The 72,089-nt window shown below is 44.4% G+C and overlaps 1 protein-coding gene across 2 annotated transcripts; it reads left to right on the top strand.

The window, feature by feature from the left end:
- Positions 1-11,815: 11,815 nt before the first annotated feature.
- Positions 11,816-66,540, top strand: CMKLR1 (chemerin chemokine-like receptor 1). Of its 2 annotated transcripts, XM_033956257.1 has the most exons (4): positions 11,816-11,908; positions 14,753-14,849; positions 41,241-41,317; positions 65,256-66,540. In XM_033956257.1, the coding sequence occupies exons 3-4, from the start codon at positions 41,267-41,269 to the stop codon at positions 66,318-66,320; spliced, it is 1,116 nt and encodes a 371-aa protein (XP_033812148.1). In that variant the 5' UTR covers positions 11,816-11,908; positions 14,753-14,849; positions 41,241-41,266; the 3' UTR covers positions 66,321-66,540. The 2 variants fall into 2 exon arrangements, with proteins under 2 accessions (XP_033812148.1, XP_033812149.1); XM_033956258.1 differs by lacking the exon at positions 14,753-14,849 and having other exon boundaries at positions 11,890-11,908.
- The last annotated feature ends 5,549 nt before the right edge of the window (positions 66,541-72,089 follow it).

Here is a 72,089-nt window from a genome sequence, read left to right as displayed (position 1 = left end):
CCACCTTCGATCTCGTCTCCGATTCCCAGGTCTCCAAACTCTGCCTCAAGTTAAAATCCTGCAACTGCACCTTGGATCCTTTCCCCTCCTACTTTATACGAAAATATTCCCACACAAGCCATCTCATCTCTCACCAAACTTATAAATTCCGCTTTACTCTCAGGCCTATTTTCTGCAGAAATGGGAGCCATTGCCTTATCCCCTCTTTTGAAAAAAGCTGACCTAAACCCCTCCACACCATCCAGCTATCACCCAATAGCTAACATTCCTCTCCTGACCAAGATGCTGGAGTCCATCATAGCCACCCAACTCTCATCCTATCTTGAGAGATTCTCCATTCTACTACCCTACCAACATGGCTTCAGACCCAACTTTAGCACTGAATCCCTCTTAGCCTCTTTAATTTCAAAAGTCCAACATCTTCACTCTTGCAACAAGTTCACTGTCCTTCTTCAATTTGATCTTTCTGCAGCCTTCGACATTGTCCATCATGACATACTAATCCTCCAACTTTCTGAAATTGGCATAAACTCCACAGTCTTAGATTGGTTCTCAAAATTCCTACGTTCTCGCTCCTACTTCGTTAACATGAACGGTACCTCATCCTCCCCTTGGAAACCGATTTGCGGAGTTCCTCAGGGTTCACCTCTATCCCCGATTCTTTTCAACGTTTATATATCCTCCCTGAAACTCCTCAAACTTTCCCCCTTTGAGACACTCTACACCTACGCCGACGACACCAACTCCAACCTCACCAACCTCTCTGATAACATCTCTTCTTGTATAACAAACCTCCAATCCTGGGCTCTCACCGTTCAAATGAAACATAACGAGACCAAAACAAAACTTCTTTGGCTAGGCCCAAAATTAGATCAGCTGCCCACCCTCATCCCACTATCCTCAGGCACCAAACTGCCGCTTGAGCACTCAAGCAAAGTTCTGGGAATCATCATTGACTCTACACTGTCCTTCAACGATCACCTCAATTCCTTAGTAAAAAAATGCTTTTTCAACCTTCACATGCTAAGGAAAGTCAGATCCTGCTTCCACCAACAACACTTCGCTGTCCTCATTCAATCCATTATTCTATCTAGACTGGATTACTGCAACTCCATCTACCTAAGCCTAACAAAGAAAAGCCTTCTCAGACTCCAGCGGATTCAGAATACCGCGGCTAAATTAATTTTCGCAAAAAGCAAATTCGACCACGTCTCCCCGCTTCTGTCTAAGCTTCACTGGCTCCCAGTTCTCCTCAGGGTCCACTACAAATGCGCCTGCCTAACCTTCAAGTCTCTACACGGCATCCTTCCTCCCCTGTTTCCACTATCCTGGCTCTCCGCGAATCCTAACTCCACCAGATCCTCTCAAAAATTCATACTATCATTCCCCTCTTTAAAAGGCATATCCCATACAGGAAAACTTGGAACATCCCTCCTCTTCAAGATCACCGAGCTGTGGAACAGCTTATCTGCCCCTCTCCGGAGTGCGACCTCCCTCCAACGCTTCAGAAAACATTTGAAAACTTGGCTTTTCTCTAAAATGTAACCACTCCCTCCCTCTCCTCTACACTTAATCCCTTCTCTCTCCCCTTTTTACCAAGTTCTTCTTCTTCCCATTGGAGTTCCTTTCTTTTGTAATTCCTGTAAACCGTGTCGAGCTCTACTTCTGTGGAGATGATGCGGTATACAAACTTAAGGTTTAGTTTAGTTTAGTTTAAATTTGACATGTATGCAGGACTAAAACTGATTACTTTGAAAAGCTTCTTCTTATAATTGACTCCATGACTTTCTGACTTCCTTTCTTCTACATAAGGAGAAACTGAAATCAGCATTTTCACTGCTAGTAAGAAATGTCAGAGTCGTTCCTGTTATGTATACCACGCAGGAGGAATATGTTTACCAAGCTGTGTTGAGCACTGAGTGCAAACCAGCACGATTAACTACTGCAGTCCCAAACCAGCCAGAGCGGTAAAAATCCCATGCTGGCTTCTTACTGTGAGCAGGGCCAGGATCCAGGCAGGCAATGGGCAGAGAGAGAAAGAGAGTGTGACTGACAGCTAGCACATGGGACATTACACATTTTAGAGGTTATGACTGCCAATCATATGGCTGCATTAGCAAGACCACAGCTTAGCAGGTTGCCTCTTCAAGCAATGGCGTTAGCCCTCCTCAGACCAAGATCCCTCCTCCCCCCAAATCTACCCTCCCCCTCAAATCAGCCCTTCCAAATACCACACCCTGACTCTGCTTCTAGACCCCTCCCCCACACACTTCCCAAGGGTTCTTCCGGGGGGTGACCCTAGTAATCTGGTAGAATGGTCTTCTCCATATGAAGGCACTGAGAGTGGCCTAAGATTCTGATTGATCAGCTCTTTAGGCCACCCTCCATAGGAGTGGCCTAATGGATCTGACCAATTAGAATCTTAGGCCATTCCCAGAATGCACTGGCAGAGAGGCTTAAGATTCCGGTTGGCTCAGGTGCCTAAGGCCCCTCCTACGGGAGGGGCTTTAAGCACCTGGGCCACCAGGGTCTTAGGTCCCTCCATGGTGCATCCCCCATTGCACCGGGAAGGGGCAGGCCCACCATTCAGTGTAGTTGAGCCTGCTGGACATATGGAGGATAGTAACAAAACCCCAAAATGGGAGATGCAAAAACACTGAAGAGAACAGATCTCCCAAAACCCCAAGAAATGGAACTAGATAAGGGGGAGAGACAATCTGTAGAGTGGTTATTCTGCTGACACTTAGAAAACTGAGTAAGATAGTTTCGAATGTTTAAGATTAAGAGAGCCCTCAGTCACACAGCCTCCCTCCAGGAGCCCCCAGAAGTAATTAATGGCTGTCACTGGCTTACACCCAAAAGGTGTAACTGTGAAACATCCCCGGGCTCTCTGTGGAATTTTTAGTGATAAATAACACACAAAAAGTGCTGAAGGTACAAAACTTAATCAAAAACACACTCTACAGATAAAATTGTCTCTACCCCTTATCCAAGGGGCCCGAACATACAGTTCAAACGTCCAAATCCAACTATGCAAAAGCCAACTGGAAGTACTTAGCTTCTCTTTGGATAACGCAGCCAGCAGATAATCAGTTCGTCCTACGGGACTCCGTTTCGGGGGTGAACACCCCCTTCTTCAGGAATGGCTGAGCTGAGCTGTAGCCCCCAAATCGTCAGACTACAACAGTTGGACAGATGGAGGAAGCATCCAGCCGGCTGGCCAACATAATATCAGGTATTTTGGAGTCTGTGTGGTCTGGAGTTGGGGGGTCTGGGGGGTCAGAGATATGCCCTTCGTGGGATTCCTGGCAGGAGGAAATGGGCATCTCTCCTGCCGATGATCTTTGTGTGTGTGTGGGGGGGGGGGGGGGATTCCAGCAGGAGGGACTGGGCATCCCTCCTGCCAGGGATGTCTTTGGGGGGTGGTAGCAGAAGGAATTGGGTATTCCTCCTCCCACCAACATTCTTGGGTGGGGTAGATGTCTTTGGGGGATCTGACAGGAGAGACTGGGCATCCATCCTGCTCGCCGTCTACGCGGGGGTGGGGAGGGTACGGGTTCGCTGTTGCGGCCGCTAAACTGATTGTGGTAAGGAGATTTCCTTGCTGCGATCAGTTCAGTGGCCACGTCTACTTAAAATGTAGGCCAGAATTTTGCGGAGGCACCTATATTTTAGGTGGCCTGCCTCGGGATGTTTATTTTAAAAACGTGCGTCCCAATTGGCTGATAGACAGCGGTAGGCCACCTAAAATTGGGACACCATTTATAGAATTTGCCCCCTACTGGCTAATTAACACTGGGTTTTACTAAACGGCAGTAGAGGTCTGTGCCGCGGGCTGGCAAGTTAAATAGTCTGATACTCAAAGAATTCCTATGAGCGTCGGAGCATTTAACTCACCGGCCCGCAGAAGAAACCTCTACCGCCATTTAGTAAAAGGAGCCCTAAATTTTTAAATCATTTTTTAAATTGGTTTTTAATGGCACTTTCAATTGGCGGTGCCAATTAAGCCAATTTAAAAAAAAAAAATTAACTTAGGTGTCTAGATCGTCAGGCACTGCCAATCTAGGCACCCTACTTCAGGCATCATTTAATGAATCAGTGCCAAAATGTGCACATTGCAACCACCCCTGCGCTTCCCATGCAACACCCCTGAAAATCCCTACACATAGATCAATGAAAGTGACACAGTCTCAAATATTATTACCACAGTTACCACCCCCTCTCAGAAAGTCACCAGTGACCAAAACTGAGTAGACCGCTACAAATGGAAAAGCCGATTGTAGCCGTGCCACAAACTTGGTGACGTGTGGTGGAGTCTGAAGAGGCAGCAGACGAGCCATGAAACATTGATTGTTAAACACTCGTATATAGTTTCAAGTTTAATAAAATTTTTGATTAATCGCTTAATCATATTTCTAAGCGATGAACATTTAAAAAAATTACAGTATTTGGGGGACAATACAATACTTAACAATATTTTACATCCGAACGGACTAAAAGACAAACTTAACAAACCATGAACACAAGGAAAAAGGAGAATGAAATACAAATTCCTTAAAGAAAAGTAAGACAATCAGGGTAAAAAACGAAAGGCAGGGAAAACAAAAGTCATAATATTAAACAATAGAAATAAAAATTTAACCAGCGGACTGTTAAGTAATTATCAAAAGCATCCTTAAAAAGAAAAGTTTTTAAATTACTCTTAAATTTTTCCAGATCACGTTCTTCCCTTAAGTAAATAGGGAGAGAATTCCAAATTTGAGGTGCAGTAACAGAAAAAATAAATTGCTGTCTTGTATTAATGACCCTAAGAGAAGGGATCGTCAATAGATTTTGTTCATTGGATCTCAGCGTTCTATTTGGAATATAAGGGATTAATAATTTATAAATGAATGCTGGAGTTTTATAAAACAGGGATTTAAAAGTAAGTATGCATAATTTATATGTTATCCGGTGAGATATAGGAAGCCAATGCGCTTTCCTAAGAAGAGGAGTTACATGGTCGAATTTCCTATACAATCTTTAAATCTATAATCACACATGTGCTGTGGAAAAATTGTAGCATTTTTTGCACTGGTTTTAAGATTTTTGGTACCAGTTTCATTTCAGCTGTTTGTAAATGTTACTTCTGATAACCACTGAATGGAATTTTTTTAATGCCAATGATGTGATTGGTGGTTGGTAGGGCTTATATTTGCTCACCCAAATCCTGAGTCTTTTCCTTTCATTTGTAGTGGTATACTACTCAGGTTTGGTCACTTGGGACTTTTTGTGGAGTGTGGTAACTGTGGTAATAGTGTGATACACTCCCACATTTCCTTTTTGTCTTGCACAATCTCAAACACGGAGCACTTTGGCACTTCCTTCCATCACTTAAGTAACACCAGCTGACATGCCAGTGAAGACTAGTGGGTTTATTGTAGCCACATTGGACTCTTTTGTATTTAAGCATAAAGGTTAAATACAAAGAGGGAGGTTAAAGTCGGTCCTCGAGGGCCGCAATCCAGTTGGGTTTTCAGGATTTCCCCAATGAATATGCATTGAAAGAAGTGCATGCAAATAGATCTCATGCATATTCATTGGGGAAATCCTGAAAACCTGACTGGATTGCGGCCCTCGAGGAGGGACTCTGACTCCCCTGGTCTAGAACTGTGTTGGAATTAATTTGTGTATTTTTCCATTGTATGCGTGAGGTTTCTGATTATTAGTGGATGTCTCACTGGCCAGTGTTTGAAGGGGGAGGGGAAGAGTTGTCCAGGGGTTAGAGCAGATGCCTCAGCACCGAATTGCAAGTTCAATCCCAGCCTACTCCTCGTGACCCTGGTCAAGTCACTTAACCCTTCATTGTCCCAGGTACCATAGCTAGATTGCGAGCCTGCTGGGACAGATAGGGAAAATACTTGAGTACTTGATCACTGTCCAATGTATTATAAACCATTTTAGGTAGTGGTCTCAAACTCGTGGCCCAGGGGCCACATGCGGCCCGCCAGGTACAATTTTGAGGCCCTCAGTATGTGTATCATCATGTGTCTTTAGCTATAAATGACAATATTATTATTAAGACTTAGCCAAAAGTCGGTGTCAGGTCAAAAGCGCGCCGGGACAAAGGTGCGAGCAGACAACTGAGCGCAGTGCGGAGGTGCGTGCCGAAGAAAAAGACTGTTTTTAGGGGCTACGACGGGGGGTGTGGGGGGGGAACCCCCCCACTTTACTTAATACAGATCGCGCCGCATTGTGGGGGTGTTGTTGGGGGTTTGGGGGGTTGTAACCTCCCACATTTTACTGAAAACTTCACTTTTTCCCTGTTTTAAGGGAAAAAGTTACGTTTTCACTAAAATGTGGGGGTTACAACCTTCCAAACCCCCACAACACCGCCGCGATATGTATTAAGTAAAGTGGGGGGGGGGGGCTCCCCATCAAAAACCCCCGTCGCAGCCCCTAAAAACAGTCTTTTTCTTCGGCGCGCGTCTCCATCTTGCGCTCAGTTGTCGGCGCGCGCCTTTGTCTTCCGCGTTACTGTCTATGAGCCCAAAAGTCTATAAAGAGTTTTACCAAATGCAGAATTGTCATTTCTTTAATAAGACATTTAACTATTTTTTCTGAGGCCCTCCAAGTACCTTTCAAATCCAAAATGCGGCCCTACAAAGGGTTTGAGTTTGAGACCACTGACTTTAGGTGAATCTCTTCATGAAAAAGGCAGCGAATAAATCCCAATAAAAAATGTGTGTTTTAACTAGAATAGTCAAACAGCAGCCTCACAGCAGCAATACAAATTTCCTGTGTTATCACTAGAAGATCACTTTCAAAGGATTTCTATAGTTTTAGGAAATGAGAATAGACTAACAGTGATTCTTAAACCTGTCCTGCGGGGGGGCCCCAGCCAGTTGGATTTTCAAGACATCTCTAATGAATATGCATGAGGCAGATTTGCATGTAATAGAGGTGACAGGCATGCAAATCTGCCTCATGCATATTCACTAATCAAAAATGTAATTTAGGGTAAATATAAACTTATTTCACTTCAAGTAATGAATAAAATATCATGAATTATTGTGTATTGAAATTCTCATACAGAATCATGTGATTGTTTTTCCATATTATAAAATTTAATGCATTTAAAATAAAAAAATATAAAATATATAGGGGTCCTTTTACCAAGGTGTGCTAACCGATTTAACGCCTGCCAACTGATTTAGCACACGCTAATCAATTTAGCACATGCTAAAGATTAGTGCGCATTAAGTGCTCCTTTTATCAAGCCGCGCTAGCGGGGTTAACGCACGTGACTTTTCATCACCCGCTAACCCCTGCGTTGGCCTAAAAACTACCGTCTGCTCAAGAGGAGGCGGCAGCGGCTAGCGCGGCTGGCGGTTCAGCGCGTGCTATTACGCGCGGTAAACCGCTAGCGCGGCTTGACAAAAGGAGCCCTAAATGCTAAGGTGCCCATTATATTCTATGGGCGCCGTAGCATTTAGCATGCGCTAAATCAATGAATGCACGCTAAATCAGTTTGCGCACGCTAAATCGGTTAGCGCGCTTTAGTAACAGGGCCCCTCAGTAACTTCAAATAATTAATACAATATCATGAATGAAGTTACTATATATTTTATTTTAAATATATTAAATTTTATAATATGAAAAAACAATCACATTTAAACATTCTTTACAATAAAATTTCATCACATTATATGAACACCTCTATAACATGCTTATTCCTTGTTACTCCTTATTACTAAATTCCCTTCTGTCCAACGTACTAGTCAGTGAAGATTTTCAAGTGTCTCTATTATGATACTACTAGTATTTTAGCCCGTTACATTAACGGATGCTAGAAGTCTGGTCTGCTCTCGTAGTCCCTTGCCGCTGCCCCCCCTTCCCTTTCCGCGGTCCCGACTCCAATCCTGCCGACTCCAGCAGCGTCTGCAGCACTGTACACACGCTGCTTCGGGGCCTTCCAAGGCCCCGAAGCAGCGTGTGTAGGGTGATGCAGACGCTGCTGGAGTCGGCAGGGTTGGAGTCGGGACCGCGGGAAGGGAAGGGAAGGGGGGGGGCGGCAAGGCGATGAACGTACTTTTACCAGAGCAGGGAGTCCAGCGCTGGCGGCCAGTCTTGCCGGCGAGTGTAGTTAGGTGCTGTAAGGCTGGGGACCCGTGCGTGCTGTCACAAACCCTCCGCAGCGCAGGGCTGTCGTGTGACAAACACCGGGATTCTGGCGTGTCCCCTCTAACCAGGGGTACCTTCAGGACTTTTCAGGTGGCTCTAGGCAACTGCCTAGGCCTAAGAGAGACAAGGCAAGCAAAGAGTTTCCAAATATCACCAGTGCAACCAAGTTCTTCAAATAGGAATATGATGTTTATTCTGACCAAGCGGTCAAAAAGATGTAACATAGAATAAAGTTCACTTTTGCATGTTTTCCAAAATAAAGTTAATTGCAAAAAATAAAGCTTTAACAAAACAACCACTTCCTGTAGTTGGTTATTCCTGGAATCATATGCTCTGACTCAGGATTGCTTTACACTGGTGTTCACTCATAATTCAAACTTTCTCTCAGCATTAATAGCAAAGGCATGTAACAGCAGATTTCAGCAGCCAAATAAAGTTTGAAATAAACCCTTGCTGTAAATCCAAATTAAACAAAACTCTTTAGGCAATATAGCTACAGCACACTCTTGCAAACATTTCAGCTTTTCCCTCAGCTCCCTCGTGAAGGCAAAACAAACAGCTGAGAGAGATAAGCTAATTAGCTCCTCAGGAACAGGAGCCACAGCAGGATTTCCAAAGTTCAAAACACAAACTTAAATGTTCTAACTTGAGCTTCTTGTTCCCAAACTTGACTTTAAATCACTCCAATAGTTTAGGATTCAGGTAAGTATTATTCTTAAACCCAAAATACTCATAAAGCCCAAACATATATCACATTCTTTAGGCGTGGTTTGCACAGAAGGAAAACATAGGCAAAAGGGAAAAAAAAACCACAAACCACTAATTGTTTCCCAGTTACTCACTCCCTTCATTCAGTGTCCATACATTCTGTCTGGCTCTCTAGCATAGGGCCAGCTACTTGTACCTCCATGCTTTCCACACAATCTGGAAGTTTGAAGTGGGGAGGATTTCTTCCAAATCCTGCATGGGCCAATCTGGCACGGTTGTCTCTCCTGCTCGGCTCCACAGCTCCTCACCTGCCTTGGGCTGTGGGAGTGACTCGCCCTGGTCACTCGCTCCTCCTCCTGCTGCTTGTCTCAGCCTGCTTTTAAACATCTCAGAGCCAATCCCCTTCAGCCTGTAGCGGGGGATAGGCTTTGGCTCTAAAGCAGCTTTTCTCTGCCTGGGTTTATCTAATGCAGCTATATTCCTTGTGGCTTCTCTAGCTGCCTTAAAGCCCGGAGGCTGCTGTTGATAGTGTGTCTGCCTCTGCTCCAGATCACTACTGCTTTGGTCATAGGGGCAAGGGAGGTCAGCCTCAAGTTGAGCCACAGAATCAATCTGATCAGCTCTTCTGCACCCGATCCTATTAGGGACCGAACTAGTGCTGGTGCTGGGTTTGTCACAGTGCGCACTCCTGCCACCACGGACCTACAGGGAAAATGGAACACGCAGGTAGGAGTGCGCATGCGCGGCTAGGGTTTTATTATATAGGACGGGCTCCTTTTAAGAAGCCACGTTAGTGGCTTTAGTGTTCGCGACATTTAATCACGTGCTAACCCCCGCGCTAGCCGAAAACTACCGCCTGCTCAAGAGGAGGCGGGAGCAGCAAGTGCGGCCGGCGGTTTAGCGTGCGCTATTACTTGCATTAAACCGCTGATGCGCCTTCGTAAAAGGAGCCTTATGTATCTTTGCTGTTTATCATATCTTTACTGGGGATATCTTGAAAAACTAAATGGCTGGGGGTCCCCAGGACAGGTTTAAGAACCACTGGGCTAACATACTTTCTAGATTTGGACTCATATTCTACTAAATAAGAACAATACTGGGTCAGACCAAAGGTCCATCAAGCCCAATCCAGGCAAGATCTGAAAAAGTAGCAAGATGCCATGCAGCTTATGTTCAGGGATAAGGAGTGTCTTTCTCCCGGTCTACCAAGTTTCAAGTTTCAAGTTTATTAGCTTTTTAATATACCGACCATCAACAAGTATCTGGCCGGTTAACAGTAAAATTAAAAAAAAAGAGAAGAAAAAAATAGTAGATATTTAAAAATGATGAGAGTGAACATTGAAGACATTAACTGGACAAACTTGAAAGTGAGGGTAAAGGGAAAGGAGGGGAAAAGTTATATATTTTAGAAGAGAAGGAGAAAGTGGGAGTGGGGTAAAACATATTGGGCGGGGTCACTTTTTTAAAGTGGTTGATTGAATAAGAGAAGAACAGAAAAGAGAAGGAGAGAAAAAAGAAGGGGAAAAAAAAAAAAGAAGAGAAGAAAACTCTAAACACAAGTGAAGGCATCACGAAATAAAAAAGTCTTCAGGCTTATCTTGAATTTATCTAGATGTTGTTCATCTCGGAGTTGCTGTGGCAGAGCATTCCACAACATTGGGGCAAAATTTATTTTCCGGGTGTAAAAGAAATCTTTTATGGAAGGAATTAGCAAGAGTTTTTGATCTGTTGACCTCAGAGTATGTGAAGAACATTGAGGAATGAGAAGCTTATCAAGATATGAAGGCTGGTGAGAGAGTTTTATTTTGAAGGTCAGCAGGATGATTTTATAGGTGATAAGATGTGTGATAGGGAGCCAATGTGCCTCTTTCAGAAGCGGAGTAACATGATCATATTATGTTATTAATGGCTGATCGACTGATGAAGCAAAATGTGAAATGTGTGCCGTCAGGATCAGGAACCTTAAGCTGTTCTTTAATTTAGCATTGAGAGTTTCAAGTTTATTTAGCATTTGATGAATCGCTTATATAAGATTTCTAAGCGATATACAATTTAAAAGCCACCAGGTGGTGGTTTCATATACAATTTAAACGAATTAAACACAAGACAAACAATTTACATCAATTGGCATTATAACAATTGAATTAAGGACAGACATGAATGAGTAGGGAAGGAGGGGAAAGTTACAATATCCTAATCTGTTGAAATTTACATAGAATGGGAAACACAATAAGGAGTAAAAGGGGTTCGTGAGTTTAATAGTCACAACAGAATGTAAGAATTAAAATGTGCCATATTACATATCAAACGCGTCTTGAAATAGAAAGGTTTTTAAAGTTTTCTCAAAGGATAAAAGATCTTTTTCAATTCTAATATAGTTAGGAAGGGAATTCCATAATGTAGGGGCCATAACGGAAAATATGTCATTTCTTCGTGTGCCAATGTCACATAGAAGGTTTTTTTTCTGTATGACCAATGATTGATACAACTTAATGCAAAAAGGCATGTGTAATAACGAGCCAAAAGTAGGTATCTGAGGTCTTTCTTCCTCCTATTTAGGAGATTTTTTTTGTGTCAAAACAACCAACAATCAAAATGTATGCTTTATAGACATTAAAAGTATAGGTGAACAAGAGTTTATTTTCCACACTTTTGTAGTTTGTTTTGACCAGTGGTTTTTCTTTTCTTATAGATTTTTTCTCCAAGAACGCGCCCAAATTTGTTTGAAACCTTAGTAAAAGAGGGGGTAAATGGTTTGTTTTTTTTGCCATATCATCTAAAACAGGACAGACAAAAAGGGAAGGAATAGCAAAGAATGCAAGAAGCAGAAAAACAACCCAAAAAAATTCTACAAGTGAAATGCTGCAAGGATGGTAAAAACCATTTCCTGTTCTGCCTTCAATTCCTCTTAAGCTTTGCTGTTCATTATTTCTAAGAAGGTCTGAACCATATGAGTCAGTCTCCAGCTCATAACATGCCAACCTCTAAAATAAGCAGAAGTCTACATTTCAGTTGCGACTGAGAGGACACGGACCAGGTAAGGTGGCTCTTCTGGTTAATATTGATTGTTAAAATTTCCAAGAGTTCATTTTTACTGTCTTAAGAGCCAGCTCTAAGGGAGCTTGAGCATTCCCAACATGGAAGAAGCTCCTTGACTGTGTCCAGGAAGGGACCATTTCCATTGCGTTTAGCACTCCCCCACCCCAATCATTTTGAAAAGCCGGCTGCTTCCAGACGGATTTCCTAGGACGTCAGGCTGCTCAGTGGTATAAATATCTGAATTTTTATTTATTTATTTATAACTTTCAAATACAATTCACAAGAATAACTCTTGCCAAGTGAAACACAGGAAAGAAAAATTATTCAAAGTAAAAATCATATAATATCCATATCTTAATATCCTTTCTTAGACCACAATAATAATGGGGGTAGTCATCGTATATATAAGGAGAAATTAATTACATAGTCAGTTAGGGAAAAAAGCTTAGCATGAATCAATGACTAAATTAATCTAAACAATCCCCTTTCCAATCATTCCTTGACGATTTTCTTGATATCTAGAAACTGTTTCAAATGTTCTGGAGAATAAAATGTATATTTAACACCCAAGTACCTAACCAGGCACTTACAGGGATACGCAAGAAAAAATGTAGCTCCCAACTTAATTGTCTCTTGATGTAATAAAAGAAAATCCTTTCTTCGCTCCTGAGTAGTTTCAGGATACAACCATATCTTCCGACCTCCAAATAACTTCTGAGAATTCTTGAAATATAATTCAAGATCATATTTGCGTCCTGTTCAAAAACAAAAGACACCAAATATCTGAATTTTGGACTAAAAAGCCAAAAAAATAGTCTTAAAGACATTTGGAGTATTGAGACAAAGCAGCAGATTTCTGCATCTCAATGGCCATGAATTTGGAATTGGAGGATGAGGTGTACAGCATCGACGGACTTGGTTTTCTTGTTACATAGATCTTTTTGGACCCCGGTTATGTTGCAAAGGTTGGACAGTTCTAAATCTAATATATGCTGGCACTGTCATCTTGATATAGGGACACTGGATCATTTGCTATATTATTGTCCCTTGATACTCAAAATTCTGGAAATCCATTTGGGGGTCAAATTATTACGTTATTGGAAGTTCCACCATCGCTATCATATGATATAATATTGTTTGGAACGATATTATTACCCAAGAAACCAATTAATGCGAATCTGAATAAATTGCTCCTCATCATGACAGGAGTAGCCGTGCAGCTGATAATGAAAAATTGGAAAAGTTGGGATAACTTAAATTATAGTTTCTGCTGGGAATCCTTATGTCAGATTTATAAGTTTGAAAACATTAATTCTATACAGAGGGGACACCATAGCAAATTCAAGGAAATTTAGGGCCCGTTAACAAAATATTGTAAGTTATGAATTATTGATATTATCTCCCTTTAATTCATGAAATATTTTTATACACATCCAGGAGGGGAGGAGGGGAGGGTTTAATAGCTGTATATTATGTGTTGGAATAGAGTGAAGTATGTTATATTACTTGATTTGTACATCTGTTTGCACTATGTATTTGATTTAAAAATGAATAAAGAATTTAAAAAAAAAGAAAAGCTGGCTGCTATGTTCACTGTTCATAATCAAGTTTCAAGTTTCAAGTTTATTAGAAATTTGATGAATCGCTTATACGTGAAATACTAACGTGAAATACTAAGCGAATTACATTAAAATCCAAATTTATACATACATTAAAATACAAATGAATGATTAGAGCAAATCGAAAAAGGGAGTAGACCTACAGACCAACAGACATAACTGATGTAGAGGGATGAGGGGATAAGGTTACAATATTAATAATTTTTAAAAAAAAGGAAAACAATAAAGGGAGACACATTAGGAAGGGTATCTCTTTTCTTTTTTTTTTTTTTTTGAAGGGTCTACTGCACTGTGACTTTTCCATTCAGAGTGTAAAAGCATCTTTAAAAAGGAAAGTTTTTAGATTAGTTTTGAAACGGCTAATATCTTTTTCGTCTCTTATATATTGAGGAAGAAAATTCCATACTTGGGGGGCTACAATCAAAAATATATCATGTCGTCTGGTGCCGATCACTTTTAAAGAAGGGATTACCAGGAGACCTTGGGTCGATGAACGAAGGGGGCGAGAAGAGTTATATGGAATAAGGATCCTGTTTATAAATTGCAGTTCGTTTGTGGATAAGGTTTTAAATACTAAAAGTAGAATTTTAAAGGTGGTTAATGGGAAGCCAGTGTGAGGCAACCAGAAAGGGGGTTACATGGTCATATTTTTTCCCATTGTGAATAAGTTTAACGGCAAGATTTTGAATTATCTGTAGACGTTTCTTTTCTTTTTGAGTAATGTTTAGTAATAATGAATGACAGTAGTCTAGCTTAGAAATAATAAGTGAATGTATAAGTATATTAAGAGATTTTGGTTCCAAGAACTTGGAAATAGAACAGATCAGACGTAAACGATAGAAACAAGATTTAAGTATGTTACTTATGTGCTCATGATAGGAGAAATTATCATCGATAGTGACTCCAAGTAATTTTAATGATGAAACTATAATATTTACATCTCTAGCTGCACTAATTGACTAATTGCAAAGACTTAATTGCGGTAACCTTAAAAGATCCAAAGGCTGTCAAGGAGTCTTTGGGATCCTGACTAGAATTCAGACATCAATACCACCCTCTTTAAAAGGGAGGGTGGGCTGCTGTTCTTTAAGAGAGAAAGGGATTTGATATATTGCCTTTCTACAGTTAATCATCAAAGTGGTTTACATATAGGTACTTGTTCTGTTCAGAGGGGAGGCTCACAACCTAAGCTTCTTCTCTTTTTCTTTTTTTTTTTAACCTAGGACAATGGAGGGTTAGGTGACTTGCTCAGGGTCAGAAGGAGCTGCAGTGAGAATCAGCCCCAGTTCCCTGGCCTCTGCACTTCTTCAGTCTATTCTGGTAAGCAGAAGATACCACTTTTATAAGGAATCTAATTGTCAATGATACACCGTAAAATGCTAACTTTGATATAAAGGGTGGCAACTACAGTTAAAAAAAAAATTATATTCTGCATATCCTACAATTCTATGTGGATTACAAATTATTCGGTTCATAGACAAAACCGCCGAAGACAAAGGCGCACGCCGACAACTGAGCGCAAGATGGAAGCGCGCACCGAAGAAAAAGAGTGTTTTTAGGGGCTCCGATGGGGGTTTTTGTTGGGGACCCCCCCACTTTACTTAATACTGATCACGGCGGCATGGGGGGGGTGGGGGGTTGTAACCCCCCTCATTATACTGGAAACTTAACTGTTTCCTTGTGTTTTAGGGAAAAAGTGAAGTTTTCAGTAAAATGTGGGGGGTTACAACCCCCCAAACCTCCCACAACGCCCCCACAACGCGATGCGATCTGTATAAAGTAAAGTGGGGGGTTCCCCCCCACACCCCCTGTCGGAGCCCTTTAAAACAGTCATTTTCTTCAGCGTGCGGCTCCGCGTTGCGCTCAGTTGTCTGCGCGCGCCTTTATCCCGGCGCACTTTTGACCTGACACCAATTATTCAGGTACTCAGGTATTTTCCCCTAACTGTCCTGGTGGACTCCCGCTCTATCTAATATGCCTGGGGCATTGGGGATTAAGTGACTTGCCAGGGTCACAAGAAGCAATGGAGGGATTTGAACCCACAACCAGAGGGTGCAGAGGCTGTAGCTCTAACCATTGCACCACACACTCCCTGTCCATACCCAGCTTTCCTCTTTAAGATCAGATCTTGGCTATTTTTTTTTTAATGTCACTACCCCCCGGCTGTTTATGTCTTCCTCTCTTTTGCCCTCAATCATGATTTCCTTGCCCTCTAGGCAGTGAAAAGTCTTAAGAAATCAGTCCCCGAATAAGTTAATCCGTCCTTAGTATCTGTGAGAACAGGGCTGCAAGGTCTCATTTTTCTCCTGACTAGATTTTCCATCTTCTCTGACAATCTTCAAAACTTCTTCTACCCTCATTCTTCTTCCCATATTCGCGTTGCTATAAATACATGTTTCAAGGACTACAGGCTAGAAAATAAAAAAATTGAAACTCTTAATGAATTTGTGGGGTTTTTAAAATGCCAGCCTTGTAATCAGCCGTTGGAGCCAAGTATGTGAGTGCCATGAGTGCTTGAAACCCCTCTCCCCCAAGTCCTGAGCAGCCCCCTTCACTGCGTACAGGAAGGGATAACTCGCTTTGTATCTAGCACCCCGTCTCTTTAGAAGAGTAGATTGTGAGACAGAGATAGCTCTCTGAGAATTTCGCCACACCTCCTTGGCGAAATGCTTGCTCTTCTTTTTTCTCATGCTGAAATTATTTGCCTTTCCTAGGGCCTCTTCAACTGAATTGCGTCATCAGTTGACACGTGAATTAATGTGTGCTGTTATTGCAAGAGCGTGGTCATTGTTACTGTGGTGGCACGACAGTGCATGCTATTTAATCTTTTAAATGCATGCTGTGTTGAGGGGGTTGGGAACTGAGATGATTACCAGTGGAGCATTGGTATGCTTGCTGCAATTAGCACGGGCTAGATTCACTAAACCTTCCGATCCTTCAGCAAAGGAAGAACTTGCTTGACGAACTTGCTGCACTTCTTTGAGGGAGTAAACAGGCAGATAAACAAGGGTGACCCGGTCGTCATTATATATCTGGAATTTCAGAAGGTGTTTGACAATGTTCCGCATGAATGACTACTTCGAAAAATTACAAGCCATGGAATCGAGGGTGAAATACTCACGTGGATTAAAAACTGGCTGGTGGTGCCTGGACCCGTGCTCTTCAACCTGTTTATAAACGACTTGGAAATTGGTACGACGAGTGAGGTGATTAAATTTGCGGACGATACAAAGTTATTCAGAGTACTGAAGACGCAGGAGGATTGCGAAGACCTGCAGCGGGACATAAACACGCTCGAGAAATGGGCCGCGACATTTCAAATGAGGTTTAACGTGGATAAGTGCAAGGTGATGCATGTAGGTAACAAAAATCTTATACACGAATACAGGATGTCCGGTGCAGTACTTGGAGAGACCCCCCAGGAAAGAGACTTGGGAGTACTGGTCAACAAGTCAATGAAGCTGTCCACGCAATGTGCAGCGGCGGCGAAAAGGGCAAACAGAATGCTAGGAATGATTAAGCAGGGGATCACGAACAGATCGGAGAAGGTTATCATGCCTCTGTACCGGGCCATGGTACGCCCTTACCTGGAATACTGCGTCCAGCACTGGTCATCTTACATGAAGAAGGACACAGTACTACTCGAAAGGGTCCAGAGAAGAGCAACTAAAATGGTTAAGGGCTGGAGGAGTTGCCGTACAGCGAGAGTTAGAGAAACTGGGCCTCTTCTCCCTCGAAAAGAGGAGACTGAGAGGGGACACGATAGAAACATTCAAGATACTGAAGGGAATAGACTTAGTAGATGAAGACAGGTTGCTCATCCTCTCCAAGGTAGGGAGAATGAGAGGGAACTCTCTAAAGTTAATAGGGGATAGATTCCATACAAACGTAAGGAAGTTCTTCTTCAGCCAGAGAGTGGTAGAAATCTGGAACGCTCTTCCGGAGGCTGTTGTAGAGGAAAACACCCTCCAGGGATTCAAGAAAAGGTTAGACAAGTTCCTGCTGAAACAGAACGTATGCAGGTATGGCTAGTCTCAGTTAGGGCACTGGTCTTTGACCTAAGGGCCGCCGCGTGAGCGGACTGCTGGGCATGATGGACCACTGGTCTGTTCCAGCAGCGGCAATTCTTATGATCTTATCCTGTACCAACGATCACAAAACCAGTTTTACTGGTTTTGAGATCGTTCCCTGACCCGATTCACTAAACTGCTGGCCTATCAATCTCCCATCCGATCCAATCCTCCCATGCATTAGCAAAATCCCATGTAAAATAGCCAAGCGACTGATTCACTAACAATTGCTTGGCTATTTTGCATCGTTTTTTACTATTATAAATCCTGACTACTGCAAACCTGTCGATAACTGTGTTACCAATTATATAGCAAACGGATCTTTCTACATAAAATCCAACCCAATAGATAAATATTAACAAGCTAATAGGGTTACCAGATATTAAATCATTTATTTATATGAAATCCAAAATGGCCAACATTTTGGATTTCATATAAATTAAGTATTTAATATCCGGTAACCCTATTAGCTTGTTGATAACTGTGTTACCAACAGATCTGCCTGTTGTGTTTTTAAAAAAATTTTTAATAGCACTGATATTTTGAATGTATTACATATGCAAAATATCAGCCCGATTAAAAAAATATTTAAAAAGCCCTCCCCCAACAAAGTGCACCCTGCCGCCTCCCACCGCTGTCACAGCTGCCCGCCACTGCCCGCTGCCCTTAGGCTGCTTCCTAAGGAAGTCCCTGATTGGCTCAGGCACCTCAGGCCCCTCCCAAGGGAGTAACCTGAGGCGCCTGAGCCAATCAGAGCCTTAGGCCCCTCCCCATGCATCACATAATGCACCAGGGCAGGACCTAAGGCTGCAGACATGTCGCTGGAGTCATAGGAGCAGGAGGGACTGAGCACCCCTCCCGCTCCCTTACAGGTACAGTGAGAGGGGTGGGGAATGGGAATGAGGAGGGGGCATCCATGGCAGGAGGGAGTCGGCATCTCTCCTGCCATTTGTTTTTTGGTGGGGTGGCACCAAGTTAGGTGCCGATGAGTGGAAATTTTTTCCTTTCAACATTTTGAGCTCTAAAGAGACTGACACCCATTGAAAAGACCTTGTCTTTTTGAACTTACTGTTTGGTTTTCTGATGAAATAGTGAAACGTGGCACGTCGAGGCCATAGTAACATAGTAGATGACGGCAGATAAAGACCCGAATGGTCCATCCAGTCTGCCCAACCTGATTCAATTTAAATTTTTAAATTTTTTCTTCTTAGCTATTTCTGGGCAAGAATCCAAAGCTTTACCCGGTATTGTGCTTGGGTTCCAACTGCCAAAATCTCTGTTAAGACTTACTCCAGCCCATCTACACCCTCCCAGCCATTGAATCCCTCCCCAGCCCATCCTCCACCAAACGGCCATATACAGACACAGATCGTGCAAGTCTGCCCAAGAACTTTGCTTTACAGATAAGTTTTTTGTTTGTATTTCTTGATGCTTTTGCACAACAGCACTTTATTATTGCTTGAGGGTATAGCAATGATTGGGTGGTGAGGTTTTTTTGGGGAACAAGTTCCCCTTTTTCCTCCATGTCTCTGACCACAACCCTCTGATTAGAAACATTTAAGTGTTATTTACCTTACACTATAACAACAAAAACGTTATGAAAGCGTGTTATGTAATTTAATTTATGTGATTTTTTTCACGTTTTCCTTTTGGATTATATTTTTTCCTCCTTTTATCGTTTTTGATTTAGTTTGTAGAATCTGGCCTAATAAGTGCAAACCTCAACCACTCTTCAGTAAAAGGGCCCTTTAGCTGGTAGGATATTATACACTTCTCCCTCCGTATTTGCGATTTCAGCAATCGTGGTTTCAATTATTTGCGGTTTTTAGCTTGCTGGCTCCTCTCCCCCAAAATTACGTCAACATGCATAGAGAAAATCGTTGAGGTAATTGAGGCCAGCAGTGTGCTAGATTTTAAGAAAAGATGGGATTGGCATGTGGGATCTCTTCATGGAGGTAGTTAGGGGGTGGGCCATTAGTGTGGGCAGACTAGACGGGCCGTAGCCCTTTTCTGCCGTCATGTTCTATGTTTCTATGTTTCCCAGCACTTTCTTCACCGTTTTGCCTCTCGTTCAGAAAACAGTGAATAACATATGAAAAAGTTATTTGTGGTTTTTCTGTATTTGCGGTTCTGTTAATCCCCTATCACAGCGAATACGGAGGGAGAAGTGTAGTCTGTTGTAGCCATTGACTCCTGCTTTCTTCAGCCCAAAGCTGGTGGCCCTTCATCCAGGTACTTACTAGGGTTAGCATGTGAGTTCCACCAAACTCAGGCCCTTCCAGGCCAGCATTCCTTCTGCATGTTGCGAACAAAAGTGTGAAAACGACACTGACAGTTGAGACTGTGCTTTTTTCTTCATCCTAAGGGTGCGATGCCATGCTGTTGAGTTTGAGCTCCATTTCATAACCACTGACATCACAGCCTTTTATTTTGCATCGGTTTCCATTCCCTTGGCCAGCAACGTCCATCAGCATATAAAGGTTTACTTTCCTCTCTTTCCAGTAGCGCAGAGTATGCTGGTGAGGTCTGTCATCCTTTTCACATTCTGAAGGGATAAGTACTAGGGCTCTACACTCACCCCCTCTTTTACTAAGGTGCGTTAATCGAATTAGCGCGAGCTAAACGCTAACGCGTCCATAGACTAGTATGCACGCGTTAGCATTTAGAGTGCACTAATCGGTTAGCGACCTTAGTAAAAGAGGGCCTTAGTGCACTATTAATTCAATTCATTTATGATTACCTAAAATTTTTAACTTCCCTGAAGTGTCCAGCATTGCTTTCTCTCCCCTTGCCTACCCTGCTGTCCAGCATCTCTTCTCCCAACTCCCCGCATTTACCTTAAGAGGCTTGGCTCTTCATGGGGGTTGCAGTCAGAGGCAGCAATTCCCACATGCTGTCTGAGGCTGACCCCGGAAGCCTTCCCCTTCCTGTGTACTGCCCCAACTTCCTGTTTTGCCTTTGCATACCATGATTAAGCACGATTGTCCCGGGAACAAAATAAGTACCTGTATATAATATGAAAATCGCTTTGATTGTAACTAGAGAATGACATGGTGGCGGTTTACCCGCGGCCACCGCATTTTAGCCGCGGGTCACCCGCTGAAAACGGGGAAGAAAACTAGCAGTCGATGCGGCGACGGGGACAAGGCCATTCACCGCCCGCGCGGCGGTGAATGGTCTTGTCTCCGCAGTGAGGTATCAAGGATCGCGCGGTCCCCGCAGCCACCGCCCGCCCCCCCGGAGCATTTAGCCCGCTCCCTCCCTCCACCTCACCTTAAATTTCGAGTTTTCCGGCTTCCTTTTTTCCGAGCCGCACGTGTTCAAAAATCCGTGCACGCGCGGCTGCGCGAGTTAATCAATCTTCTCCTCTGACGCAACCGGAAACAGGAAGTTGCAGGAGAGGAGAAGTTTGATTGACTCGCGCAGCCGCGCGTGCACGGATTTTTGAACATGTGCGGCTCGGATAAAAGGAAGCCGGAAAACTCGAAATTTAAGGTGAGGTGGAGGGAGGGAGCTGGCTAAATGCACGGCTTTTTGAACGCGTGCGGCTAGGGAAAAAGGAAGCCGGCAAACTCGGAACGAATATAAGGTGAGGTGGAGGGAGGGTAGGGGCTGCTGGACCATTCTTCATTACTTTGCCATACTAATTCCATTCTATGTTAGGTGCCACGGACTCAGATTCGAGTCCTAGCGATGATGAGTTAAAGATCCCAACAGATGCTGCGGGGACGGTGACAGGGCGGTGAATGGGATGGCAGTGGCGGTGACGGGGCGGTGAAAGGGATGGCAGTGACGGTGACAGGGCGGTGAATGGAATGGCGGTGACGGGGCGGTGCAGAGGATGGTGGGCCGGTGACGGGGACAGATTTTTTCCCCGTGTCATTCTCTAATTGTAACCACAGAAGTCCCATCGCCTTTCCCTTAATTGTGCGATTAATCACAATTAAAATATTTAATCGTTGCCCACCCCTAGTAAGTACTCATAAATCTCGTTGGAGGGCATAGGTTCAGTTCTTTCAGCATCTGACAGAAAAACTGGCTACGCACAAATGCAGTAGAAAAACTCATGCTCTGTTCAATTTCCCTTCTGTAACAGGTTGTAAAAGCAAGAAATTCCTAAATCACTCTTTAGCATCTCAGGCAGCTTCTCATGAAAAAGAATTTCGATCATTGTTGCTCACAGCTGTTTCTTACAGACATTTTAGAAAACAGCTAAAAACCTATCTTTTCTCCAGATACCCGACTAGCTGACTCATTCAAATATATGATTATGTTTAATGTTTATAATTTTTTGTAACCCACGTAGAACTCTTTGGTAACGCAATCTATAAGTATAATGTTATGTTATGTTCAACAACTTTTCTCCGATGTGGAAGCCATGAATATTCTCCATCCAAGACAATCTAACTTTCATTCAGGACATAGCACTCAGACTCGTATAATAGCATCTTATATCGGTGAAATACATAGTAATTTAGGCATGGGTCCAATCTTTTGATATTATTGACTCTCTAGACGACTATGCTTAAGCACAAGTTTATCTCAATTTTTAGATTCTTTTTATTTTAGTTCAATATTTTTTTTATATTAAATTTTGCAGGATAATACAACAATTTCAGCATGGAAAAAGTACATGTATAGAAAAAATACATAAAACCGTATTTTGGCATAGATTCTCTTAATAATTTTTAATTTTTGAACTAGGATCTTGTCTGAATGGGTCCTGCCTTAGCAATCATTACTGGAGTTGTTGAAACAAGCTCGTGTTTACAAATTGCTTAGACTTGGGATGTCCAAAATTCTGCGATTAATCAAAAATTTAATAAGCATTAATATAAGTTGAAAATTGCACTGTACTGTACCTGTGTGGTGGTGTTTGCTTGCAGTTCATGTGGTTCATTTGGCATTTGCGCAAAAGTCTGCCTTTTTTGCAGCAGTTCCTCGCCTGTGGAATTCTCGCCCAGTTATGATTCGTTCCGAGCTATCCTATGTAAAATTCAGATCAATGGTTAAGACTAACGTGACCATTAATTTTTTTTTTCTCAAAATGGGACAGGAAGTGACGTCAGAGAAAGAGCCGACGCTGGCGAGAGCTGCAGGTTAGGCGTTCCTGCTCGCACCAGGAACGTTAAAGCGGTACGGGGAAAGGGGCACTCCCGTGCACAGTAGTGGGGGAGCAGAGAGGAGGACAGGTGCCAGCGCCCCTACCAAGATGGCGCCCGGGGCAGACTGCCTTCCACCGCCTCCTTACTATGTCTCTGGCAACAGACAGGGAGTTGGAAAGAATTCCACGAGTCATGCTTTCCTTGCTTTCCCTACTTGTTTTTAAGTGCAGCTTTTTTTTCCCCATTTAATAATGCATTTATGCGGTTGTAACATCCTATTTGGCACGCAGAAGTTAAAAATGTTAGTTTAGCCTCCAGCTATGATGGGATGTCTTTCTGATAATCACAGAGGATATGCTTATCTTTTTCCCCTCATTAAACATTATTCAGAGCCTTTTCAGCCTAATTTTCCAGATTCTTGGTGATTCATTAATCATTATTATACCGCTTACCCAGAAGTCAAATTATGTATCTGCTTCATTTTCGTTAATTAGATCTTTGACCTCAAGACTGTCAGGCATTATTATGAATAATTGGTCGGGGGAAGTACGAGCGTTAATATTCATCAGCAAGGACTATGTTGCCATCAAAATGATTGCATCGGAATGCTTTCTAACGGTGTCACCACGAGGATGGTGGCGTCTATCAGTTTCTTGTCTTTGTCTCTGTTATGCAGTCGATTCATCTATGATCGGGATCCACATCAGTTTCCTAGGAATAAAAACTCACAACTTAAAGTTTTATCAAGGTTGTTCACCGTTGTACCTAGAACAAGCTGAAAACAGCACACACGAAGTTCTCTTTCTGCTTGAAACAGTCAGGTGTAATTTTACTAAAGGGGATGGGACTTGATGTACTGCTTTTTCTGTGTCCAGTCAGTCCAGAGAAAGGCTACTAAAATGGGCCATGCTCTTTGTCACAAGGCGTATGGGTAGGTTTCCTTTTGGAAAATCTGGAACCCATAGCCCCGCCCACCAGCCCGCCTAGGTACGCCCACCCCCTGCCCTAATCCCGCCCCCAAGCCCGCCCTAGCCCCGCCCCCGCTGCTCGCTCTTGTCAGGCAGGGAGGAAGTCCGCGCACACGCGGCCGTCACACGATGATGTCACGCGCACGTGCAGACTTCCTCCCTGCTCGACACAGCTTTTCAAAACCCGAACAAACTGCCAGGTTTTGAAAAGCCATCCAGACCCCCGGACAAGTCCTCAAAAGGATGTCTGGTAACCCTACGTATGGGGACAGACTTACAGATTAGAGAATGACATGGTGACAAAACTCATCACCGTTCCCGTCCCCGCGGATAACCACGGGAAACCATTTTCATGTCATTCTTTAAGGAGAGAGGGAAGAATCAGAGTATGAATGGCCACAACCACTGACCCGCAAGCTTTGCTTTGAAGAATGCTGGTGTAGAAGAACTGAGGTTGAGAATGACAGTCTCTGGTATCCAGAGCAGATATTGTGATGTCATAATGCCTCCTTCCACCAGTGCCTAAGAGCCAATCACATCAGTGATGTCACAATGGCTTCATTATCCTTGGCTCCCATAAGAATCAGAGTATGAATGGCCACAACCACTGACCCGCAAGCTTTGCTTTGAAGAATGCTGGTGTAGAAGGACCGAGGTTGAAATAGACACTAGAAAATGACATGGGATTATTTCCAGTGGTTATCTGCGGGGACGGGAACGGTGATGAATTTTGTTACCGTGTCATTCTCTATTACAGATCTCAATATGAATACTTTGGAGAAAAGGCGGGAGAGGGAAGATATCATAGAGACATTTAAATACCAGCTTAGCATAAATGCCTCCAGTTACGGTACATGGGGTTGACGTGCCACTGGGGCTTGTGCACATCTGAGAAGCTGAAATCAATGCCATTGGTATTTTTACTACAAAGTGGACAGGTTTCAGCGGAGATGTCAGACTAACGATGTGCCATCCATCTGGGCAGCAGCAGCTGGGCAGGGTTGGAGACGGAGGATTGCGCTTGATGCGACAACAGTGGCAGCATCGAATTTATACTGCGCGGAAGAAAGGCCCGGCAATCTACTTCTGTATTCTGCCAAGAAAACATGATGATGGTGAGACATAAAGGATCGACATATAGTGCTGGAAGATGGTCCCCTAGGTCAGAAGGCACTCACGATTCTGATAGGGAAGAGCTGACCTTCTCCCAGCGTATACCCAGTGCTTATGAAGCAGACGGAACAAAGCCACCAGGACATCCTGATGCTGATGTTGCTGGACAGAAAACAAAACACAAACTGCAGACTATGTATAGGATGCAAGCATTGTTTATTAAACCAATCAAAAAATGCAGTGAATATACAACCTTATTACCTACCAAGGGACCCGACATGGTCCATGTTTCGGATAACACGCCTTCCTCAGGGGTCCATGGTGGTTAAGGTATGAAACAAAGCGCTTGTTTGATATCTTTTTTGCGGTATGCTTCATACCTTAACCACCATGGACCCCTGAGGAAGGCGTGCTATCCGAAACACGGACCATTTCGGGTCCCTTGGCTGGTAATAAGGTTGTATATTCACTGCATTTTTTATTGGTTTAATAAACAATGCCTGCATCCTGTACATAGTCTGCAGTTTGTGTTTTGTTTTTTGCCCGCTGCTTGGTTAACTGCAGACCACGTTGGATTCCTTTTTTGTGCTTTTCGATGTTGCTGGACAGAACAAGGAGATCCGAAGTTGTAAAGGTATTCTCAACATAGGAACTGAGATTCCAAGTGTGCTGCGGCACACTAAGGAGAAAGAGAGGTGCCTGCCAGCTGACATGCCTACGCTGTACGGTGCCAGAACTGCTTAGTGGTGCCCAATTCGCCGAAAGCCTGCATGTTTCCCACTTCTAATTACAGCAGCCTGTAGAGGATCGCCAGTGCTGTAGCGAACCTAGCATGCTGCCAACGACCTCTACAGCATGTTCCCTCCGTCGTGGTCCCACCCCTCGTCTGATGTCAGGGGTAGGACCGCGGCAGAGGGAACATGCTACAGAGATCGATGGCAGCTTGCTAGGTTCACTACAGCAGGCTGCCGTAATTAGCTTTAAAGGTGAGACCGGGAGGCCAGGGGGGAAGCCGGAGGATGCTAGAAAGAAGGGGAAAACATACAGGCCTTCGCGGGGCCCCCTGGTGTAAAAGTACATGGAGGGAGGGAGGGAAGGGGGGGGGGGTCCAAATAGACGTGCATATGCCAGCCTGAGGGTGGGGTGGGGTTGGGGGAGGGAAGGAAAGAAAATTGTTGCAGGAGGAGTGAGAGTGATGAAAGAGGGAGAAATGGACATGGGGTGGAGGAGAGAGAGAAATGGTGCATAGGGAGAGAGCATGTTGGGTTGGGGGTGGGAAGGAGGGATGCCACTTGAGAGAAGAGGCAAGGAGAGAGAGAGTAAGCATGCAGTAGGCAGAAAGTGTTGGACTTAAGGAGAGGGCGAGATGGATGAGGAGGACAGAAAGGAGGGAAGGAGAAATGTCACACTTGGGGGAAGGGGGGAGAGGGCAGAGAGTGAAAAGTTGGACTCATGGAGAGAAGTTGGTTGGGGGAGGCAAGGAGGACCGGAGGAGAAGCAGCACACAGGAGGAATATGCAGACCTTAGCGGCCAAAACATGAATCGTGTCAAGTCTTTTTTAATGTCATCCATTGGTTTCTGTAATAAAGGCATTTAAATGCGACGCTCGCCATCCAGTTTGTCTGTCTCCATCGCTGTTGCCTATTTTCAAGCACTATTTATAAAATCTGGCCCTATGAGTAGATTGCAAGGGTGGAGGGTGATTTGGACAGAGCTTGGAAAGAACTAAGGTCCTGTTTACGTATTCCCCATTTCAGAAATAAAATGCACATATATGACTCCACACATCAATTGGGATTTACACTGCTCCTTTGTACATATAAAGGGTTACCAGATGTCCAGGTTTCTCCAGACATGTCTTCTTTCTAAGGGCTCCATTGGGCGTCTAGGCGCTTTAAAAAAAAAAAATTCTGCTATTGTCTGGAATTTGGCTAGCAAGAAGAAATATGCACGGGGCCACTCTGCTGTGACTGTCGGTTGTGCCGGACCTCTGCCCCAGAACAGGAACTGATATCAGAGGGGACAGAGGACCGGCACAGCCAACAGCAAATGTCTCAGCAGAGCGGGCTTGTGTCAGAAGCAGCCGCAGGAGGAGGAAACAGCTGAGCCGAGCCTATGAGGAAACGAGCTACTATTGTTCGGGCTTTGGCGCCTTCATTTTTCATTTTAAAATGCTTTTCTTTTCAGCTTAAGATAGGCGGCATTTACATAATACGGGCCTTTGTGCTGTTCTAAGTGATACAATAAATGTTGGTCAAGGCGAGTGATTAGATCAAGCTGAAAGCACCATAATTGTTTTCCTGTAATTTGCCCTGGAAATGAGTTTGGTTGCCTGATTACTCGAATGAATGCTCCCAAATAAAGGTCAGCAAACAAAAGGAATGATATAAAATGACACCTTTTTAGTGGACTGACTTAATACACGCAAAGGCTGATTCTGAGCATTTGATTAGGAAATGGAACGGGTTGTGCACAAATTTCAAATTATTTTATGAAAGGCTTGCTGTGTGTGGAGCTTTTAATAAAATATAAGAACATAAGAACTGCTATCTCCGGATCAGACCTTCGGTCCATCAAGTCCGGTGATCCGCACACGCCCAGGTGTACACCTGGCATAATTTTAGTCACCCATATCCCTATATGCCTCTCGTAAGGAGATGTGCATCTAGTTTGCTTTTAAATCCTAGAACGGTGGATTCCGCAATAACCTCCTCCGGGAAAGCATTCCAGGTGTCCACCACTCGTTAGGTGAAGCAGAACTTCCTGATATTTGTCCTGGACTTGTCCCCCCTCAGCTTCAGTCCATGACCTCTTGTCCGTATCACATTGGAGATTGTAAATATTTTTTTTTATCCTGCTCTATTTTGTCGATTCCTTTCAGTATTTTGAAAGTCTCGATCATATCCCCTCGCAGTCTCCTCTTCTCAAGGGAGAACAATCCCAGTCTCTTAAGTTGTTCCTCGTATTCCAAGTTCTCCATATCTTTTATTAGCTTCGTTGCTCGTCTCTGCACCCTCTCCAGCAGTTTTATATCCTTCTTTAGGTAGGGAGACCAATGTTGGACACAGTATTCCAAGTGTGGTCTGACCATTGCTCTATAAAGCGGCATTATAACTTTCTTCGATCTACTCGTAATTCCTTTCTTTATCATGCCTAAGAATGCAGGGAAGTCCACATGAAATTTGTGCACATCCAGCAGGAACCATTACTAATTCAGAAACCCTGAGACAGAATATCCCATATTATTTAACTGCAGCTCATAAGAGCTGTAAGCCTGCTAAGTCGCTGTCTGAAGGAGAGGATTGGTTAATAATTCCTAGGGTTACATCTGGATTTCTCCGGATAGGTCCTCAAAAGGACATGATATATCTATATATCAATGTACGCCAAAATCATTTTTAAAATTCCATTCCAACACTTTGTCCGTGTTTTGAAAAGTTGTGTCAGGCAGGGAGGAAGTCCGCGCATGTGCAGCCATCACGGGATGACATCACACGCACACATGCGTGCGCATGACTTCATGGTGTGATGGCCGTGCATGCGCAGACTTCCTCCCAGCCCGACAAGAGCAGGCAGCGGGGGCAGAGCTAGGGTGGGCTTGGAGGGTGTAACTAGACGGGCCTAGGGGCGGGGCTAGGGGTCCCGATTTTCCGAAAGGAAAATCTGGCATCCCTAATAATTCCATCCTTGAAAAAGTTCATTTTGAAGAAGGGGAAAAAAATGTACCTTTTCTATTGCAAAATGAGAATTAGTGACAAATTAGACAGTAGCTTTGGAGTGAAGGATTAGCATAGTCAGTGCCGGATTTACCTATATGCTAAATAAGCTACCGCTAAGGGCCTCACGAAAGTTTGGAATTTTGGAGGGGGGGAGGGGTAGAGTTATCAGATTTTATGCATGTAAAATCCAGACCCATAGACCTACTCCCAGGCCCACTCAGTTCTAACCATCCGTGCCCCATTATGCCCACACCATGCCCCAGTCTGGCTCATAGCCCTGCCCCCTCAGCCTGCTCTTCTTGGTCAGAAGGGCATCCGCGGAGGCGATGACATCACGGGCATGCGCGAGTGCAGGTGATATCACCGCATTACATCCACACGTGTGCGGATGCCCCGCTCAACGCAATCTCCTTTTCAAAACCCGGACAAAGTGCTGGGTTTTGAAAAGTCGTCTGATGCCCGGACATGCCCGGGGGGGGCTCTGAAAATGTTATGTGGCTTTTTATTAAACTTATTTAAATGTTTGAGAGGTGGAATTAGTTTCATCTGTACTTTTATAATAGCTTCATTCGTACGTAATGAATTTAAGTAACACTTTAAACACAAATGTTCTGTTTTCAGGCTTATCTGTTTTCTGATTTTGCAAACAAGTTCATTATTTCTTATATTAATAAAAGTGATTCAAATTACTAGTTTTGTCAGCGTTATCTATATCTATGTATCAATGTACGCTAAAATTATTTTAAAAATTCCATTTATGTATCGTTTCTATGGTATACGATGTGGTGTAACTTACGTATTAACAAGGGGCCTCACCAAGTCTAAATTTGTCACTGACTATGATTTTTAGTGCACACTAAGCATTTGCTAAATGGTAATGTGTGCATGCCTAGCGCACCTTTGTAAAAGAGGCCCTGAGTCTAGCGCAGTGGCCTGAGACCCTGGGGAACAGGGTTTGATTTCCACTGCAGCTCCTCGAGACTCTGGGTAAGTCACTTAACCCTCTATTAGCTCAGTTACAAAATAAGCACCTGCTTTGCTTGTAACCACAGAAAGGTGGTATATCAAGTCCCATTTCCTTCCCTTTGGGAACTCATACTTCCTGATATTCAACATAAGTGGGTAATAACAACCAACCACGTAACTCATGTCTTGGCAGCTAACGCAGTATTTAACTGGTTTTTGCCCAAAAAAACAAGGCGGTGATATGTGAGCTAGGGTTACCAGATTTTCCAAACGGCCAAGGATCGGGCGCGATCGTGCAGGTTAGTGAATCTAGCCCCAAGTCCTTTAGAGAATTGTGCCTAGTGGTGCCTAAGTCCTTCTCTACCCCTAGACATGCCTACTTTGCACTAGGTGACACTAGGCACCATGAAATAGGCATCTACCTTTTGTATAATCACGCCTAAGAAAATAGGCGCCTATCTAGTGGAGTATTAGGGGGGTGTGGGTGGGGGGGGGCAGTTCTACCCGGCACAGGCTTCCTAAGAGCTTGGCACCCCTCCTCCCCCCCCCATGCTCCTCTCCTTGCTATGCGCGTGCCCCTTGCCTTCATCTGTATCTTTTTTACTTCCCTGGCACAAGGTTGCTGCTCACATCAGCACAGGCGCACTATCTGATGTCACTTCTGGGACCCGTGCCTAGGAAGTGACATCAACACGCAAGCCGACACCATCGTGGGCATGCTGCGTATGCCGGAGAAGTTAAAAAGGGAAGGGGGCCCGCATGTGGCAGGGGGGAGCACGGGGGAGGGGTGCCACCGCTGCAGGCGCTGCTCACCCTTATTATGCCACTGACTGGAAGACTGGGCATCAACATGGCCGATGTTTAATGTGAGCGCGTGCAAAGTGATGCAGGTGGGAAAGAGGAAGCCGAACTATAGCTACGTGATTCAGGATTCCAAGCTAGGAGTCACATCCTAGGAAAAAGGATCCAGGTGCCATCGTTGAGCGTAGGTGTCAGAATAGGGGATCTAGGTGTCAGAGCCGTCCACAAACATGGCTGCTGTGAGTTCCTGCTGTCATCTCGCGAGACCACGGGAACCCGCAGCAGCCATTTTTGTGGATGTCTCTGCACAGGGCAGGAGCGTAGGACAATCGCTACTGCCCTGCTTCACCGCTAGACCACCAGGTAAGGTGTAGAGAGGTCCGGGAGGCGGGAGAGAGGTGGGGTGATTCCGGGTTTAGAAAACTACGAATAACCAAAGTCGCAGGTCCTTGAGTATCCTAATAAATTCATGTGAACCGTTCTGAACTCCCCTGGGAGAACGGTATAGAAAATTGAAACTCACTAATGTCACATCCATATAGTAAGGATATGTTTAGTAATAGAAAAGAGTCAGCACATTTTTCCTCTATTCTGGTACGCTTGAGAGGGAGAGCTGGTGTAATGACTAAGACATTGTCAAAGGTTTAGATGTTCCACGATTTAAAATGAAGACTCTCTCTGTCTCAAGAGAGAGAGAAAGTCAATATTCAGCCAAGGTGGTTAGTGCATTTTTAAAAAAATGCTAGTTGTTGCAGGCAGTCCCTGGGTTAAGAACGAGTTATTTTTTAAAGCTGTTCTTAAGTTGGATTTGTATGTAACTCAGAACCTGAAGTTTTTAAGGTTCTTGCTGCTTACATCTGCTCCCAGCTGACAAAAGGATCAACTGTCCCTACCTGTGTTCCCTGTAAGGTACAGCATGCATAACCATATACTGTTCTTAATGTGGCCATGCATCATTCCTGAATCTGCTGCAGGAGAAGTGTACGAGTCTGTGCCACTGGAAATACTGCTCAGTGAAATCAAATGATGCTGCAACTGCGTTCTTAAGCACGAGTCATACTTAAGTCAGGTGTCTGTAACTTGGGGACTGCCTATATTCAGCTATTCAGATTCAGCAATGACCGGATGGACCATGTGTTATTATTAGGGGCATTTTCAAAATACTAAGACATCCCATAAACTGCTTAAATTGCCACTTGGGCTTCCTAGTTGCCTGGACGTCCAAGAGCTGATTTTCAAAACCATCTTTCTGGACGTCTTGCAAGGCATCATAGAAGCTATGCATCCAAAACTAAAGGGAGGCCTGATGGAGGTGTGTTCTCGGTGGGCTTTGGGTGGGCTTAAACTTGGACATCTTGCAGTGATAAAAAAAACAAACCTTTTCCAAGACATAAGAACATAAGCATGGCCTCTGCCGAGTCAGACCATAGGTCCATCACGCCCAGCTGTCCGCTCCCGCGGCGGCCCCCCCAGGTCAAGGACCTGTAGTGATCTATTACTCAAGGACGTTTTGTATTGTATAGTAACCCTCTAATTATACCCCTGGATCCCCTTTCCTTCAGGAACTCGTCCAATCCCTTTTTGAAACCCAAAATTGTACATCCTGGACATAACTTAAGATGTTCTGAGCTAGACCTGATTTAAAAGTGTCTAAGTGCCAAAAAGGCACCAAACTAACCAGATGACTGGAGGGATTAAGTTATGACCCTCCCCCCCCCCCCCACACACACACATGCACACACGTGCACTGACTCCCCCCTCCCCCAAAATCTAAATGAAGCAGTACATACCTATCTCTAGAACAGCAGCACCTGGTTGGTGGGCCAGTGAACCATAGAGAGGAGGACCCAGGCCCATAAGCCACTCTAACCACTACATTTCTGGTAGAAAGTGTGAGGGCCACTAAAACCCTAGTGTACTGCTATATAGGTGCCGCCTGCAGCCATAAGAACTATTGGGGCAGGTGGGTATAGTACAGGTATAGTTGGTTTTGGGCGCATTTTGGAAGGCACAGCCTATATTATAAGGGGTATATGGTGAGATGTACAGTACATCTGGCACCCTTTATGTAAAGGTCACAGCAGTGCCCTCTAAGGTGCCCCACTCCTCTGTTGGTATGTCTGGGTGGCCAGTCCATTACAATGCTGGCCCCTCCCACGTCCAAATGTTCTGGATTTGGACATTTTGAACTTGGATGTTCTAAGGTTGGATGTCCTGGCAGACAGGACATCTAAATAGGCAATTTTCTTAAATTTGAATGTCTAGCGGTTTTGCAGGTTTTGAAAATGGCTGTTTCTACACTTTTGAGACGCTTCACAGCAGTTGGCGGTTCTCGGCATACTAGACATTTTGGTTCTACAATAGTTGTTATTCTACATTTTTTGTGGCATAATTCTCTATCCTTTTTTTTACCATGGACCCCTGACGAAGGTTTGTCCGAAACACGGACCGTGTCGGGTCCCTTGTTTGGTAAAAGGGTTTTATATTATATACATTTTTTTAGAGTTGTCACAATAAATTTCACCTGCATCTTGTACACATCTGCAGTTTGTTTGGTTTGTTTCCTGTTTCTACACTTCCGACTTTAGATATCTTACAGGAAACATCCAAAGTCAGACTTAGACGTCCTATCGAAAATGGCCCTCCACATTAATTTATGACCCCTGATATCATGACCTACCTTTAAAGTTTGGTGTAAACTCGAGTCAATTAACCATGGAGAACAGCCAGTGCCACAATTATATTTCATGCTATTTATCTTTATTTCTTTCCTATATTTGGATTCAGCTCACACCTTTTCAATAGCAGCTAGACAACGCTGCTATGGGATTACAAATGAGAAGCCTTGGATTAACTCTGTCTTGGAGTAGAGAATGATACGAGGACAAATTTCTCCCCATCCCCACAGGAACTAATTTTCTCTTTCCATCCCGGTGAGTTCTTTTCCTGTCCCTGCCCCATTCCTGCAAGCTCCGCCCTCATCTGCACAAGCCTCAAACACTTTAAAATCATAAGTAGCAACATTCTAGAGCTCAGATTGTGATGTCATAATGCTTCATTCCACCAATGCCTAAGCTCCGCCCTCATCTGCACAAGCCTCAAACACTTTAAAATCATAAGTAGCAACATTCTAGAGCTCAGATTGTGATGTCATAATGCCTCATTCCACCAATGCCTAAGCTCCGTCCTCATCTGCACAAGCTTCAAACACTTTAAAATCACGTTCAAACATTGTTACATATGGATGTTTCTTTAACATATGCGAGAGCAATTTTTAATTTCTTTGATGCTTCCACTGACATGACGAATGATTATATGAGGTTAATCGCAATACTTACTGCTGTTTCAATCCATACTATTTTGAAAACACGGAAGGATGTGTCTTCTATCTTTTCAATTTTGGTGGAACTCAGTTTGCTTAATTGGGAAATATGAGTAGGGTTACCAGATGTCGGGATTTCCCCGGACACGTCCTTCTTTTGAGGACATGTTCTGGGGTCCGGACGGCTTTTCAAAACACAGCACTTTGTCCAGGTTTTGAAAAGCTTTCCTTCATGCAGGAGGGCATCCGTGCATGTGTGGATATGACGTGATGATGTCAGGCGCGCGTGCGAGCAATATCATTGCGTCTCATCCACGCATGCGAGGATGTGCTGCCCGATGAGGCAACGGGAGGGGGGGTGGAGCTGGGGCAGGCTTGTGGGCGGGATCGGGGGGCGTGACGGGTCGGGGAAGGGTGGGACTGGGGACGGGTCTAGGGCTCTGGATTTTCCAGACGGAAAATCGGGTAACCCTAAATATGAGTCAGGCCTAATGGAAAAGAGAGGCAAGAAGGCTAAATTTAAAAGATTGTGGTCACCTATACAAAAATATTTGGTTAACGGTTGAGTGTTATTGAAAGAATGTATATGTATGAATGTTGATATGGTTTTTCACTCTCTGCAAGTGGGGTGAAGTGAGTGGGTTTGGGGATAGAAACATAGAAACATAGAACATGACGGCAGAAAAGGGCCACGGCCCATCTAGTCTGCCCACACTAATGGCCCACCCCCCTAACTACCTCCATGAAGAGATCCCAGATGCTAATCCCATTTTTTCTTAAAATCTGGCACCCTGCTGGCCTCAATTACCTGTTGTGGAAGATTATTTCAGCGATCAACCACCCTTTCGGTGAAGAAATATTTTTTGGTGTCGCCATGAAATTTCCCACCCCTGATTTTCAACGGATGCCCTCTTGTTGCCGTGGGTCCTTTAAGGAAAAAGAGATCCTCTTCCACCTCGATACGGCCTGTGACATATTTGAACGTCTCGATCATGTCTCCCCTCTCTCTGCGTTCCTCGAGTGAGTACAGCTGCAACTTACCCAGTCGTTCCTCATACGGGAGATCCTTGAGTCCTGAGACCATCCTGGTGGCCATTCGCTAAACCGACTCAACTTTCCGCACATCTTTTTGATAATGCGGCCTCCAGAATTGTACACAGTATTCCAGATGGGGTCTCACCATGGCATTATGACCTTGGGCTTACGGCTGACGAAACTTCTACGGATACAGCCCATGATTTGTCTAGCCCTGGATGAAGCTTTCTTCACTTGATTGGCAGTCTTCATGTCTTCGCTAATGATCACCCCAAAGTCATGTTCTGCTACAGTTCTTGCTAGGATCTCACCATTTAGGGTGTAAGACCTGCATGGATTTTTTCCCCCAAGGTGCAAGACCTTGCATTTTTTGGCATTGAAACTTAGTTGCTAAGTCTTTGACCAATGTTCCAGCAGGAGTAGGTCCTGCGTCATACTGTTGGGCATTGAGCTTTTGTCGGGCACTGTGCTTTCATCTGTTGTGCGGTTGCCTACCATGTTGCATAGTTTGGCGTCATCGGCGAATAATGTAATTTTACCTCGAAGCCCCTCAGCCAAGTCTCTTACGAAGATGTTAAATAGGATTGGGCCCAAGACCGAGCCCTGTGGCACTCCGCTGATCACCTCCGTCGTATCAGAGAGGGTGCCGTTTACCACTACCCTCCGAAGTCTACCTCTAAGCCAGTCCCTAACCCATGCGGTTAATGTTTCACCCAGTCCCATCAAACCCATCTTGCTCAATAACCTGCGGTGTGGGACGCTATCAAACGCTTTGCTGAAGTCCAAGTACACGACGTCCAGGGACTCCCCTATATCCAGCTTTCATGAATATCCTTCGCATTGTGACGATATAGTTTGCGAACAGATTTTTCAGAATTTATATTCTCTCCTGTTTGAAAGTATGTTTAATATATAAAATTTCAAAAAAATTTTGGAACAAAAATCACAAGTGTCTGAGACAGATCTTACAGGAATGGGGCAGGGGCAGGGACAGCGACAAAACTCACGGGGATGGGACAGGGAAATTGAGTCCCTGCGGGGAAGGGGACAAATTTGTCCCCGGTGTCATTCTCTTATCTTGGAGCAGACATCATTTTGCGAGGACAAACAAAAGTGACTGAAATTAAAAAAAAAAAAAAAAAAAGGACCTGGGAGTGAGCTTAATGTGAAAAGGATGCCTGGTCTTGTGAAAACCTTTAATGTCTGAGGGAGGAATTAAAGTTGACGATCCAAAGGAAGTAACAATATCAGCAGATCTTGTCATTATACAGCTGACTACTAATGTTCCTGGTTAATGAGCCACCATCAGCCGCTCTCTTTATGAACCGGTGATTTTCATATTGCTACCTTTTATCAAGGCCAACCTGCAGCTGGCGTAAATGACGCCTCATTTTCATTCTGTTGTGTTTTATGGAAAGAGCTTGTCGACTCTGAAAGGGGAAACGGCTCATACTGTTAAATGTCTGACTCGTACTTTCCCATTAAAGAGAAAACATGAAACAGATTTTTTTTTTTTTTTTTTCTAATGGCTACCCAGGCGTGATTGACGATCAGTTCTTGAAGTGTCCGATTTTAATGACACTGAGTTTAATTAGGTTCTGTAATTAAAGACTACTTCCTGTCCTCCAGCTCCCAAGCCCTTGATGTGTGGAGTCGCGCGTTCCATGGCTTCTGTCCTTGGGACCTTTTCTGTTTCTTGAACTGTACGGTGTAATTTAAAATAAGGAAGGAAACGGGGTATCACGCTGTAGGGATGGCCTTGATAATTCGTCTGTTGAAATCAAGAAGACATTTAAAAATAGTGACTAGGAAATGAACCAGGCAGTCGACACATTTTTTTTTTTTTTTTTTAGTTCAAAATGTTTTATTAATTTTATAAAGTAGAGAAAAAAAAAATACAAAGCCAACAATGTGAGTGCTAAGTTCTTTCTCCAGATCACAATTAAGGCTTCTATTCCTAGGTGTTTCTAAAATGTAAATGTAGATCATTTACACTTCTCCCTCCGTAATCGCGGTTTCAATTATTCGCGGTTTTTAGCTTGCTGGCTGCTCCCCTCCCCCCCCCCCAATTACATCAGCTTGCATAGAGAAATCGCAGATTCCAAGCGTTTAGAGAGAAAATCGCTGTAGCCCGGCACTTTCTTCACCGTGTTTTGCCTCTTCCTTCAGGAACAGGCCAGGTCTCCCGCCATGTTATTCGTGGTGTCACCATATTCACGATGGTTTTTAATAGAAAACCGCGAATAACACATGAAAAAGTTATTCGCGGTTTTTCTGTATTTGCGTTTCTGTTAATTCCCTATCACAGTGAATTCAGAGGGAGAAGTATATCTATAAGCAAATTTGAGTTTTTGGAGGGTAGAAAAATTCGGGGGTCCTTTTATTAAGCTATGGTATACGTTAACGTGCGCTTACAGCAGGTTAAAGAGCGCTACTGTGGAGCGTGCTCAGATATCCCGCAGTTGTTTCTGCTAAAAAATTAACCCCCACTTTTACAAAGCCGCATTGGGCTTGTTTTAAATCACCGGCCATGGCAGCGTTAGCGCCGATGCTCATCGGAATTCTATGAGCATCGGAGCTAAAACCGTCGCGGCCAGCGATGAAAAAGTCTAAGGCGGATTCGTAAAAAAGGGGGAGGGTAAATTTTTAGCACTGAAGGCATGTTTGGGGGGTGGAGAGTAAACATGGCTATGCTAATCAGTTTTTGCACAGACATTACGGCATGCTAACTACGAGGGGCTGCTGAAAAGTTCTCAGCCAAACCAACAAAGTTGGGGCAGTCTCCAATGAGGGCTATACAGTACACTTATTAGTCCAGTCATTGTCCACTTTTTTCGTTCCATATTTTTTAGATGGAATGAAAAACGTGAACAATCAGTGGACGGGGGCAGTCTCTATCGAGGGCAATATACTTAGTTCAGCGACTGTCCACTTTTTTCATTCTGTATTTTTTCCACAGAACCAAAAGAGTGGAAAATCTCTGGACTAAGTGTGTAGCTCTCAATGGAGACCACCCCAACTTTGTTGGCTGGGCTGAGAACTTTTCAGCTTCACCTCGTAATTTGCACGGTATTTGTGCGTGAGCCCCCACTAGGGTTGCCAGATTTTCCGGAAATAAGACTTAGCCAAAAGGAAAGATTTATAAACTATAAAGAGTTTTACCTCATGCAAAATTGTCATTTCTTTAATAAGACATTAACTATTTTTTCTGAGGCTCTCCAAGTACCTACAAATCCAAAATGTGGCCCTGCAAAGGGTTTGAGTTGGAGACCACTGCTCTATGCCAGTGTCTCTCAAACTGTGTGCCACGGCACAGTGGTGTGCCCCAAAGAGATTCCCGGTGTGCTACACGAGATTCCAGAATTGTACTTTATTTCTAAAAATTCCCCTGTCTGCGCGGTTGTTTCTTCATGCACACGGACGCTCATAACATTGACAGACTCTTGCATACATGTCTGTGTGCATAAGGATACAACCGCCCAGACAAGCTTCATTCTTTGACGTGATTGATCCTTGAAAGCCAATGTCAAGCAATTTTATTTTTATAAGCACCTACCAAATCCGTTTTAATTTCGATCTCTCTGATACATGGAGCAATCCATCCGGCGTGCCACAGGGATCACCATTATCCCCACTGCTCTTCATTGTTTACATGGCCTCATTGGGTGCACAATTGTCCCAACTGGGGATAAAACTATTCAGCTACGCTGATGACTTCACGATAATTATCCCATTTACTACCTCTGTCTCAGAAGTCACCCCCAAAGCAACAGCAGCACTAAATCGGATGGAGCAATGGATGACTGAATTCAGACTAAAGCTAAATTCAGAGAAAAATTTTTTTTTATAGCATCGCCACGCCCAATTGACACTAAAGCATCATTGTCCCATTGTCACCTTACTTATCCCATTCAACCCACTTTGAAGATATTGGGAGTAACACTGGACCACTACCTGACCGTGAAAGACCAGGTAGACTCTTTGATCAGAAAAATCTTTCTCACCCTCTGGAAGCTTCGGTCCATCAGAGCTTACTTCAACATCTCATCATTTCGAATTCTGTTGCAATTCCTTATACTGAGTCAACTCGATTATTGTAACATCGCCTACTTGGCACTCCCCCAGAAATATGCGGCAATTGCAACTAGTTCAAAATGCAGCGGTTAGACTACTTTGTGGACTGAAGAAGTTTGATCACGTGACACCTTCCTATCGACTTCTGCACTGGCTGCCGATGGAGGCACGTGTGAAATTCAAGTTTGGCTGTTTTTGCTTCAAGGTACTTTACGGCTTAGCCCCTAAATATATAATAGACATTTTCTCCTTCACAACCAACAGATTCAGGAGAACTTCACATCCGAACTTTGTTTCTCTACTGGTTAGGGTCATCACCAACATCTTTTCTCACATCAAGCAGCATTATGGGGTAAAGACCTGGAACAATTGCTCGTGCCTACTACTTATAGGGAATTCAGGAAACGCCTAAAAACACATCTGTTCCTGAAGTACTTAGGCAACTGACCTATACAATCTTAGTCCTCAACAAATGATCTTTAGAACTGTTATTCACTAACTCTGAACTTTGTTTACTCCACTCGATCTGTAATACCTTTTAATCATTGTAAACCGCATAAAACTTCACGGTCCTGCGGTATATAAACTGTTGTTATTATTATTATCCTCACCTGAGCAACAAAGAATTCAAGGCTTTGTTACCGTTTGGATCTTCTTGACTTTGCGAAATTGGATTTTCAGCTCCGACAGAAATGAAATTGAAAAAAGGGAGAATGACTGCAGATGGCGAATGATGAAATGCGTGTTTGCGTGTCGAGCATTATTTTGAGTTAATTTGCACTCAAAAACATGGCATTGATTAGCAGTTCTAGTCTATCTACTTTAATTTCACCGTTGTTGCAATTACCCATACATAGCTTTAAGAACTTTAAATAAATAAAATTCTCAAATTTAATTTTTTGTTGGTTTTGCAATTTTATAATTTCAATTATAATGTGCCGCGAAGAGCATTTGCTCCGTTTAGTGTGCCGGAGCTAAAAAAAAGTTTGAGGGGCACAGCCTTATGCAGTCTATTAAAATCTTTCATTGTATATTGTGTTGACATTGTAATGTAGCATGCTATGCCATAATTTGTATTATTATTTTAATCTGTATACTTTGGAGGAAAGGCGGGAGAAAGGAGATATGATAGAGACATTTAAATGCCTATGTAATATACATATAAGTACATAAGTACATAAGTAGTCGCCTCCGCCGGGGCAGACCAGAGGTCCATCCCGCCCAGCGGTCCGCTCACGCGGTGGCCCATCAGGCATATTGCCTGAGCAGCGGACCCTGACTAATTTTATACCTACCTCTACACTTATCTCTAAACCTTCCACTGCTCTTATCTGTACCCCTCAATCCCTTTGTCCTCCAGGAACCTTCCAGGTCTTCCTTGAAACCCTTTACTGTGCTATTTCCTATCACGGCCTCCGGAAGGGTGTTCCATGTGTCCACCATGTAAATGCGCATGAGTCGAGTCTCATTTAAAAGGAAGCTCTGGAATGAGAGGGCATAGGATGACGTTAAGAGGTGATAGGCTCAGAAATAATCGAAGGTAATACATTTTTATTGAAAGGGTAGTAGATGGGGCCCATTTTATTTTATTACTTCTCTTTAGTGGTCTTTTTGTTTTATTTTCTGGTTTAGGTCCTTACACATCCAGGGTGGATGGGTGAGGGGTGGGTAGGTTTGCAAGATTATTCGATAAAGGAGATGGTTTCTGAAAGAATATATGTATTAGTGATTTCATTGATTAATTTTTAGGGGGACGGGGGGTTAAAAAATGATTGTTCATGTATATATGTAAGTTGAATGTGCTTTCCTTGATTTTTTTGTTATATGTTGATATTCCTGTGTATTACACTGTTAAAATTTGAAAATCAATAAAGAATATTTTTTTTAAATAAAAGAAAGAGTGGTAGATGCATGGAACAGTCTCCCGGTGGAGACAGAGACTGTGTCTGACAGAGGTGGAGACAGAGACTGTGTCTGAATTCAAGAGGACCTGGGATAGGCATGTTGGATCTCTCAGAGAGAGAAAGAGATAATGGTTACTGCGGATGGGCAGACTGGATGGGCCATTTGGCCTTTATCTACCATCCTGTTACTATGTTTCTATAACCATAAAGTTCTATGACATCACAATGCAGGTGTAAAGAGCCTTAGCCAATAGGGAGAGGCGGAGATAATGGATGCTGTAGATGGGCTATTTGGCCTTTATCTGCCTCATGTTTCTATGTTTCCATAACCACAAAGCTCTGTGACCTCACAATGCAGGTGTAAAGAGCCTTAGCCAATAGGAAGAGGAGGAGATAGTGGATGCTGCAGATAGGCAGACTGAATGGGCCATTTGACCTTTATCTGCCGTCATGTTTCTATGTTTTTACTGCTGTAATGGTCTATTTCTTATGTTTGACTTACTCTTACTGTACGTTGCCTTGAGTGAATGCCTTCAAAAAGATGGTAAATAATCCTAATAAATAAATAAATATTAATATTTTCCTATCCATTAATCTGTGTGTAACACTCTTGTGTGTCTTGCTGTCCTGTAGGTAGAGCGTAACAAGCAAGAAGAGCAATGGATGAAAATAACAGTAGCGCTCCAGAGAGATTTGAAAACTTTTCTACAGTAAGTTTATTTTATTCATTCAATTTTCTATACTGTTCTCCCAGGGGAACTCAGAACGATTTACATGAATTTATTCAGGTACTCAATTATTTTTCCCTCTCTGTCCTGGTGGGCTCACTATCTATCTAATGTACCTGGGGCAATGGGGGGAATTAAGTGGCTTGCCCAGGGTCACAAGGAGCAGTGTGGGTTCGAACCCACAGCCTCAGGTTGCTGAGGCTTTAGCTTTAACCACTGCACCACTCTAGAAATCAAAATGTAGTAAAAGTGAACCAAGTCTAGGACAATCAAGCCATTGTGACATCACTGATGAGGTATTGGTGGAATGAGGCATTATGATGTCACAATATCAGCTCTGGTTATCAGAGGCTGAAACTTTTCACACTATTTATTTATTCAATTTTCTATACTCTTCTCCCAAGAGAGCTCAGAATGATTTACATGAGTTTATTCATGTACTCCTCAGCATTTTCTTGCTACTTCAGCTTGTCTGCGGTGTTCTTTGCTCACATGTTTAAAGACAATAGACTGTTTTCAGTCCAATTCTTTATACGTGAGGTTGGAAACCATTGGACCCCTGAGGAAGGTGTGTTCGCCGAAACACGGACCATGTAGGGTCCGGTTGGATTTTTATCACAGTATTTTTATCACTGTACTTTTTTAATTGAATTTTCATGGTTTTATATGTCAGTGTTTAATAAATTATCTCTAGAACATCTGTATCCACAGTTTTTGTTTTCACTGTGGATCATCGGGTCTCCCCATTTTTTTAATTCATGTACTCAAACATTTTTCACTGTCTGTCCCGGTGGGCTCACAATCTATCTAATGTACCTGTGGCAATGGGGGGGGGATTAAGTGACTTGGCCAGGGTCACAGGGAGCAACATGGGTTTGAACCTACAACCTCAGTGTAGTGTTTTTAACCTGTGGTAAGCAAATGCTATTTCTTAGCACTACTTAGTAAAAGGATCCCATCATTTGTGTAGAATGCACCTGTAAAAGATGAATACATTGGACCTCATAACTTGGGCTATTTGAAACTGGTCTGCCCTCCTTAAAGCTAAAAGTGTGCCCTGATGGTTTGTTAAAATTCGCTTGGTTGGGTGGATTTATTGATTCGCTTTGACTATAGTTTCCCTTCGTTGCCCCCTAGAGAGCTGCTACCCTAGATCAGTGTTTTTCAACCTTTTTACACCTATGGACCGGCAGGAATAAAAGAATTATTCTGTGGACTGGCATCGGTCCATGGACCGGCGGTTGAAGAACACTGGGCTAAGTCATGGCCCAGACCCCACCCATCTCTACCCAATCTCCACCCCAGACCACGCCCCCATAATGGTACTAATTGCACCTTGCACGTCCCGTGCCTTATCTGGAAGCCTTCCCTCTGGCGTTGCAACGTCAGAGAGAAGGCATCCGGTTCAGGTGCAGGATGCCCGTAGGAGCCACTGCCCGTGGCTTTGTGCACTGAATCAGTTAGGAAGAGGGAGCTGGCTCGAAGATAACGCTGCATCGATTGCACTGTGGACCGGCAGTTGAAGAACACTGTTTTGGGCTGATGCACGTGCTGGCCCTGTGGACCGGCAGGAAATTTCTGTGGACCGGCAGTGGTCCATGGACCGGTGGTTGAAGAACACTGCCCTAGATGATCACATAAGTCTGTTTAGGGTCCCTTTTACAAAGCTGCAGTAGCGAGGCTGACACAGTAAATGCGCCTAAGCTCATTCAATTCCTATGAGCTTCAGTGCATTTACCGCAGCAGCATCGCTACTGCGGCCTTGTAAAAGGGGCCCTTCATGATAAATCTCCAGTCGTGCCACTGGGGCTTGCGCGCATCTGAGAAGCTGAAAGCTATGCCGTCGGTAGTTTCCCAAGGCAGACAGGTTTCGGTGGAGATGTCAGACTAACGATGTGCCACCCATCTAAGCAGCAGCAGATGGGCAGTGTCGGAGGCAGAGGATCACATTTGATGCGACAATGTAAGGTCAAGCACCGCGGAAGCGGAAATCCATGCAGGACGTACTTCTTGAACGGAGAAACTTTAACTAGGACTTCAGCAGAACGAGATTTAGGAGTAATCATCAGTGCAGACATGAAAACTGCCAATCAAGTGGAGAAGGCTTCATCTAAGGCAAGGCAGATATTGGGTTGTATCAATAGAAGTTTCATCAGCCGAAAGCCTGAAGTCATAATGCCGTTGTACAGGGCCATGGTGAGACCTCATCTGGAGTACTGTGTGCAATTCTGGAGGCCACATTACAGTAAAGATGTGCGCAGAATTGAATCGGTTCAGCGGACGGCCACCAGGATGATATCGGGGCTCAAGGGTCTCTCGTACGAAGAGAGACTGAACAAATTGCAGCTCTACCCTCTCGAGGAACGTAGGGAGAGGGGAGACATGATCGAAACATTTAAGTACCTCACGGGACGTGTCGAAGTGGAAGATGATATTTTCTTTCTCAAGGGACCCTCGGCCACAAGAGGGCACCCGCTCAAACTCAGGGGCGGAAAATTTCATGGCGACACCAGAAAGTATTTCTTGACAGAGAGAGTGGTTGATCATTGGAACAAGCTTCCAGTGCAGGTGATCGAGGCAGACAGCGTGCCAGACTTTAAGAATAAATGGAATACCCATGTGGGATCCCTACGAGGGTCAAGATAAGGAAATTGGGTCATTAGGGCATAGACAGGGGGTGGGTAAGCAGAGTGGGCAGACTTGATGGGCTGTAGCCCTTTTCTGCCGTCATCTTCTGTTTCTATGTAACCTCGAATTTATACTGCACGGAAGAAAGGCCCGGAAATCTGCCTCTGTATTCTACCACAAAAAACTTGATGATGTTCATCAAGTCGCTAGGACTAGAGAATGACACGGGGACAAATTTTTCCCCATCCCCACGGGAACTCATTTTCCGTTCTGTCCCATCCCAGTGAATTCTTTCCTGTCCCTGCCCCATTCCTGCAGGCTCCGTCCTCATCTGCACAAGCCTCAAACCCTTTAAAATCATAAATAGCAACATTCTAGAGCTCAGATTGTGATGTCATAATGCCTCATTCCACCAATGCCTAAGCTCTGTCCTCATCTGCACAAGCCTCAAACACTTTAAAATCATCATCAAATATATTTTATTGAGCTCGATAGATAAAAGACAAAATGAGCAGACAAAACAGCAATACAAGCTCAAAGTATATAAAATACCCTACTACAACCAACTATCTAAACCTTCAACAGTGCCCTCCCACCCACCCCAACCCTGGTTCTCCTTCCAAAAATCAACAAAACATCAATATATGGGACCCAACATATTAACAATTAAGCAAGCGGCTATGTGCCACTGGTGTCAGGGTAGTCCAAAAAGGTTCCCAAGTACGCTGAAAGGAGCACCCTGGGAGAGATGAAAAATACAACACATCTCGGCGTTACATTTTAAAATCCTAAGTAGCAACATTCTAGAGCTCAGACTGTGATGTCATAATGCCTCATTCCACCAATGCCTAAGCTCCGTCCTCATCTGCACAATCCTCAAACCCTTTAAAATCCTAAGTAGCAACATTCTAGAGCTCAGATTGTGATGTCATAATGCCTCATTCCACCAATGCCTAAGCTCCGTCTTCATCTGCACAAGCCTCAAACCCTTTAAAATCATAAGTGTTCAAGGCTTGTGTTCTTAAGGCAGAGCTTACAGGAATGGGGCAGGGACAGCAACAGCGACAAAACTCATGGGGGCGGGAAGGGGAAATTGAGTTCCTGCAGGGATGGGGGACAAATTTGTCCCCGTGTCACTCTCTAGCTAGGACTCAAACACAAGTCGATGGCATCTATCATTAATGTTGAATAAGCCAGCCCTGATTAAATCACCCACCTTTCTTTTGCCCAAGAGGTTTTACAATATGAGTCCTATTTAGTACCCCACAGGTTGGTACAGTTTTAGCACAGTAAACATTGAAACAACACAGTAAAACATTCATACGATAGTATCCTGTTATGCTGAGTTAAAAAGGAAAAAGAAAATTCATATAATGGAGGGATGATATTCACAATGTCAACACAATACACTTGAAAACATCTCTATAGATAGCAAATGGGACATGTGGAGGTGGAACGAGAGATGGTATAACAAAGGAGTTGGGGGTGGGTAAAGGTAGGAAGGAAGAACTGCATATATTATCAGACAGGGTGTGCAACTGATCTCAGTTGGAGTTGGTTTGTCCCTGCTTTTCTCAACAGACACATTAGCTCATCGCATTTGCAATGAGAACATTACTCTTTTTAAAAAAATCTTTATTAATTTTCAAATATTTACAGTGCAACACACAGGTATAAGAACATATAACAAGTCAAGAAAGTACATTCAGCTTACAGATATTCAAAATCAATCATTTTATCCCACCCACCCACCCATCGATTAATCAATAACACAAATGTATATACTCTTTCAATAACCTACACTTATTTTAAAATAATACAAAATAAAAAAGAGAACATTACTCTTTTTTCAATTAAAAAAATCCTGATTTTCTTCATTTAATTTTGTTTTGATTATGTCTGTATATTACTTTAAAATTAAAATCCTGCCTTAGGGGTGTATTCAAAAACTCTCCCTGCCGCAGGCTTCCTCGGAAAAGGGGGTAAGAGCCTCACCGCCAGTGTTAGACTTTCTACAGGAATAAATTAAGAAATGCCTGACAAATTATAGTGATTATCATGGCCAGACATTGCATCGAAAGAAATCTCTTTTAAGCTACTTATCTCTAAGGAGTAGCTTAGAAATCTAGGGCAAGGAACAAATAGTCTCTTTGGCTATAATGCAACTTTGTTTACTTTGGAGGACAATTATCTCACTGATAAGAACCTTTTAACAGAATATTTCTTGTGGCAGCCAAATACCCATTTATAAATTAAACTATTGACTTCACAATATATAATTGCTCTTCAGATCACGGTGGTTGTCTGGGTGTGCCACATCTAGGTAAATGGAATCGACGCTTCAACCTTCATGCTGTGGTTTTCTTCAGGGCGTGCTGTGAAGCCTACAATGCTGTCATTATATAGTGCGTTTTCAAACCTGATTGGCTGGGACTGGAGGTAGGCAGTTTCAGCCAATGAGGTTTGAGAACCCCTTATATAAAGGCAACCCTGCAGACTTCATGGCACGCCCTGAAGAAAACCACAGCATGACAGCTGAAGTGTTGGTTCTACTTACCTGGACAGCTGCGAAGATCATGAAACCAGCCGTTGAAGCCTAAGAGAACAAGGCCTCCTTTTACGAAACTATAATAGCAGTTTCTGGCGTGGGGAGCCACGCTGAATGGCTCGCGGTGCTTCCAATGCACATTGAGTTCCTATGAGCGTCGGGAGCAGCGCGGCTTCCCACGTCAGAAACTGCTATCGCAGTTTCGTAAAAAACCACAAATAATATTCGGGCCAGTTCTGCTGCTAACCCCTGCTTCCCCTGGCTATTTTAAGCCCTGAAAGCCCCCCTCCTCCCTTAAGCCTTACCTGGTGATCTAGCGGGTTTTCAGGCAGGAGCAATCTTCCCATGCTCTTGCTCCGTGCAGATCACTCACAGGAAATGGCTTCCTTGAGCTCCCATAGTCTCTCAAGCCATTTCCTGTGAGCGATCTGCATGGGGCAGGAGCATGGGAAGATCGCTCCTGCCCTAAAAACCCGCTATACCACCAAGTAAGGCTTAAAGGGGGGCTTTTAGGGCTTAAAATAGCCTGAAAAATGAAAATGAATTTTTAGGTTTAAAACCGCAAATAAGCAAATCCGTAGATACGGAATTCGTGAATACGGAGGGGGGACGTGTAATGTGACTGATTTCCGAAGTGTTTAGCAAATAAAATAGATTTTAAAGATTTGTGAAAAACTTGAAAAGGACCTGGACCCCTTAAGATAAGAAGAAGTTAATTCCATAGTTGAGATAGTTCGAAGACCAAGGATTGACTGAAGTTCTTGATTCCTTTCACTGAAGGAAGGGAGAGTTTGAATTGTTGGGTGCCTCTTACATAGGAGAATCTATAAGCATTCCATAATAAAGGGACAAGAAGGATGAAGATACCATATAAAATTTTAAAAGTAATACATGCACATTTAAAGTGAATCCTGAGATGGACCAGAAGCCAGTGAAGGTTTAGAAGCAAAGGAGACACATGGTCAAATTTACTTTTTCCAAAGATTATTTTTGCGGTGATATTTTGTATCAGTTGAGATGTTTGGAGGCAGGTCTTTGTTATGCCAAGATAGATAGCATTACAGTAATCTAACCGGGATAATATGATAGATTGGACTAGGACAGATAAGAGTTGTTGATGGAAAAGAGCTCTAACCTTCCTCAGCATTTGAAGGCTAAAAAAGCACTTCTTGACGAGAGTTTATTTGATCCTTAAAAGTACTATTTGGGATCTAGCTAGATACTTGGGATCTGGATTTGCCACTGTTGGAAACAGGATACTGGGCTTGATAGACCTTCGGCCTGTCCCAGTATGGCAATTATCATGCTCTTATGTGAGCCAAGAATAGGACAATCAAGGCATTGTGACATCACTGATGAGACTGACTCTTAGGCACTGGTGAAATGAGGCATTATGACATCACAATCTCAGCTCTGGAATGTTGCTACTCTTTGGGTTTCTGCCAGGTACTTGGGACTTGGGTTGGTCACTGTTGGAAACAGGATGCTGGACTTGATGGATCTTCGGTCTACCTCAGTATAGCAATTCTTATGTTCGCTAAAGAAGGCTGCTCAGCAGGTAAGTATCTGGTTCATAGACCTTCAGAGTGTTCTTTAACAATTCCGGAGCAACATCTATCAAAGTTTTAAAACGAATCATCAGCACTTTAAACGCTGTCCTAAAGCACACAAGTAGCCAATGTAAAGACTTCAAGAAAGATGTCACATGGTCACACAGCTGAGATTTTACCAATTACAATGCCTGTTACAGCCAAGTGTGAAACTGGGTTTAATGATATCAGAAATATCTCTGTGACAGCACCATTGAGGTCAACCTAGCAGACAATGGTAATTTCAGTCAGCCTGGGAACAGATTGAATAATGTAGACACTTAGGTGAAAACATCTCTGTTCTTGTTCTAATCCCGAGCCTATGCTACTGCCACAAATCAGACAGCGGGTATACAGACAACATCCTTATAATAAAATCTTCAGTTTATTTTATTTATCCCTTGCTTCTTCAATGTTAGGCATTATTCTGCAGTGAAGAAGCTGTTTGGCCATAAATTCTGTGCTCTGAGGTTCCTGTGGCTCTTGCAAGAGATCAGTACATAAATACTGAAGCACACTCTCTTCCTTCTGTGGCAACGGAAGCTACTGCTGTGACAGATAAGCATTGTTGCACCGTCAGTGAGATTTTGCAGTAACCATGGGTTAACGATCCAAAATCGGCAAGCAGGAGCTGCAAAGCCTCTGCGTGGATTGTTGGAGGGGGGGGGGGGTCCCTGACATTTTGCCATTCGGTTAACACAGACAAAACAGACTTTACTGCAGGTTAAGTGAATGGTAAATAACGCAGTGCAGTTAGATGCATCTAGTCCAGTGGTCTCAAACTCGCGGCCCGGGGGCCACATGTAGCCCGCCAGGTCCTATTTTGAGGCCCTCAGTATGTTTATCATAATCACAAAAGTAAAATAAAAGAGTTTCTTGATCATCTGTCTCTTTAGCTATAAATTACAATATTATTATTAAGACTTAGCCAAAAGGAAAGATTTATGAACTATAAAGAGTTTTACCTCATGCAAAATTGTCATTTCTTTAATAAGACATTAACTATTTTTTCTGAGGCCCTCCAAGTACCTACAGATCCAAAATGTGGCCCTGCAAAGGGTTTGAGTTTGAGACCGCTGATCTAGTCAGACATCATCCGCTGCATTAACAGTCCATGTGTAGTCGCCAGCTTTGATTTAACGTAAGGCAAGGCCACTGCCCTTTCTCCATGCCATTGAAGAGTCATGGGATAGGAGGCAGTGCTGAAGGGTGGATTAAGAATTGGTTATCGGGCATAAAACAATGGGAAGGGTTAAATGGCCATTTTTCTCACAGGAGGAGGGTAAACAGTAGAGTGCCGCAGGGGTCTGTACATTTTTATACATGATCTGGAAATTGGAACGACGAGTGAGGTGATTAAATTTGCAGAAGGTGAGGTGATTAAATTTGCAGAAGACACTAAACTGTTCAAAGTTATTAAAACGCATGCGGACTGTGGAAAAGCTGCAAGAAGACCTTAGGAAATTGGAAGACTGGGTGTCCTTGCCTTATGCCCAGAGTCAAACCTCTCTATTCCCCTCCATGCAGCATCTCTCCCTTCCTCCCTTCCATTATCATGAGCAGCATTTCTTCCTCTCTCCCCATGTACCATTTCTCCCTGCCCTCCACACTATGTCCAACATTTCTCCCTCTCTCTTCTTCATGCATATCTCTCTCCCCTTCACCATATGCAGGATTTATCCCTCTTACCCCTTTCTATCTCTGTTGCATCTCCCTTCCTCTTCTCCAACCCATGTCCAACAATTCTTCCTCTCTCCTCTCTCCCCCATGTGAAGCAGATTTCTATCCCTCCTTCCTATCCCCCTATGCAGCAACTTTTCATCCCTCCCTCCCTCCCTTATGCAGCACCTCCGGACCCAACCAACTCCCCCCTCTCCCCCCCCCCCCCACACACTTCATCCCACCATGAGATGTTTTGCCACCTGCTTCACCAGGGCTTCTTTCTGCTCTGTCATCAGTGATGTTATTAGTGACGCGGCAGAGGAAAGGCCCCGGTGGGTCGTAAGAAGCCTGTTCAGAGCATTCTCTCATTCTCGGGGGCTCTAACTGCTCTACCAGCGTCGGGCCTTCCTCCTGTTTCTATGAAGGCAGAACCCAGTAGAGAGGAAGGCCCGACGCCGACAGAGCAGTGAAGTTCCCGGACCATGACGCCAACCCTGGGAGCACCCCCTTATGGTCTGCACCCAGGGCGGACCGCCCCCACCCCCACCCCCTTTGGTTCGCCATTGGGTCAGGTGAATGCACGAGCAAGAGGGGAACAGGACTGGGCCACATTTTGAAACTTTATGTGTACATCTTCCAAGAGGACGAATCTATACTGGGCACACAGAATGGGCCACTTTAGACTTTATCTTCCATAATGTGCTATGGATTACACTACCAATATTGCGTGACTGTCACATACTATTTATTTTTACTATACACAAGCCACTTTTATGCTGTCCTTAGATTATTAATTTTTTGCAATGTCAGTGTGTACAAATGCTTTTACAATTCAGATGGTAATTTCCGAGTTCGGTCAGTGTGCCTTCAGGAAGCAGCTTGCATCCCATGGCCATTAGCACTTCAATAAAAGACCGAGTCTCTCTTTAATTAGGCTTTCAAATCTCAATCTAATCACTAAGTAGAGCAGAACTTAACACTCCTATGCGGTTACTTAATATCCTGCTTCACTGATACACATCACAGTTTGTTTTTGTAAAATTGCTATCTGTCTCCCTGTAGAATGTTTACAAGGTATAAAGCCAGTGAATCATAGATTTTGCATGCTCTGGAGAGAGATGGTTATGGAAGGTATTTGAAATGTGAATTTCATTTACATTTTTAAGCCTCCGTCAGTTTTTCCATGTGCTGTAGCGCTCCACTGTACCTAGTTTTCAATGTATACGAATGAATGCAAGGTGTCAAAACTGCACCTAAATCCTCAGGGTAGTGCATTAGGTATTCTGCAAACCCTCTGCCTGAACTTGGTATCTATTTCAATCTGGGTCCTCAATTCCTTCCTCTTATTACTCTATCCGGTCACAAATTCCCATGTTGATTCCTTGGCTCCATGTGTCCTCTTTAGATAAGAATAAACAATTAAGTGGGGTAGGTTAGCCCCTTTTTAAAAATTCTCTTTGCAAACAAGCTACAGCCATGTGTATAATATGGTGGAGCATTTTACCACGTAGAAAATGTTTTAAAGCACACCCAGCTGTGACTTATTACTTTAATAAAATGGAGTGTACTTTTAAAAAGATGAATACAGGATTCATCATAAAAATATGCTTTGCATCTTCCAAAAGGAGAAACAAACTTTGGTCTTCTTTTCTAAGCCACAATAGAGGTTTCTACCACGGCTGGGGCAGTAAATGCTCCATTGTTGCTCTGACGATCATAGGACTTCGATGCGTGACGGAGCAGTGTCAGAGCATTTTGCTCTCCGGGTCGCGGTAGGAACCTCTATCGTGGCTTAGTTAGTTAGAGCAGTGTTTTTCAACCTTTTTACACCTATGGACCAGCAGAAATAAGAACATAAGAAGTTGTCTCCGCTGAGGCAGACCAGAGGTCCATCCTGCCCAGCGGTCCGCTCCCGCGGCGGCCCATCAGGCCTAATTGCCTGACTAATGTCCCTGACTAATGTCCCTAATTGCCTGACTAGTGTCCCTGACTAATTTTGGAACTGCCTCTAATCCTCTAATCCTATCCCTATTACCTACCTCTACTCCTATCTGTATCCCTCAATCCCTTTGTCCTCCAGGTACCTGTCCAGACCTTCTTTGAAGCCCTGTAGCGTGCTTCTGCTTATCACATCCTCCGGTAGCGCGTTCCATGTATCCACCACCCTCTGGGTGAAAAAGAACTTCCTGGTATTTGTTCTAAACCTTTCCCCTATTATTCTGTGGACCGGCATCGGTCTGTGGACCAGCGGTTGAAGAACACTGGGCTAAGTTGTGGGCCAGACCCTGCCCACCTCTACCCGATGTCCACCCCAGACCCCGCCCCCATAATAGTATTAATTGCACCTTGCACTTCCCATGCCTCATCTGGAAGCCTTCCCTCTGACGTTGCAACGTCAGAGAGAAGGCTTCCGGTTCAGGCGCAGGACGCCCGTAGGAGCCACTGCCCGTGGCTTTGTGCACCGAATCAGTTAGGAAGAGGGAGCTGGCTCGAAGATAACGCCGCATCGATCGCACCGCGGTTGAAGAACACTGTTTTAGGCCTGATGCACGTGCTGGCCCTGTGGACCGGCAGGAAATTTCTGTGGCCCGGAATTGGTCCGTGGACCGGTGGTTGAAGAACACTGAGTTAGAGCATCAAGATTTAAACCAGCCAATATTCAAAGCAAAATTAACTAGCTGGGAATGGTCGCTGACCGGTTAACTCGCTTTCTGGTGGCTATATGGTCATTTTCAGCTGCACTTCACTGGTCAGTGCTGCTGAAAATATCTAGTTAGCGCTGAACTTCAAACTAGCTATGTCGGGGGCGTTCCAGGAGCACTCTGGGGGCCGAGTCTGGCCAGGTTTAGCAGATAATTAAGACTGCATAAATGGCTGTCCTATCTTTGTCTGCTAACCAGTTCTGTCTAGACGTCAGTGGCGTGCAGTCAGGGCATTCAGGGGATTCACCCCACCCCCTAAAGGCCCTGAAGGCACTGCTCTGAATTTGATTGGTTGAGCAGGTAACAGGCAGATGCAGCTCAGTCAATCAAATTCAGATCAGTACTGTCAGGGCCTTCAGGGGCTTTGGAGAATCCCCAGCCCAAGAGCCCTGCTTTTTTTGTTTGCTTTACTTTTTATTTGATGCAGTTTGACTGGTTGAGGAGGCTGCCTATTCAACAAATCATAAGAACATAAGAATAGCCTTACTGGGTCAGACCAATGGTCCATCAAGCCCAGTAGCCCGTTCTCACGGTGGCCAATCCAGGTCCCTAGTACCTGGCCAAAACTCAAGGAGTAGCAACATTCCAGCATCTCAAAGAATAGCAAGATTCCAGAACCCCAATCAGAGCAACATTCCAGAGTTGAGATTGTGATGTCATAATGCCTCATTCCACAGTGCCTCAGAGCCAACCTCATCAGTTATAATACTTGGCTCTTATAAGAATATAATGGTCCATCAAGCCCAGTAGCCCGTTCTCACGGTGGCCAATCCAGGTCCCTAGTACCTGGCCAAAACCCAAGGAGTAGCAACATTCCATGCTACCGATCCAGGTAGCTTCCCCTGTGCTTTTCTCAATAACAGACTATGGGCTTTTCCTCCAGGAACTTGTCCGAACCTTTCTTAAAACCAGCTACGCATCAAGCAAAAAGTAAACAAAACAAATGCACGGCTGTAGAGCTGGGGATTCACTGAATCTCCTGAAAGCCCTCACCTCACACCACTGCTAAATACTAAGTTAACCAGTCATGCGCCAGCCGGTTTTAAATAAATAGAAATTCAATGCCAAGGCCCAGACATGGCCCAGCATTGAATATCCGGTTTTAGCACTAGCGGCAGACCAAAAAAAAACAAAAAACGGCATCTGCCGCTGGCTAAATATTGAGAGGAAAGTTGTTTTAGAAACACAGATGTCAATAGATATGGCCCATATGGTTTCTGTACCTGTATATTGGGTTGTCCGACATCTTGCTTGATTTTTGTTTTTCCTTTTGTCTTCCCCCATTCTAAGGTGCCTTTCTGTCCCATGGATATTTCGGTTCTACACCTCTCCACCTCCATTTGAAGACTGTTCATATTTTTTAAGCCTCCCTCCTTTTAGGGTCTTATTGTAAAACTTTGTCCTTGAAATTTCTATTCTATTGAAAATGCTGCCTTTTAATCTCTCATTGAAGCCTGCTAAGCATTACAGCTACTCCCGTGTTTCCCTGAAAATAAGCCCTAGCATGATTTTCGAGGAAGGTCTTAATATAAGCCCTACTCCTATAATAAGTCCTAGTTGAAGCGCTGGATTCGCCTGTAGCAGCACTTCCTCCCACCCCGCTGTGCACCCTCCCCCCTCCCCCCCCCCACTGACCCTTCCATCTCTCCCTTCCATCCAAGCCCTGCCGACTGTGAGACTGAAATACCTTGTTGCAAATGGCAGCATCGGCAGCAATCTAGACAGGCTGCTTCGCACCCTCCCGCCGGGGCATTCCTCTGAAGATGTCATCAGTAACGTGGCACATGGAACGCCCTGGTAGAAGAAGGCCGCAAAGCAGCCTGTCTAGATTGCTGCCGACGCTGCTGTTTGGAACAAGGTATTTCAGTCTTGCAGTCAGCGGGGTTTGAATGGGAAGGAGAGATGGAAGAGTCAGCGGGGAAGGGGGGTGCACCACAGGAGTGGGGGGGGGATGGGAGGGAGTCATGTTTTGATGATCAGGCTGCTCCGGAACTAACGTGTTTCCCCCCAAATAAGACCTAGAGTGTTTTTGGGCCCCAAATTAATAAAGACAGTGTGTTATTTTTGGGGAAACACGATATTTATCATTTTTATAGCATAACTACATGTACATCTCCAGTTATGGTACATGGGCTTGTCGTGCCGCTGGGGCTTGCGTGCATCTGAGAAGCTGAAAGCTATGCCGTCAGTAGTTTCACTGCCAGCAGGGTCTCCCGAGGCAAGCAGCTTTCAGCGGAGATGCCAGACTAATGATATACCACTCACCTGAGCAGTGTTGGAGGCGGAGGATTGCGTTTCATGCAACAACGGCGACAACATCGAATTTATAATGTGCAGAAGAAAGGCCTGGCAACCTACTTCTGTATTCTGCCACGAAAAACGTGATGACGTTCATCAAGTTGCTAGGACTCGAACATGAGTCGACGGCACCTGACACACATGTGCGTGATCCGGTAGAAATAGGGTACCAGACGTCCAGATTTTCCTGGACATGTCCAGGCATCCGGACGGCTTTTCAAAACCTGACACTTTGTCTGGGTTTTGAAAAGCTGGTAAGATCGGGGCGGGGGCTGAAGTGCACGCGTGCGACATCATCATGTCTCATCCGCGCATGCACAGACGCACTCCAGCCCTGGCCCGAAGAGATGAGGTTCGTGTGGGTCGGAAAGGGGCGGTCCAAAGGCAGAACAGGGCGGGGTTATGCATCCTCTTTTACCGGATGGAAAATCTGCTAACCCTATGTAGAAATATCCCAAATCACAGATCCTCCCTCAGTGGAGACTATGGTCTAATCCAGTGTCTCGCAAACTTTTTCGAGCCGGGGCACACTAAACCTAATGTCCCTGGCTCGAGACACCCACTGTCCTCATGCGCACACATGACGTCAGCGTGCCACCATCGGCACATGCACAGAGGCCCTTCAAACAGGCCTTGCACCAACAGAAAAACCCGCACTGGAGAGAAGGGCCGGCAGAGAGAAGAGGTGCTGCCGTCAGGAGATTGCTTACAGGATGTGCTGCCACCTCTCCTCTACCCCAGTGTACCGCGGCACACCAAAAATCTCAAGAGGTACATTGGTGTGCCACGGCACACAGTTTGCGATACACTGGTCTAGTCGAACACACACAGATAGGAGAAATAATATTTGATTACGGCCATTATTTTAAAAACATATAGTTAAATAGCACCATTTGCACATATTGCATGAGTGTGTAAATACTAAGGGGCAGATAGGGAAAACGCTTAGATAATCATGATAGGCAGTATATAAAATCCTAATTAAAAAAAAAAGAATTTGAAAGAGAAAAACATCCAAAACCCGGCCTAAGTCGGCATTTGGACGAACATTTCTCAAAAACGTCCAAGCACCGATAATAAAACTGGGTTTTGGATGTATTTCTAAACGACCTAGGCCTTCATAGTGCCGCTCAACATCCAAAGCTAAACTGGGCATTTTGGGAGGCGTGTCGAGGCCGGGAGTTGGGCGGGACATGGGCTGGCTTAGACTTAGTCGTACAGCATGTATAACCGAAAGTTTAACAACAGAGCCTGGACGGAACTTGGATGTTGTAACTTAGACCGTGTAAAACATGGTCTAAGTCACAAAAACCCATCTAAACTCACTAGATAAGCACTGAAAACACATAACACAGACCCCCACACACTACCCCAGTGATCACCAACTCCCCCCCCATAAAAATTTTATTCACAACTTTAAATTTCAGCCTCCAGACCATCATCACCTGGCCACCTGGACCATCATCGTCCAGCACAGAGGAGGCTGAAGTCGTCTTGGGGGTGGGTTAGGGACCCATAGAGAGGAAGACCCATGCCCATAAGCCCCTGTAATCACTGCATTGATACTTAAACATATGCACTGCCCTATACACCCCCAAAACCCTTTTTTATTGGTATATAAGTGGCTCCTGCAGCCATAAGGGCTATTGGGGTGGTAGATAAGTGGGTCTAGGGGATTTTGGAGGTGGTTTGGGGGGCCCACCATCACCTATAAGGGAGCTGTAGTGAAGAGAAGCCATAGCACCCTTTTTGTAAAGTTCATAGTAGTGCCCTGTAAGGTACCCCACTATTTAGGTGACATGTCTGTGTGTGCAGTCCATCACTTTGCAGATCCCTCCCACGTCCAACAGGGCTTGTTCTAGGCATTTTGGACTTGGATGGAAAGTTGGATAGAAATGTGGTATAAAGATGGACGATTTAGCGGCTTGGACGATCAGATCGGCAGGACGTATAATTTTTGAAAGTAAAAAAAAAATTGGACGTATCTTTCGAAAATGTGTTTTAGGCTCTTTTTAACTTTGGACAACTTGCGAGATGGATGTAAACGAACTTAGACATCCATTTCGATTATGCCCCTTAAATTTATAAAGCTGCTGTTTATAAGGGGAAATATGCATTACACAGTGCTTTGAGCAGTGGCATAGTAAGGGTGAGCGGCACCCCTCCCCCACCACATGCGCGCACTCCCTTCCCTTTCCCCACCCCTTTTTAATTTCTCTGGCATGAGCAGCATGCCCACGTCGGTGCCGGCTCGCCCTTTGATGTCACTTCCTAGGGGCAGGTCCCGGAAGTGATGTCAGAGAGCGCCGTCACCGACGCGGGCAGCAACCTCACGCCAGACAAGTAAAAAAAAGGTGCAGGGAAGGCAAGGGGCTCGTGCGCAAGGAGAGGAGCAGGGGGGAGGGAGGGCATAGAGAAGGAGGGGTGCCACTCATAGGAAGACGGTGCCCAGGGCGGACTTCCCCCCTCGCCCCCTCCTTACTGCGCCACTGGATTTGGGCATGATGTGGCCATGCCTTAGTTCAGGCTAAAATCTACATGTTGGTTTGCCATCTGACAAAGATAATACAGGAAAATCACCTTGTTGGACTTTATAACGGCTCAAAGGCAATGCGCAGCTTTTATAAAATTATTCATTGTGGCCAGGATTTTACACACTGGAGAGACTTTCTCCTTAATCTCCCATTTGTTTATTTCCACCTCAAAAATGAAACCAAGCTGCAATTATGGCCTCACTAAATTGGTAGCACCTGTGCATGCATATTTGTGGAATGAGCTGGATGCACATGGAAGTTGAGCCACTTACATGTGTATGTTGGGACATCACTGCCTCCACATGTCTGTGCCGTCACCTCCGCGTGAAAACTGCCAGGATTGTGCCATTTATTTTGTTCGACATGCGGATGGGTGGCGTGCTGACAAAGAGTGCCTGTGCCGGAGGAAGCATGGCAGAAGCACTAGGAGGACATGTTTCACAGGGCACCTTTCCAGCTCAGAAGGTTCCTCCTCATACTGCATGGCAGAAGATTTATGTCATGCAGAAGCTTGACCACAACCAGAGAACAGCCATATAAAGATGTCACATCACTCATAACAAATGCAGGAATCCACAGGCACAGGCATGCTGACAAGGTCCCTCCTTTTAGGTCTTTGTACAATCGGGGTGAATTTTCCCAGACTCTCCACTAATGCATCTTAGGAATACTCTGTTGCAATTAAAATAGTCTACAATATTTCTCTTTTTCAAGCTGAAATTTTTAGCACTTTTATTTTTCCAAACACGACAGCAGTGAAGACAGCTTTTTCAGGAGCAAAAGAATATGGAAATGTGTTCGCCTTTCCTCAGGCTGGAGTAAATGAGTTTGCAGATTAGCTCCCCAGCCCTCAACAGGAGCTGGCAATTAGGGCTTTCACAACCCTTTGAAATTTTTTTTTTTCTTTTCCAATGTCTTAAAACAAGACTGGCTCTGAATCCTTAACTGTTGATTTAAAAAAAAAAAAATTATTTATTCATTTTTGATATCAAATACAAAGTGCAAACACATGAACATTCAAGTAACGTACCATATTGCACTCTGTTCCAACAATAAAATATAAAACTGTTTTATCCCCCCTTCCCACCCTAACCCCCTCCCCCCCCCCCACCTGGATATATATAATGTTCATTCATGAAGCAGAGGGAAATAATAGTAGTAATAATAATGATAATAGTTCATATTTATATCTTACAATATTTTGTTAACGGTCCCAAATTTCCTTAAATTTACTATGATGTCCCAACTGTAAAGAATCAATATTTTCAAACTTACAAATCTGTCATAACGATTCCCACCAGAAACTATAATTTAAGTTATCCCAACTTTTCCAGTTTTTCATTATCAATTGCATGGCTACTCCTGTCATGATGAGGAGCAATTTGTTTTGATTTGCATTCATTGTTTTTTTGGGGTAATAAAATCGTTCCACATAATACTATATCATATGATAATGTTAGTGGAACGTCCAATATTTATCATTAACTGTTGAAATCAGCTCAGACTTTAACAGCCACCTCCCCCCCACCCATAGTACCATACTATGCGTGTGACATCACTGCGTTGCATCTGCGCATGCGCAAATGCCGTCCCGACGCTGCTCATTGCGAGAAGCTTTTCAAAACAAGGACAAAGTGCCGGGTTTTCTAGTCTAATCTAATCAGTTCATAGACAGTGGAGCGCAAGACGTCAGCGCACTGACAATCCAGCGCCGATAATTCGGCGCAAGATGTCAGCACGCAGGGGAAAAAGTAATTTTTAAAGAGCTCCGACGGGGGGTTTGGCGTGGCAACCCCCCCACTTTATTGCTTAGTGTTCGCACTGCTGTTGGAACTTTTTCAGATTTTTTTGGGAAAAGTTCTGTTTTCTCTATAATGTGGGGGGTTTCACCCCCCCACACCCCCCTGCAACGGCAGCGCGAACACTAACCAATAAAGTGGGGGGGGTTGCCACCCCAAACCCCCAGTCGGAGCTCTTTAAAAATTATTTTTCCCCCTGTCTTCCGCCGAATTGTTGGCGCTGGATTGTCGGTGCGCTGGCGTTTGGCGCGCGATTATCCTGTCACCAATCTAATCTAGTCTTCAGTTTATATACTGGGTCATCTCTCATCGGAGCTTGACTCGGTTTACAAATAGTCAAGAGGCCAGAATATACATAAAGTAAGGAGATGTAAAGATAGTAGAAATTAATTTAGTCTATCATAAAGTAAATCTTGCAATGTTAATAATTGCAGGTAAATTATTTAAGTATTGTGAGAATAGCAGGGTTTTTAAGGTTTTCCGAAACAATTGCAATTGGTCTATCGTTCTAATAGAAACAGGGAGTCCATTCCAAACCTCTACCAGCTTGAAAGCATAGGACTGACAAAGTTTCCCAGCTGATTTAATTCCCTCGAAAGAGGGGAACGATAGTTTGTACTTCTGTGTGTTCCTCAACAGTTAAAACAAAGCACAAATAAAGGTAGCACTCTAGCAACTACCAATAGATAATAACAATAATCAACATATAACTAACAGCTTATGTAATAAAAAAGTTTGATAAAATCGCTTATCTTAGTTTTCTAAGCGAATTGCAATAAAATTATGGGTACAATTAGAAGCAATAATTTAACACTACAGACAACACAAGGACATCGACTCACTGGTCCAAGAGGGTCAAAAAAGGGAGAAGTACAATTTTTTTGAGAAAAGAAACAATCAAGGCAAATCCAACAGGAATGGGGGAAAAAATCAGCTAAAAATAGAGCTAGGGAAAATTATAAGCATCCTTAAATATCATTATAGGTAGAGTTAGCAGACGTCTGGATTTCCCCGGGGATGTCCTCCTTTTGAGGACATGTCTGGAGGTCCGGACGGCTTTTCAAAACCCAGCACTTTGTCCGGTTTTGAAAAGCTTCATGACAAAATCGCATCGGGGAAGGGACATCCGCGCATGGGCGGATGCTGCGCGGTGACGTCATGCGCACACAAGCATGCACATGATGTCATTGCATTGCATCCGCGCATGCACAGATGCTGGCTGGGGGCGGGGCTGGTGGGCGGAATGGGGCGGAACTGGGGTGTGTGGCCATGGGTCCAGGTTTTCCTTCGGGAAAATTTGGTAACCCTAATGATTGGATCTGATAAATCTTGCCACTTGAAATCTTGCCTTAAAGAAATTGGCAAAGGGGTCCCTGAATTTGGATCTGGGGTACACAAAAGGGAAAGGAGGAAAACTGTGTTCAATGGATAAACTTTGACTTGCAGAAATGACCAGAAGACGTGCAGAAAACCAAGAATCAGAAGAGGGCGGAGGGAGGCTTAGCTTATCAGTGGAATGCACCCGTAGTTTTGTAATGGGGCTAGCTAATTATCTTCAGCTGAAATCTTTCAAGCTTTCCAAGCTTCACTGGCTTCCGATAATTTCCAGAGTCCACTTCAAATGCATCTGCCTAACTTTCAAGATCCTCCACGGCATCCTTCCTCCATTAATCCCACTGTCCTGGAATTCCTCGAATCTTAGTACCACCAGACCTACCCAAAAATCGAAACTATCCTTCCCCTCATTAAAAGGCATTTCCCACCCAGGAAAACTGGGGACTTCCCTCCTCTTCAGATTCACCGAGCTCTGGAATAACCTTACCTCCCCCCTTCGGAACCTGAGTGCTCTCCAACCCTTCCGTAAACATCTGAAAACCTGGCTTTTCTCAAAAATTTAACCACTCCCTCCTCATCTGACATCCTAGCTCTTTAACATTCTTCTTTCCTCCGATCTTCATCTAACCCTTTCCCTGGAGTTCCTTTCTCATTACAATCCCTGTAAACCGTGCCGAGCTCTATCACCATGGAGATGGCACGGTATACAAACCTAAGGTTTAGTTTAGTTTGGGCAAGACCTGTATACATGCAGGGTGGTGAGTTGTATTAGAAAATTCCCCGAATTAAGGGCGTTCTACGTGCAGAGTCGTGAGTGTATAGAAATTCCCCGAATTGGATGGGACTTGGGTAATAAACAAGCAATTACAAGAAAATGTGTTTAGACATACATAGTAGGTAGGTGGGATGAAGGGTGTGTAAGGAAATATGAAGAATGTATATAATTCTGTGCAACAGAAAATAAATCCGGAAAAAGCTTTGTTTTTATACTCTCTTTTCCATGCTTGATGATTTGTAAGTTGCTTTGCTTTGCTAATGGACTTAATAAACTGCCATTTGATTACAGAGCTAAGAACCGAGGAGCTTCCTTTTTTTGGTAAGCTCTTGAAAATCCCTATAGCAGCCAAAAAGGGATTTATACACTTTAGAACAGGGGTGGGCAACTCCGGTCCTCGAGGGCTGGAATCCAAACGGGTTTTCAGGATTTCCCCAGTGAATATGCATTGAAAGCAGAGCATGCAAATAGATCTCATGCGTATTCATCGGGGGAAATCCTGAAAACCCGATTGGATTCCAGCCCTCGAGGACCAGAGTTGCTCATGTCTGCTCTAGAATCAACCTCTCTACCGTAACCAATCCAATCCTTAGTCTTATATCCAATCCTTAGTCTTATATACCGGGACATTCCCCAAAGGGACTCGAACCAGTTAACAAAAGTTAACTCAAAGAGACATTAGAGAACAATAATTGGATAGGAAAATTCATCTATTGCCATCTATTATTTATCTGCTAAAAATTTCTTAAACAGATACGTCTTCAGGGGTTTTCTGAAACATTCCAAAGAGGGAAAAAGGCTGATTTCTGAAGGGAGATCATTCCAAATTTTCACCATGGTAAATGACATAGAATGTGAAAGCCTATCTAAAGTGTGAATCCCTCTAATAGAAGGGAATACTAATTTGAATTTATGAGAGTTGAAAGAAAGGGTAAATGGGGGAAAATCCCATATAAACTCTTAAATACATTGGCACACTTGAACCGAACCCTCCAATATACTGGGAGCCAATGCTGTGCCCTCAGTAATGGAGTAAGCAGTGGCGTACCTAGCATATGTGACACCCGGGCCCCCCCCCCCATCTGTACGAAAAACATGATTTTTAGTAACAAGCCACACGTCACACATGAGTACCTAGGAAAAGACAGCATCTTACATATTGCAGTGAGCAGTACATCAATTCACCCATTGTAAAACTAAACAAGCCAGACCAGTACAGATCAATCCTACACTGTCAATCCTAACAGAAAACCATGTATTTCGAACACATAGAATACAGAAAACACCTTTGCCTAGCATGGAATATGTCATCACAAACTAACCCCTCCCCCTTTTACAAAACTGTAGTGTGGATTTTAGTCACGATGGTAACAGCTCTGACGCTCAAAGAATTCTGAGCATCAGAGCTGCTACCACCATGGCTGGCGCTAAAAAACGCTCACAGTTTTGTAAAAGGGGGGATAAAATAGAAATACATAGACAAAGGTTAAATTGAACCAGCAAGAAGCTGGACTCTGCATAAAATGCAACACCACAGAAACAGTGACACATGTCTCCTAAAGCAATAAATAAATAGAAAATTTTTGTTCTACCTTTGTCTCTCTGGTTTCTGCTTTCCTCATCTTCTTGTTACTGTCTTCCTTCCATCCACTGTCTGCCAACTCTCTGCCCCTCCCTATATGGCATCTTCTCTCCTTCTATGCCCCTTCCAGAAACCGTATGCCTCCCCCTTCCATCTCTCCTTTCACCCCCATTGATCTGGCATCTCTCTCCTCTCCTTCCCTCTCCCACACCTCTCTTCTGCAATCCCTTTCTTCCCTCATTTTCCTTTTCAATTATTTTCTGCATCCATCTAGATTACGTTCTTACTATCCTCTCATCAATTTCCTTTTTTACTGTCTACCTACAGCTCGCTACCTCTTTCCCTCACCCCCTCCAGTATTTACCTAATTCAATCCTTTTCCCCCATCATCTGCCCTCTTCTCTCTCCCCTTTCACCCCACTTCCATCATCTTCCCCCTTCTCTCAAGCTCTCCATCCACCACAGGCCCATCTTTCTCCCTTCCTCACCTTTCCGATTTTGGCAACAAGATCTGCAACCCCCCTACCCCCACCCCCACCCCCCGCAATGACACTTAAGATCGGCAACGGGCATCTTTCTAGCCCTGGCATCAACAGAACTTCAGATCGGCAACACGGTGCTCAGTCAAAAGTGGAAACAGGAAACTGAGTCAGAGGGAAGCTTTTGACATGAGTACTAGAGAATGACACAGGGGAAAAATCTGTCTCCGTCACTGCACCGTCCCCTTCACTGCCCCGTCACCATCCCCGCAGCATCCATACAAGCCTCAGTACTGCAATATTTAGCTTATTCCTTCCTTATAAATCAAAGTTCTGGCTGCTGAACTGGAGAAAGAGATGTTCATCTGGCAGGGCTTTGTTTATAAATTTTTATCAAATCAACTAATATACTACTTTATCCTGAAGCAAAACAACAACAACAAAAAAAAAGAAATATAATTTTTTTTTCTACCTTTGTTGCCTGGTTTCTGCTTTCCCCATGTTTTCATTCGATTCCTTCCATCCACTGACTCTCTTTTCTCTGCGTCTTCCATTTGCTCTGTTACTGTGCCTCTCCCTTTCTCCCCCCATTCCAAATTGGTCTGGCACCCATCTTCTTCCCTTCACTCTCCCCATAGTTTGGCATTTCTGTCTTTTTCCCTGCCAGCGTCTTCTCTCCACTCTCTCTTCCCCATTTCCCTTCAGCGTCTTCTCCCCACTCTCTCTTCCCCATTTCCCTTCAGCGTCTTTTCCTCACTCTCTCTTCTCCTTTTTATTTCAGTGTCCTTCTCCCCCCGTCTTCCCCATGTCCTGTCATCATCCTTCTCCCCCCTCTGTCTTCCCCATGTGCTTTCAGCGTCCTTCTCCCCCTCTGTCTTCCCCATGTCCTTTCAGCGTCCTTCTCCCCCCGTCTTCCCCATGTCCTGTCAGCATTCTTCTCCCCCTCTGTCTTCCCCATGTGCTTTCAGCTTCCTTCTCCCCCTCTGTCTTCCCCATGTGCTTTCAGCGTCCTTCTCCCCATCTTACCCATGTCCTTTCAGCGTCCATCCCCACCCCTCTGTCTTCCCCATGTGCTTTCAGTGTCCTTCTCCCCCTTCTGTCTTCCCCATGTGCTTTCAGCGTCTTTCTCCCCCCTCTGTTTTACCCATTTCCCTTAAGTGTCTTTTCCTCTCCACTCCACCTTTCCTCCCTTTCTCCCTCCCTGCCCCTTACCTTCGTGGTGTTTCACCCCCTCGCCCGCCCGCCCAACCGACCGACAACAGGCCTAGTCCGACAAACCTCCCTGCCCTGTGGCCGCGAGTCTAAATTACCTTCTTACAGCAGCCAGAGCATTGTAGTTGCATATGGCTGCTGTAAAGGTCGTCTCTGATGCAACTTCCGGTTGCGTCAGAGATGACTTTTACGGCAGCCACACGCAGCTTCAATGCTCCAGCTGCTATAAGAAGGTAATTTAGACTTGCGGCCACAGGGCAGGGAGGTTTGTCGGACTGGGCCTGTTGTCGGTCGGTTGGGCGGGTGGGAAGCGCCACGAAGGTAAGAGCAGGGAGGGAGAAAGGGAGCTGTTTCAACACCATTCACCGCTGAATTTGCGGACCTGACCAACTGTGCACCCCCCCTAAAGCTGCACCCGGGGCGGACCTCCCACCCCCCCACCCCCCTTGGTACGCCACTGTGGAGTAACATGATCATATCTATTCTTACCAAAAATCAATTTGGCAGCTGTGTTCTGAATAAGCTGTAATCTCTTTAAGTGATGTAAAGAGAATTTGCATAGTCCAGATAAGCTAATATAATAGCCTGGACCAATACAGAAAAATGATGTTGATGAAAGAAATGGCAATCCCTCCTTAATATCCAAAAACTAAAAAAGCATTTTTTAGATACATTATTAACCAAAGGGTATTAGCCTTGTACTAACGTACTGCTGACAAATGTTATAGCGGACTCAGAACTGAAGTTATTTCCTAACTGATGTTCTTATATTTTCAGGGGTCTACCACTTTTAATTATTATGGCTACTCCGAGGATGACTATGGTCTTTCAGATGTTATCAAAAAGCCTGAAAAAAATCCTGAAAAAGAAGCAGATTACTACGTCCGGCTCTTCTCAGTTGTTGTCTACAGCATCACCTGTGTCCTGGGGGTACTGGGGAATGGAATTGTTATCGCCGTCATATGTCTCAGGATGAAAAAGTCAGTCCATGTCATTTATCTCTTACAACTGGCCATCGCCGACTTCCTGTTCACGTCCTTCCTGCCACTGACCATCGTATACACCGCTTTGAATTTCCACTGGATTTTTGGGAAAGTCATGTGCAAGCTGGCCTCGTTCATTCTGATTCTGAATATGTTTACCAGCGTGTTTCTGTTGACCATCATTAGCCTCGATCGCTGCATTTCGGTTATTTACCCAGTCTGGTCACAAAACCATCGGACCACTGAATTAGCCTCGTGTATCTGCATTGTCGCCTGGGTTCTTGCCTCGTTGTTGAGTTTACCCTCCTTGTTTTTTCGGGACACTGTAACCAGAAGTGATGGTGTAACTTCCTGCTTCAATAACTACTCCTTAAGCGTCAGCCGCACAGATTCTGAAGACCCAAAACACATAAGCATAACCATCGCGCGCGTCATCATAGGGTTCCTCGTTTGTTTTATAATCATTACAGTCAGCTATCTCATTCTCATATTTAAACTTAAAAGAAACAGGCTAGCAAAATCTAGGAAACCTTTGAAAATTATTTTATGTATTATCGTAGCTTTCTTCGTGTGCTGGTGTCCTTACCATGTACTGTCCATCTTGGAAATCAAATATTCATCGCTTGATATTTCTATATTTAGGTTTGGCATGCCCATGGCAACTGCACTTGCCACTGCCAACAGCTGCATGAACCCTGTCCTCTATGTCTTCATGGGTCAAGATTTTAAACAATTTAAAACGAGCATCCTGTCCATGCTCGCGAATGCATTAAGCGATGATCCTGTCCATTCACGGTCTAGCCACCAGAGCTTCTCCAAGGTTTCTTCAATAACTGAAAAGGAAAGCATTGTGCTCTAAGATGTACATAGCAGTACAAAGGAAGCCATAATCCAGGCTAATGAAAAGAACGAATGCACTGAGACTAGCAAGCAGAGAATGACAGGATGACAAAATTCCTCACCGTCCCCGTTCCCACAGATAACCGTGGGAAACAATCCCGTATCATTTTTTAGTGTCTATCTCAGCCTCAGTCCTTCTACACCAGCATTCTTCAACGCAAAGCTTGAGGATCAGTGGTTGTGGCCATTCATACTCTGATTCTTATGTGAGCCAAGGATAATGAAGCCATTGTGACATCACTGATAAGCTCGGCTCTTATTGGTGGAATGAAGCATTATGACATCACAAAATCTGCTCTAGATACCAGAGACTGTCATTCTTTAGTGTCTATCTCAGCCTCAGTCCTTCTACATCAACATTCTTCAATGCAAGGCTTGAGGGTCAGTGGCTGAGCCAAATTCATACTCTGACTCTTAATTGAGCCAAGTCTAGGATAATGAAGCCATTGTGACATCACTGATGAGGCTGGCTCTTAGGAATTAGTGGAATGAGGCTTTATGACATCACAGTCTCACCTCTGGAATGTTGCTACTCTGGGTTTCAGCCAGGTACTTGTGACCTGGGCTGGCCACTGCTGGAAACAGAATACTGGGTTTGATGGACCCACTTATGGTCTTATGTTCTAACCATCTGGTGTCATTTTTTAGCGTCTATCTCAGCCTCAGTCCTTCTACACCAGCATTCTTCAACGCAAGGCTTGAGGGTCAGTGGCTGAGCCCATTCATACTCTGATTCTTATGTGAACCAAGTATAAGCTAATGAAACCATTGTGAAATCACTGGTAAGCTCGGCTCTTATTGGTGGAATGAAGCATTATGACATCACAAAATCTGCTCTGGATACCAGAGAGTGTCATTCTTTAGTGTCTATCTCAGCCTCAGTCCTTCTACATCAACATTCTTCAATGCAAGGCTTGAGGGTCAGTGGCTGAGCCCATTCATACTCTAATTCTTCCCTCTCCCCTTAAAGAATAACGTGGAGATGGTTTCCCACAGTTATCTGCAGGGTCGGGAACAGTGATGAATTTTGTCACCATGTCATTCTCTACTAGCAAGTATTTCACAGCCAAGAAAAGTGCAGAAACTATGCCCCCAATATCCAGCCAGGTCCTGCATAAGATGAGTGGGCAAATTTAGGACAGTTCCTTCCCTGGATTGCCACCTTTTGGGGGGCTGGTCGGACCCGACATTCAGCAGCACTGCTTGGTTTAATGCCGCTGAATATCTCACTCTCAACATTGGGCCCTATGGATATACTATCTCAAAGGCCATGCAGGGCAATCCCTACCACTCAATGACTGTGTGTTTTGCATTTGGCCTTGCTTTTCAGTCCCTGCTGGCTTATGCATAGGACGCCCCCCACAATAACTGTGGCGCTATATCTCTCTGTATCACCCTGGGCTGCCTCTTCTTACACAGTAAACACTGTTGTATGCTTCACTGTAATTTAATCTCTACCGAATGTGCGATAAATTGCCTTCATTAATGGATAAAGGGATTAACAGTAAAAAAAAACCATTCTGTGATTGTACCACATTGAAATTATTGCATTATTGACACGATCACTACATTTGATGAGAAACTATTGACAGTAATTCTGAAACAAAACGTGCTATTAAATAAATTTATATATAGGACTGCCATTTATGATTTTATATTAATAAAGGATGTTGAATGGTTGAAAAAGCAGAATCCAAAATTTATGCAATTCCAAGAGGAACACAAAGGGCTCCTTTCACAAAGCCGCGTTAGCGGCTTTATCGCAGGGGACTTTTCATCACGCGCTAACCCCCCCCCCACGCTAGCCGAAAAACTGCCGCCTGCTCAAGAGGAGGCGGTAGCGGCTAGCGCGGCCGGCGGTTTAGCACGCGCTGTTACGAGCGTTAAACCACTAACGCGGCTTCGTAAAAGGAGCCCTAAATGACTTTTCGTTCTTATAAATCACAATGTTGCAGTAGTGTTCCCGCTAAGCTGCGCTGGGGTGCGCTGACGCACAAAATATTACCTCGCAGCGCACAAGTTTCTCGTCACAGCGCACACAGTGTAGAGCACAGTTCTTCAACCGCCGGTCCGCAAACAAAATCTTGCCGGTCCGCGAAGGATTCGGTCCCCGCCGCAACGAAAGGCCGGCGTCAGCTGACTTGCAACTTCCTGTTGCAGTCGCTGTGCCGGGACTCCTGCCTTCACCGGGACTCCTGCCTTCCACCGCGTTTGCCTCCTGCCTTGTCTCCGCACCTCCAGACCAGCAGCGGCAGCTGTGTATGCTTTTAACTTCGGCACAGAGCTGCCCCTAATCAATAGTTTAGCGCGGTTTCATAAGGCAGCCTCGGGGCCTTTGCTAGGCCGGCCCACATCGCATCATCGAAGCGGGCCGGCTATCAAAGGCCCCGAGGCTGCCTCATGAAACCGCGCTAAACTATTGATTAGGGGCAGCTCTGTGCCGAAGTTAAAAGCATACAGAGCTGCCGCTGCTGGTCTGAACTCTTGGGCCGCTGAAGGAGGGCAAAAAGCAGCTGTCCTGGAGGTTTCCCTTCCTCTCGCCTTTACAGGTTCCTTTTTTCCACCTTTTTTTTTTTCCTTCAAACGGCAACGGGCCCCAGCATCGACATCAATCAAGTAAGTTCCACTGTCAATCAAGCGGTTCTGCTCGGCCAAAGCTTCCCCTGTGACATGAGCCACCCTCAGGGGAAAGAAAGTGACCCACAAAGGTGAGGGGAAGGGGGGCAGATGATGGAAGTTGGGGGGGGGAGAGAGAGAGAGAGAAAAAAGGGGCAGATGATGGAATGGAGGAGATGAGAGAGAGAGAGAAGGGGACAGATGATGGAAGTGAGAAGAAGGGAGAGAGAGCAGAAGGCAGATGGATGTCAGTTGAGAAGGGAGAGCAGATGCTGAATGGAAGTGGGGAAAGAACACATACTGGATGGAAGGAGGAGATAAATAAAGGGGGAAGAAAATAGTAAGATAATGGAGGGGTGAGGGAAAGGGGTGACAAGCTGTGTGTAGACACAGTGAAAAGAGGGAAACGGGACTAAATAGTAAGAAAGAATTTAATTTAGATGGAGGCAGAAAATAGAGAAGGAAGACCAGAGAAGAAAAGGGAAGAGAGAGCAGAGAATGATCAGATCTGAGTGGAGGAAATGAGAAGAGAGATATGCTAAAAACCACAGGGGGGAGGGAAGGATAGAGATGCCAGACCATGAGGGGAACAGATGCTAGACCAGATGATGGATGCTAGACCAAATTGGGGGGTGGGGGGGGCAGGAGGAGAGATGGCAGGGAAAGACAGACAGTGAATGGAAGGGGCAGATGCTGGACTGAAGAGACAGAGAAGGTTATCATGCTGCTGTACCGGGCCATGGTACGCCCTCACCTGGAGTACTGCGTCCAGCACTGGTACTTTAAGAAGGACACGGTACTACTCGAAAGGATCCAGAGAAGAGCAACTAAAATGGTTAAGGGGCTGGAGGAGTTGCCGTACAGCGAAAGATTAGAGAAACTGGGCCTCTTCTCCCTTGAGCAGAGGAGATTGAGAGGGGACATGATAGAAACATTCAAGGTACTGAAGGGAATAGACTTAGTAGCTAAGGCAGGGAGAACGAGAGGGCACTCTCTAAAGTTGAAAGGGGATAGATTCCATACAAACGTAAGGAAGTTCTGTGGTAGAAAGCAACATATTTATTTGGCTCATAACTTGCTGGCGCCCGATATTTTTAGCTCACAGTGAAAAAAGTTTGCTCACAACACCCGCCCGCTTAGAGGGAACACTGTATGACCCCCTTTTATTAAGCCGCATTAGGTTTTTTTTTTTTTTTTTTTTTTAATCACCGGCCACTGCAGTAAAAGGTCTGACGCTCATAGGAATTCTTTGAGCATCGGAGCTTTTACCGCAGCAGTAGGCGATAAAAAAACCCTAACCCAGCTTGATAAAAGGGGGGGCCATAATTGGGTAAATTAAGACACAAGGAGATGATATTAGTATCCAAACATCTGTAAAGCATCAGTGGCAAAGCTGATGTTCAAACTCAATATTATTTTCATGAATATTAGTCCCATATTTGAGATGGATTCGCACTGTGTGATCTCTGAACCTCCAAGCTAGTGATACATGTTTCCTGCGTGATTTATAAATTACAAATTTACGGATCATATTTAGATGGTGCGCCTGTGTAGCCTCAGTCTAGACCAGGGGTGTCAAACTCAATCACATAAGGGGCCAAATCTAAAACATAGGGTAAGTCTCGGGCTGAATTTTTTTTATTAAGATACTTAGGGGGTCCTATTATTAAGGTACACTAATTGATTTAGCGTGCGCACCTTAATAAAAAGACCCCTTAGTCTTAGTAGAAGTATAGGGTTACAACTTCTCCAACCCCACGCCGGCTCTGTGGTGTAAAAAAAAATAAATAAGAAAGACTTTTCCTCTCTCTTTTAGGACCTGGTTTACGCCTGCGGTCTAACACCAGCTTTGGTTTGTCCCAATACGTTGATGTTCATGTAAGGTCAAGGGCCATGCATTTGATACACCACCTTTCTGTGGTGTAGCTAAAACGGTTTACCTGACTTACAACAGACCTGAGAGGCGGGCAGAAAGTAGTGACATGCAATCAGAGAACACTGAGAAGCAGGAGAAAGGCAGATAGAGAGAGCACTGAAAGCAGAAGTACAGTAATGTGACAGACAGCAAGGGGGCGCTGAGAATCAGGAATAAAAACAGCGAGCGGCAGGTAGGAGCATAGAGATGGCAGCGTGGCAAGTAGATAGAGGGCCCCAAGAAGCAGAGAAAGCAATGACAAGTAGGTAGAGAGCACTTTGAAGAGGGCTGAGAAGAATGACAGACAAGTAGAGATAGTACTGGAGTAGGTAGGCACCCCTCCCCCTGTCGCTGCTTCGTGGGCTTCTGCAGTCTATTACGCCTCATTCTCCAGGCTCCTCCCATCTACCGGCAGCATTTTAATACTTTTTCCTTTAGTTTATGTGACAATATAGCGGGCGGTACCGACCGGCCCCAGGAAACTGAAGCACTGCCTCCGAGCTACGTGAGCCGCCTCTTGGGCGCAGCCACGGATCTGCACGGCTCAGCTGTTGGAGTAAACGTGCAGAGCCAGGCGCAGGCCACAGAGACCAAAGAGGGGCCCAACAACGTACAACCATCTCGAGGCACAGCCATCAGGTGAAGTGCAGCTCCACCAAGGCGAAAAGGAGCCGCGTCGAAATTGGAGGGAACATGCTCCAATTTCGATGCGGCTCCTTTTCACATTGGTGGAGCTGCACTGCACCTGAAGGAGGGAGGGAAGGAATGGCAGGCCAAATCTCGGCGATCGCAGGAATTGTTTGGCGGGCCAAATTTGATTACCCCGCGGGCCAGAGTTTGATATGTCTGGTCTAGACAGAATGTAGACATCAGAATTGATATGTTCAGGTCAGGACATGTATAATTCTCAGTGGCGTATTAAAGGGGGGTGGCACCCCCTCCTCCGCTCTCCCTTCCCACTCTTTCCCCTGCCACGGATGCACCCCTTCTCTTCCCTCGTACCTTTTTAACTTTGGTGCCAGCAGCCAACAACTCGGCGCTCGCGTCAGCGCTCTCTCTGACATCCCTTTCGGGACCCGCGCCTAGGACGTGACATCAGAGAGAGCACTGAAACTGACACGGGCAGCAAGTTGGTGGCTGCTTGCACTGAAGTCAAAAAGGTACGGGGAAGGGGGATGGAGAAGAGGACGGGGAGGA

The sequence above is a fragment of the Geotrypetes seraphini genome, chromosome 8 (assembly GCF_902459505.1).
Source record: "Geotrypetes seraphini chromosome 8, aGeoSer1.1, whole genome shotgun sequence".
In the NCBI taxonomy this organism is placed as follows: Eukaryota; Metazoa; Chordata; class Amphibia; order Gymnophiona; family Dermophiidae; genus Geotrypetes; species Geotrypetes seraphini.
The sequence above is the reverse complement of the archived record's forward strand: the minus strand, read 5'-3'. Positions and strand labels throughout refer to the sequence as shown.

Bases quoted from the DNA above. Each gene is read 5' to 3' on its own strand.
- CMKLR1 (XM_033956257.1), top strand. From the start codon at position 41,267: ATGGATGAAAATAACAGTAGCGCTCCAGAGAGATTTGAAAACTTTTCT. The intron at 41,318-65,255 runs GTAAGTTTATTT...TTATATTTTCAG, and splicing joins GATTTGAAAACTTTTCTACA to GGGTCTACCACTTTTAATTA.